The following is a 59,869-nucleotide window of genomic DNA, read 5'->3' as shown; positions in this document are numbered from 1 at the left end:
ATCAGATATACCATGGTAGATTATGTAGTAGGAAGCTTGTGAACTGGTTATTGGACTTAGCAATAATTGATGCTGTTGACCTTGAGAAGAGCAAAGGTTTTTGTGCATTTGTTTGTTTGTTTTGGACTGGTAGAAGTAAAGCCAGATAAGAGGCTGAAAACGGGACCATTAAAATAAAGACAAAAACTGATAGGCATGCTGCTAAAGGAAGCAGAGAAATAGTTTAATAATTAAGGGCAATAGGAATATGAGTGTTTTAAGGATAGGAGAAGTAATAGCAATTCTGTATGCTGATTGAAATAATCCAGTAGAGGAGGGGGGAATGATTCCAGACAAGGAAGAATTACTGGAACAGTGTAATCTTTTATGGGCAAGATTTTCTGGACGAAGAATTAGCTTTAAATGATATGGAAAGTTTATTCCTGGTAATAGGATGACACGGAGTGCAGATGCTGGGAAGTGGTACATGAGGTGGAAAATATCTTAAGTGTTCCTCTGATTTCTTCAGTGCTTTCATGAGGTGGTAAGTGTTAGGGTAAAATGTGTCCTCAGGGCTCAAAACTGCCCCCTCCCAACCTTTCCTCAGTCAGTACATGATGAACTGTACTTATCCTTTAAGTTGACCAAACAGGAGCCCGTTTCCAATGGAGGCAGGAGGTGAAACTGCAGAAGGAACCTGTTATCAATGGAGGCAAGAACTGAAACAGAAGAATACCACAGACCCAGGTCAGAGGTCTGGTAACCAGCATCAACAGAAACTGCCAGAAGGAGGCAGTAGAGTATAAAACTAACCCTCTCAACCCTGCCCAGCACTGATTCCGTTATCAGACTCAGCCCACCTGTGCCCAGATGTTTGCAATAAATCCTCTTTTCCACACTTTGGCCTCTGTGGTTGATGCAACTTCTGCCAAGTCCTGGACCTTTCAGTAAGCAAAGAGAGATGAAAATTATGGAGTTGAGAGGTTTGGGGATTAAAAGAAAAGATGAAATGGTCATTAAAGTGAACGAGGTAATCATCTAGGGATGCACAGTATGACTGCCTGGAAACAGGGCTACAGAAATAAAAGCAATGGTGCTAGGTAAGCAAAAGGAATGAATCATTAGGCTTAAGACTATATTTATAAAATGTCTTTGGCATTGTAATTTAACAGCAAATAGTTTGACAGCCTATTGATTTTTTCAGGGAAATGTACTACTAATGAAACCCTGCAGCAGCCTATATGACTCAAGTTCCCCAAACAGTTCTCATGCTGTGATACAAATTCATCAGGAAATGGCCCTATTTATGTTATTTCCCCAAAAATATATATGGAACAATATATGTTATAAAGGTATAACTAGGCCCTGGCTGGTTGGCTCATTGGTAGAGCATTGGCTAGGCATGTGGATGTCCCAGATTCAATTCCCAGTCAGGGCACACAGGAGACGTGCCCATTTGCTTTTCCTCCCCTACCCCTCTTGTTTCTTTTTCTCTCCCTCTCTCTTTCTCTTCTCCTCCCTTCCTGCAGCCATGGCTCAATTGGAGTGAGTTGGCCCTGGGCATTGAAGCCTGGGCTCCATGGCCTTCACCTTAGGTGCTAAGAAGAGCTTGTTTGCTGAACAATGGAACAATGCCCCAGATGGTCAGATTATTGCCCCCTAGTGGGCTTGCTGGGTGGATCCCGGTAGGGATGCATGCAGGAGTCTCTCTGTCTCCTATCACTAAAAGAAAAAAAAGTATAACTATATACATATTTAGAATGTCTTTCCATTTAAAAAATACATATATAAATTGTATATTCTGTTGTTTTTTTAAAAGTATGCCTTGCTTTTTCATTAACATATTTTGGAAGTATGTCCAGTTTCTATTACTGCATAACAAACTTGACTAAAGATTCAGTGACATATTTAGCTCATGTATCTACAAAAATATGGACAGGGCTTGGCAGCAGTATCTCATCCCTGATTCATACAGCATCAGATGGAGTGATTTGAAAGCTAATGGTTACTTGATAGCTAAAGACTGGAATAATCTGAAGACTCACTTCAGATTGTCTGGCAATTGAATCTGGCTGTCAACTGAATCTCAAACAGGACCATTAAACAAAATATCTACATGTGATATTTTCATGTGGCTCTAGTGTGTCTCAAAGAACAAGGTGAGAGTGCAGGTCCTTTTTATCGATATGATTTAATCTCAGAAATCACGTATCACTTGTGTTGCACTTCATTGGTTAAGGCAGTCACAGCTCGATGAAAGAAGTGTCCACTTTTTAAGAAGAGCTTGTAGGGTGGGATATATTATGGCTATCTTTGTAGAATACAGTGTGCCGTAAAGATGCTTTCATATTTAGCCTTGAAGTCACATAATCTCAGTCCTGCCTTACTGGTTTAGGCAGGTAGCATCTTGGGAGAGTTTTACATTATAAGTAGAGTATGTGATATGGGATGTATTTGGGGTATTTTTTTGAAAATACATTCTGTCCCAGAGAAACTCATACATAAAGTTTCCTCAGTCTTATGGTGATATATTATTCCTATAGATATATAATATTTTTCTTTATATACTATAATTTTGTCTTCCAGAATTCTCATTTTTCTCTGAACACCTGACTACCCAGCTGGGTAGCAAATTTTTTATTCTTTGCCAGGTGTGGGTCTGTGACTCCTTGCTGGACATTTGATACATGCAAAAAGGTCCTGATATTTGGTCATATTTTAGCAATACAGCCACAATTAAATTATTAGACCAATAAAAATATTTTTATGTATTCTGTAAACCAAAAGTATTAATAAATGTTAATGGGATGTTTCCTAAGCATGGACAGGACCATATGTTCACTGATCCTGTGACTAAGTAAAACATCAGAAGTGATACACAATTTCTCTCATTTGCTAAAAAACTAATTTCTGTAAGAGTATAGAATTAATGTAAATATTTAAGTTGCTATTAAAAGAGTAACTATAAGATATAAGAGAACACTGAGGAGTACCCAAAAGCTAAGGGAGAGTATCCAAGGAAGGATACATTTTTAAGGTGGGTCCCATCTCTAACTCAGTCAGGCTTCATAGATGTAATTTCAACCCCACAAATGATGAAGAATTTTGGTGTGTTGCCTGGGTCAGAGCCAGTCTACAGTCATTTAGCAAGCAGAAAACAAACCTTTGGGAGACAATTTAGTTGCATCTGGTACAGTTGAAGTGCAGGTGCAAGGCTTGAAGAACACAGTATCTGCATTGACAAGATCATGGGAAACCACCAGGGCACAGGTAAGCCACAGCTGGTGGGTAGGTTCCTAGAAGGAGTCAGAGGCCACTATAGCCCAAGTACTGCAGTTCACATTGTCTATGTTAAAAGATAGTTGGGCTGGGCTGCATAGTTGCCGAGATACATGGTTGGCACAGAGTACCACTGAATATTGTTAAATACCCACACCACTAGACAAGGAGGAAGAAGAAAATGCAAAACACCACACCAGGGCCAGTAAGAAAAACCTATTGAAAAAATTAACATCATATTCACTGTAAAGAAGAAAATGCTTAGATAGATGGCAAGATGGCAATGGAGTAGGCAGACGTACCATCTTCCACCTCCCAGAACCAAAGTGGATTACAACTTAATTTTAAGAAATATCATCTGGAAAAACCAACTCTGGACTAAACTGAGAGGACTCTTCAACCAAGGAACACTGAAGAAGCCACACTGAGACTGGGAGGAAAAGCAGAAACATGGAGAGGGCTGCCCAGCTCCCCAAAGCAAACAGTAGTCTGGAGAGACTTGCATGGTGGGAAGTGAGTTTAGTGGAGAGGGGAGGGTCCTGAGCCCCAAGAACAAAGCCCCAGCTTGCAGCACCAGAGCCTAGAAGCGTATAGACAGTCTTTGCTGCAAAACAAGTCAGAATACTGTTTGTGAGAAAGAGACAAATTTCTCAGACCCCAAAGTCTCAGTCAAAAAACTACTGGACCTGATAAATGAATTCAGTATGGTGGCAGGATATAAAATTAATACTCAGAAATCAGAGGCATTTTTATACACCAACAATGAATGGTCAGAAAGAGAAATTAAGAAAACGATCCTCTTCACTATTGCAACAACAACAACAAAAAGTATCTAGGGATAAATTTAACCAAGCAGGTAAAAGACTTGTGCTCAGAAAATTATAAGACATTGAAAAAAAGAAACTAAGGAAGATACAGAGAAGTGGAAGCATATACTGTGTTCATAGATAGGAAGAATAAACATTTTTAAAATGTCTATACTACTCAAAGCAATCTATAAATTTAATGCAATTCCTATTAAAATACCAATGGCATACTTCAAAGATATAGAACAAATATTCCAAAAATTTATATGGAATCAAAAAAAGAACATAAGGCCCTGGCCGGTTGGCTCAGCGGTAGAGCGTCGGCCTGGCATGTGGGGACCCGGGTTCGATTCCCGGCCAGGGCACACAGGAGAAGCGCCCATTTGCTTCTCCACTCCCACCCCCTCCTTCCTCTCTCTCTCTTCCCCTCCCGCAGCCAAGGCTCCATTGGAGCAAAGATGGCCCGGGCGCTGGGGATGGCTCCTTGGCCTCTGCCCCAGGCGCTAGAGTGGCTCTGGTCGCAGCAGAGCGGCCCGCCGGAGGGGAAGAGCATCGCCCCCTGGTGGGCAGAGCGTCGCCCCTGGTGGGCGTGCTGGGTGGATCCCAGTCGGGCGCATGCGGGAGTCTGTCTGACTGTCTCTCCCCGTTTCCAGCTTCAGAAAAATACAAAAACAAAAGCAAACAAACAAACAAAAGAACATAAATAACTGAGCCAACCGGCCAGGGCCTAGGCATACAGTTTTAAACCTAGAGTTATAGTGTATCTTTGCTCCTATATGCTACATACCTATCTTAAGTAAATTTCAGTCTATACCTCATTTATATTGTAATGGCCTTATATTACTTGCCTTCTCATTTCCTTTCCCTTATTCCATACATTTTATAAAATAACAATAGCAACCATTAAGACTGCTAGGCATTTCACATGTGTTATGATATATTCATGTAAGTAGTTTGGGGTTTTTTTTGTATTTTTCTGAAGCTGGAAACGGGGAGAGACAGTCAGACAGACTCCCGCATGCGCCCGACCAGGATCCACCCGGCACGCCCACCAGGGGCGACGCTCTGCCCACCAGGGGGCGATGCTCTGCCCCTCCAGGGGCGTCGCTCTGTTGTGACCAGAGCCACTCTAGCGCCTGGGGATGAGGCCAAGGAGCCATCCCCAGCGCCCAGGCCATCTTTGCTCCAATGGAGCCTTGGCTGCGGGAGGGGAAGAGAGACAGAGAGGAAGGAGGGGGGGTGGAGAAGCAAATGGGCGCTTCTCCTGTGTGCCCTGGCCGGGAATCGAACCTGGGCCCCCCGCACGCCAGGCCAACGCTCTACCGCTGAGCCAACCGGCCAGGGCTCATGTAACAGTTTTATGACAAAGTAGAATTATCTCCCTTTAACATCTAAGAAAACTTATTTCTTAAAGGCTAGTAATTGCTCCATAAGAACTCTAGACATTTAGGTTAGAAACAACAGGAAATTGATAAATCATAGTGCATAAAAAACGGTGTCTTGTAAATGTTAAGAGTAAATGATGATGGATCAATTTCCACATAATCAGTCAACTAATTTTTGACAAAAGTGTCAAGAATGGATGATGGTGAAAGGAAAGTCTTTTCAATAAATGGTGCTGGAAAAACTGGATATCCACATGCAAAAGAATAAAATTAGTCCCTTATCTTAAATGGAAAATAATGAGAAGTGTATTAAATACTTAAAGGGAAGTCCTGAAACCATGAAACCCCTAGGAGAAAACATGGAGAAGCTGTTACCTGCCATTGATATTAATAATAATTATTTGAATTTGACACCAAAAATGCATCAAAAGCAAAAATAAACAATTAGGACTACATTAAACTAAAAAGCTGCTGTACAGCAAAGAAATTAAAATAACAAAATAAAACAGCAACTGATAAAAGTGGGAGAAAATATTTGAAAGTCATACATCTAATGAGGGCCTTCTATTCAAAATATGTAAGAAACTAATACAACTCAATAACAAACAAACAAAAAAAACCCTAATTTAAAATGAGCAAAGGACCTGAATAGACATTTTACAAAAGATACGCAAATGGCTGACAGGCATGTGGAAAGATGCTCCACATCATTAATTATCAGGAAAATGCAAATCAAAACCACAGAGAGCTATAAAAGGTATTACCTCACACCTGTTAGGATGGTTGTTGCTTTTTTTTTTTTTTTCTGAAGCTGGAAACGGGGAGAGACAGTCAGACAGACTCCCACATGCGCCCAACCGGGATCCACCTGGCATGCACACCAGGGGGCGACGCTCTGCCCACCAGGGGGCGATGCTCTGCCCCTCGGGGGCATCACTCTGTTGTGACCAGAGCCACTCCAGCACCTGGGGCAGAGGCCAAGGAGCCATCCCCAGCGCCCGGGCCATCCCCGCTCCAATGGAGCCTTGCTGCAGGAGGGGAAGAGAGAGACAGAGAGGAAGGAGAGGGGGAGGGGTGGAGAAGCAGATGGGCGCTTCTCCTGTGTGCCCTGGCCGGGAATTGAACCCGGGACTTCTGCACACCAGGCCGACGCTCTACCACTGAGCCAACTGGCCAGGGCCTTGCTTTTTTTTTTTAAGTCAAAAGATAACAAGCAACGAAGAGGATGTGAATAAAAGGAAACCTTTGTACACTGTTTGTGGACATGTAAATTGGTAGGTCCACTATGAAAAATAGTATAGAGACAGGCTCCTTAAAAAATTAAAAACAGAACTGGCACATAACCCAGCAATCCCATTTCTGAGCATATATCCAAAGGAAATAAAACAACCCGTTTATAAACAGATGGATTAAGAAAATTGCACACACAACAGTGGAATATTATTCAGCCTTAAAAAAGAGGAAATGCTGCAATTTTCAACAAATGGATGAGTCCAGAGGACATTATGTTAAGTGAAATAAGCCAGACACAGAAATACAAATGTCACATAACCTCACATGTGTAATCTTCACATATAAAACAGTTGAACTCAGTAGCAGAAAGTAGAGAATGGTAGTTTCCAACAGGCTGGGGGTGGATAAAGGGGAGATATTGATCAAAGGGTACAAACTTTCAGATATGAGTAAGTTCTGAACACGTATGGTACAGCATGGTAACTATAGTTAGTAATAATGTATTATATACTTAAAATCTGTAGTGTTCTCACTACATACACACACTCCACAATGGTAACTATATGAGGTGATGAACAAATTAATTAGCTTAATTGTGGTAATCATTTCACAATGTGTAAATAAATCAGAACATCATGTTGTATACCTTAACTATTCTATCCAATCTTGTCAATGATACTTCAAGAAAGTTTTTTTTTGGGGGGGTAGAATAATGGGAAAAAACATGTAATAAGTAGGCTAGAAAATACTGTAAAAAGATAGCAGTCACTCTCAAAATTTTGAGACATGGAAGGGTAGTCACCAAATTAACAGTGATTGCATCTGGAAGTCAATCTGTATGTGAGCTTCTATTTAAAGAGAATGGTGAATATGAATGAGGACACTGGTGGCACACCTCAGGTACAGGAAGCAAATAACTTGAGGAAAGAGCAAGCCTCCCTTCTCCCTTGAGAGGAAAGAAACCAGAAGAATACAAGGGAAAGGAGCCAGCAGAGATAACTGAGTGAGCCAATTATAAATTAACTACATCCCATAGTTCTCTAAATGGTTGCTTAGAGCAACTTTCAACACAAAGCAAGAAAAGCAGGATCTGTATGTAGCTATGACCAGTCATCTGGAAAACCCTTCCCCCATACTACTCCACCACAACTCCCCCTCCTCTCTCCTTGAGTTCTGGGAGACCTTAAACAAAGGAGTCACATGGCCATTGCTTAGATCAGGGGTCCCCAAACTACGACCCACAGCCCGCATGCGGCCCTCTGAGGCCATTTATCTGGCCCCTGCCGCACTTCCGGAAGGGGCACCTCTTTCTAGAGTACTGTATATGGCGGCACAAAGCGCTCACGTACAGTACTACTTCTGGTGACGCGGGACGCACGCGTCAGGGCTCGGGAAGTGCCTCATATCACTTGTTACGGCTAGCAGTGACAAATATGGAACCGGACATTGACCATCTCACTAGCCAAAAGCAGGCCCATAGTTCCCATTGAAATACTGGTCAGTTTGTTGATTTAAATTTACTTGTTCTTTATTTTAAATATTGCATTTGTTCCTGTTTTGTTTTTTTACTTTAAAATAAGATATGTGCAGTGTGCATAGGGATTTGTTCATAGTTTTTTAAAATTAATTAATTTTATTTATTTATTTTTTTTACTTTTTTAAAAATTAATTTTAATGGGGTGACATTGATAAATCAGGGTACATATGTTCAGAAAAAACATCTCTAAGTTATTTTGACATTTGATTATGCTGCATTCTCATCACCCAAAGTCCAATTGTCTTCTGTCATTCATAGTTTTTCTTTTATAGTCCGGCCCTCCAATGGTCTGAGGGACAGTGAACTGGCCCTCTGTGTAAAAAGTTTGGGGACCCCTGGCTTAGATACTATAAAAGTATATAACCTGTAAAAAAAATCTAATTTGGGGAGCTTGTACTTTGGTGCTACTATTCTCACGTGCTCCACTGGCTACTAATAAATTCTCCTTCCTTCATTAATTAAGTTGTTTGAGTGACTCCTCCATTGAGTTCCTTTTCCTGCAACAGATTTCTGGTGCATTGGTCGGGAAGTAAGGAAGAATGACTCCTGCATTTGGCAGACTTTGGGTACCCCACTGGGGGGACCCCCAAACTGCTCTGTAGACATGCCCACCCACTGAGTGCACACTGGAGATTTCCCCATGTGGATGCATCACAATATGGAAGGAAAAACCCTATCTGCCAGTCCCAGCAAGGATCAGACAATGGAGGAATGAGAAAATGAGGGCACGTTAGAGCCACGGTAAGGCATACTGGGCACAGGGTAGCTAGCTAAGGTCCTGCCCCACTGGGCAGAAGGGAAGTCTGATCACCCTCTGGAGTAGTGACTGATCACCCTCTTTGGGAGACTGCAAGCTGACAGGGTCCTTGCATTTTAGATTTGTAGGGGACAGAGGTGTGGGGGGCTAGCACATCCCCCCACCTCACTTGCCTGATTAAGTTGCTAAAGGCTAAGCTCTTCCCCAAAACCTCTGATTGATTAAGTTGGTAAAGGCAATTTACATGCCCTTCCCCATACCTCTGTGTTAGCTATAATGCTGATGGTTTCTATTCCTCCTATCCTTCATGTCCCTCAAAAAGACTGGAGGCAGTTTTCTTTTTACCCTTTGTTTTGTGAAGTTAAGATGTTATGCTTGGTGAAGGGTTTTTTGGGCACTTGGGAGAATTCTTGGTTTGCCTCAGAAATATGACTTTGTATCTGAGCTCTCTTTGTTTTGCTAATGGCTTTGCTCTGCCCTATAAATAAAATGTTTTGGGAGTGGAGACTCACTTTTGCAAGCCATCAGCTTGGCAATCGGTCTTCCCAATCCCATCGTTTTTCTCTCTGTGTTTATTTTCTAATCCTCCACTGTTCCCACCCAAGACCTACAAAATTATGAGTCGCACTGGTTCATGACAGCCCTCCACAGGTTAGGAGTGGTGACTAATCACTCTCCACAGGACAGATTAGGAGTGGTGACTCGTCACTCTCCACGTTTCTGGGAGGTTGAATGAAAGAGAGTGAGTGAGGAGTGAACAAGATGCACATTGGGAGAGGGTTCTGACTCTCTCCCACAGGGCTGAAGTGAGTGTTGAGTCCTGAACCACTATTTTATAGGGTATCTTGTATGGCTAAGAGGCAGAATTGGGTGCTGAGGGTTTATATCAGCCTGCCATAAGCCAAGAGGGTCTGCTATCTCCATGAGGGGAGCAGCCAGTGACGGACAAGGTGAGTGGCATCCCCTCCAAGTTTCCCCTACCTTACCCCTAATCCCTTCTTGTGGCATGGCTGGTGTTTGCCGCATGGGAGGTTCACAGGGAAAACCTATTCCCCTGGTGACAATGATTAAAAATTTTAAGAAAGGGTTCTCAGGGGATTACAGAGTTACTGTGTCCTCAGGGAAATAGAGGATGTTGTGTGAAATAGAATGGCCCACTTTCGGGGTAGGGTGGCCAGCATAAGGAAACCTGGATAGGTCCCTTGTGCAGAAGGTGTGGCAGGTAGTTACTGAAATCCAGGCCACTCCAACCAGTTTCCCTACATAGACACCTGGCTCACACTGGTATTGCACCCTCTCCCTTAGCTTAGAGGTCAGGTTTACACTGTGTTGGTAACAAAGGCAGGGAAGCATTTCACCAAACCTGGAGAGCCACTGCCACTACCAGTGCCAGAAATCTTAACCCCTAGTGAATTAGAAGAAGCAAAAACTTTGGCTCCCCACCTTACGTACTGGCAAGGCTTTACCCCTCCACACCTGGCTCTCCATCTATCCCAGGACTGTTACTGACTCAGGCCCATCATCGCCAGATCTATCAAGTCCCAGCATAAGCACACCCGAGCCAGAGGTGCCTCCCACTGCCCCACCAGAACCAGGTCCAGACTCTCCTTCCCTAGATGGGAGGTTGCGCTCAAAGGCAGTGCCCAGAGTGCAGATGCCTCTGAGAGAAGTGAGGAACAGTGATAAATGAACAGGGGCACATGGTAGAATGGCAGGTGCTGGTGTACCAACCTTTCACCACCACTGACCCCTCAATTGGAAGCACATACTCCCTCGTATACAGAAAAGCCTCAGGCCTTAATAGATCTCATGCAATTCATATTCTAGACCCACAATCCCATGTGAGCAGATTGCCGTCAACTACTCCTCTCTCTGTTCAACATGGAGGAAAGATGCCGAATAATGTGGTAACTAAATGGGTAGAGAAGAATACTCTTGAGGAATGCCAGAATCCCCAAGAATATGTAAGGGTCCAGATACCAGGAGAGTATCCTAAGTGGGCCCTGAATGTAGAGGAGGGCCTGAGATGGTTCAGGAGATACAGAGAGGCTCTCCTCTAAGGCCTCTGAAAGGGAATCCAGAAGGCCACTAATATCAACAAAGCACCAGAGACTTTGCAAAGGAAGGATGAAAGTCCAGGTGACTTTTATGAGAGGATATGTGAGGCCCATAGGATCTATACTTCCTTTGATCCAGAAAGTCCAGGAAACCAGAGAATGGTCAATATGGCCTTTGTCAGCCAGAGTGCAGGAGATATAAAAAGGAAGCTCCAGAAATTAGAACTCTTTGCCAGGATGAACATTTCCCAACTCCTGGAAGTAGCCAATAACGTCTGTGTCAACATAGAGGTTGCAAGCAGGCGGGAGGATGAGCGCCAAATAAAGAAGAAGGCTGAGCTCATAGCTGCTGCCCTTCAGCACAAGAGCAAAGGAAAGCCTCCCCTGTTTGAAAATGGAAATAAGGCAGGCAAGGGAAAGAAAAGACAGGCAGGCAGGACCCTCTTGTGGTGTGATCAGTGTGCCATCTGCCAGAGAACCGGTCACTGGAAAAATGAATGTCCCAACTGGGACAAAGGGGAGGTGTGCTTGCCATCTGCCTCCCAAGGGGAAAACACACTGTTCAACATAGCTAGGGAATCCCTCTTGGACTGAGGGTGACCTCTGATGAGTCTATGATCTGTATAATAGTAGGGGGCCAACAGATGGACTTCCTGATTGAGACAGGGGCTGACCACTCAGTGGTGACCCAGCCAGTAGTGCCTCTCTCCACCTGCAGGGTGGACGTTGTAGGAGCCACAGGAAAACAGGCAGAACAGCCATTCTGCCTGCCCCGTAAATATACTACAGGACAGGGGTCGGGAACCCTTTTGGCTGAGAGAGCCATGAACGCCACATATTTTAAAATGTAATTTCATGAGAGCCATATAACGACCTGTGTACGTTACGCATTATCCAATAAAAATTTGGTGATGTCCCGGAGGACAGCTGTGATTGGCTCCAGCCACCCGCAACCATGAACATGAGCGGTAGGAAATGAATGGATTGTAATACATGAGAATGTTTTATATTTTTAACGTTATTATTTTTTTTAATTAAAGATTTGTCTGTGAGCCAGATGCAGCCATCAAAAGGCCACATCTGGCTCGTGAGCCATAGGTTCCCGACCCCTGCTCTAGGAGGTCATGAAGTTATGAATCAGTTTTTGTACATGCCTGGCTGTCCAGTGCCCTTGTTAAGATGCAATCTGCTAAGCAAATTAAGAGCTACTATATCTTTTGCTGACAATGGCTGGCTAGACTTGCAGGTGCCTAAGCCTAGGCTTATTCTAACTTTAACTGTCCCCAGAAAGGAGTAGAGGATTTTTACTTTTTTGCTACCAAGTCTGGGAAGCCGCCCAGCCAGAGACTGACTCAGAAATGGCCCGGAGTCAGGGCTGAAGAAACCCCCACTGGGCAGACAATAAACCAACTGCCAGTGCAGATAGAGTTAAAACCTGGGGTACTGCCTGTTAGCCAGAAACAATACCAGATGCCTAGGGAAGTCTTGGAAGGAATCCAGGTGATTTACAGAGGCTCATGAAGCATGGCATTATTATTCCATGCCAGTCACCCTGGAATATGCCTTTGCTCCCTGTCAGAAAACCAGGAACCAATGATTATCGGCCAGTACAGGACTTGAGAGTCATTAATGAGGCAGCAGTTACTGTACCCGACAGTACCAAACCCCTACACTCTCCTAAGCCTCCTCCCTGCCTGAGTCTGCTGGTTCACTTGCTTGGACTTGAAAGATGCCTTCTTTAGTATTAGACTAGCTCCTGAGGGTTGGGAGCTGTTTGCCTTCCAATGGGAGGACTTGGCTACAGGGGCAAAGGAACAGTACACCTAGACTAGGCTCCCACAAGTGTTCAAGAACTCTCCCACCATCTTGGGGGAGGCCCTCGCTCAGGACATCTAGCGATTTTCTGCACAGGACATTGGATGTGTCCTCCTTCAGTATCTGTTGCTGAGTCATGAGACTCTCCAAGGATGTGCTCAAGGAACAGATGAGCTTCTATGACATCTAGAGAAGAATGGATGCAAGATCTCAAAAAAGAAGGCCCAGATCTGCTAAAGGCAAGTAAAATACTTGAGATTCATCCTCCAGCAGGGGGAGAGGAGGCTAGAGGTGGAACAGAAACAGGTTATTCAGAACATCCCAACCCCCACCATGAGGTGACAAGTTAGAGAGTTCCTGGGTGCAGCAGGATTCTGCCATTTATGGATCCCCAGCTTTTCAGTACTGGCCAAACCCCTCTGTGAAGTCACAAAGTGGGGAGAAAAGGAGCCCTGGAGTGGGGGCTGGAAAAGGACTGTGCCTTTCAGACTCTTAGAAGGGAATGACAAGTTGTCCCAGCCCTAGGTCTTCCTATCTAGCGAAACCTTTGTGCTGTGGCTCAGAGAGGAGCAAGACAGCAGTAGGTGTATTAACCCAGGATTTGGGGGCATAGCCTAGACCAGTAGCCTACCTCTCCAAACAACTAGACAGGGCTGCAAAGGGCTGGGCACCATGCTCGGGAGCCCTAGAAGCCTATGCCGTGCTGGTCCAAGAGGCAGAAAAATTAACTTTGGGACAAGACCTAAAGGTGTGGGTGCCACATGTTATAGTGACCTGATAAATGCCGAAGGACATCACTGGCTCACTAATTCCCACCTAACTAAGTACCAGAGTTTATTATGTGAAAACCCAAGACTGGAAATAGAGGTGTGTTCCACTCTAAATCCAGCACACTGCTCCCAGGGAAGGAGGGAAAGCCACAGCATAATTGCTTAGAAGTGCTTGATTCAGTATACTCCAGCCGGCTGCTAGATCAACCCCTAAGAGAGCCTAACTGGGAGCTGTATGTGAACAGAAGCAGCTCCCACAACTGAAGGGGAGAAAGGCAGGCAGGGTACGCAGAAGTGACTCTGACAGAGACTGTAGAGGTGCAGCCTCTACCCCAAGGCACCTCTCTCTGCTCAGCGGGCAGTTGATTGCCTTGACTCGAACCTTGGAGCTCAGTAAAAGAAAAAGAGTAAATATCTTTACAATTCCCGCTTTGCTTTTCTCACTCTCCAAGTACATGGGGGCAATTTGAAAAGAGAGAGGACTCTTAATTGCTGGGAGCAAAGATCTTAAATAGCCAGGAGAAATTCTGCAGCTGCTGGAAGCAGTCTAGAAGCCAAAACAAGTAGCAGTGATCCACTGCCGAGGACACCAGAAGGGAGGAACAGTAGAAGGCCAGGGAAATGCCAGAGCAGATGCAGAGGCAAAGAGGACTGCTACTCTGCCCTACCATCTTGCTTTTATAATTCCTCTCATCCACGGGCCCTGGATCTTGCACCCAAATATTCTGAGGGAGAAAACAGATGGATGGAAAAGGAAGGGACAAAAGAAGTGAAGGACAGCTGGATGCAGCTGCCAGATGGTAGAGTTGTCATCCCCACCTATTGAAATGGGCAGTAGTCCAGGCTTTACATACTGCCACCTATCTGGGACAAGAAAGACAGAAAAATTTCTAGGGAGGTATTTCTACATTCCTCTCCTAGCAACCTTAGCCAAAGTCAGCCTGCACTGCCCAACCTGCCACCAGAACAACATAAAACAATGACCTTCAGTGCCCCCCCCCATAATCCAGTCGTACAGGGCAGCCCCCTTTGAGGATGTACAGGTAGACTTCACCGAGATGCCCAAAACCCAAGGCTACCAGTACCTGCTGGTGTTAGTATGCACCTACTCAGTATGCATAGAAACCTATCCCACTTGGACCAGAAAGGCTAGGGAAGTAACCAGCACATTGCTCACAGAAGTTATTCCAAGATTTGGATTGCGACTTCGGATAGGCTCTGACAACAGTTCTGCATTTGTGGCTAAAGTAGTGCAAGAGACTGCTCAAGCCCTTAACATCACATGGAAACCTTACACAGCATACAGACCTCAAAGTTTGGGAAAGATGGAATGCATAAATAGAACTTTAAAGTTAGGGCTTAGCAAGTTATGTCAGGAAACAGGTCTTAAATAGGTGCAAGCTTTACCTTTAATTCTGTTCAAAATTTGGTATACTCCATCCAACAACTCTGGGTACTCACTTTATGAGATATTATACAATAGGCCTCCCCCAATATTATCTAGTCTTCCAGAGACCCCCGAGAACTAGGAGAAACAGAACTATGCAGGCAATTAGAAGCTTTAGGCAAAATAACCTGTATTATATCCAAGTGGGTGCTAGATAGGGCTCTGATCAGTTTGCCCCTGTCCCTTCTTTTTCCCCAGGAGACCAGGTATGGGTCAAGGGTTGGGATCCAGCTCCCTTCTGACCCAGGTGAAAAGGACCCTACACTGTGATCCTGACCACTCCTACTGCTGCCAAGGTAGAAGGCATACCTACCTGTATTCACCACAGCTGGCTGAAGCCCACAGCCCCTGCAGAGATGCCCTCATGGACAGCAGAGACAGACCCCACCAACCCCTGTAAGTTGACTCTGAGAAAGACAACATGCCCTGCTCCAGCCACAAACCAGAAGCTGGCTGGTCCACACACTCATGAAGCCTGAGAAACGTTGCCATGGGGCTCCTTATCATTGGACTCTGGGGAGGGAGGTGAACTAGGGCAGAGGACTGTGAACTATGTATCTATATCACCAAGGAAGATCAAAAGGTCTCCATCACCTTCCTTTTCTATAGCATCTATAAGTGTAAGGGAACTCAGAAAGGGACCTGTACCTATAATCAGACTTAATATTCAGTATGTGACCCCAGAAATAACCAACCTTATATTTGTTGACCCCACAGACCTTATTTCTGAAGTAGTGTTTGAGGTAAAAAATAGAAAAGGGAGAAGTAGTCTAGGGTTAGAAAGACAAACCAACCATAGCTAGCTCAAACTAGGATCAAAGGAAGCCCAGAACAAATCAACCTAAGGTTTAATACATGTGCTGCTATGAGTCATACAGAAAGGAAGTGCAGGTCCCTTGACTAAGAGAGAAGCTACAGGATAGATAAAAAGTATATATGTACTAAGAATGTGAGATTCTAGCATAAAAGGAATTTCTAGAGTCTCAAAGGGGGGGGGGAATGATGAGGGAGCAAGCCTCCCTTCTCCTTTGAGAGGGGAAAAACCAGAACACAAGAGAAAGGAGCCAGCATGGATAATTGAGTCAGCCAATTATACATTAACTACATCCCATAGTTCTCTAAGTGGTAGCTTAGAGCCACTTGCAACACAAAGCAAGAAAAGCAAGATCTGTATGTAGCTACGACCAGTGATCTGGAAACCTCTTCCCCCACACTAACTCCACTGAAACCTCCCCTCCCCTCTTCTTGAGTCCTGGGGAACCTAAATCAAATGAATCATATGCCCATTGCTTAGATACTGTGAAGGTATATAACCTGTAAGATAATATAATTTGGGGGGCTTGTGCTTTGGTGCTACTAACTCTACCTGGTCCACTGGCTACTAATAGATTCTCTAGTTGTCTGTTGGGATCATTTTCCTGCAACAAACTAACAAAAGCAAACATCACTTAAATATTTTTTATTATGAAATAGTTTAAATATACAAACAATACAGAGAGTAAGAACTTATCTATAAACCCATTATCAGTTTTATCAAATCATAAGACTTGGCCATACTTACTTATATTTTGAAGAAATAAATGATTATTTATTTTGTCCTTTCCTCAGTTTCATTATTCTCCCTCCCCAGAGGTTACCACTGTTTTGAATTTGATTATTCCCATCGATGTCATTACACTATTTCTATGTTACTTAGCAATGGAAAAAAATAACGATTTGCATTTTCAAATGTTATGTAAATAAGAGGCACCATGTCATACAAAATCTCTCTAGTTCAATTTTGTTTTTGAGACTTGTCCATATTGATAGATGTATATCTAGTTAATTCATTTTAACTTGAGTTCTATCTTACAATTCACCCTAATGGTTATTTTGATTGTTTTTAACTTTCATTCTCATAAACAATGCTGAAGTGGATCTTGAAGTACATCTTCCTGAACATGAGGAGAGACTCTGTAGAGGTTTAAGTGTGGATTTGTTGGGTCAAAGAGTATCCACATCCTCAACTATTTGCCTAATTATCCTAAACACAACTACTTCCAAATAGCACTGTATGAACATTTCTATTCCTGCACATCTTTTTAATCATTGGCAACGTAATGCTTTTGCCAATGTAATGATCCTGAAATAGTCCATTGTAGTTTTATTTGCATTTCCCTTACTAGTAGTGATGCATATAGTCAATTATTCTAATATTCCCAAATCCATCCTTTCTTTACTGGCATGAACTATTTTATCATATGCAAAATTTCTACAAATTGATCAGACTCAAGAATTTTCTTGCAATTCTTATGACTTTCTACTTCATAGATGAATTTCAGAAGAAAGTTGTGAAAATAAAGGGCAAAAGGGCCCATTCAAAATTTGGGTTCAAAGTACAGCAAATTTGTGACTTAGAAATAAGGAATAACTTTGTTATCTTGAGTCCCTTCAGTGTAGACTATATTACTCAATTTACTTCATTATTCTTCAGTTTTCTGAGTGTGAATTTAATCATTAATATGCTTAACCTCTGGAATGTAACTCCGTGAGAACATGGTCTTTGTATTGATCATCATTGTCTCCTTATGCTTAAAACAGTGACAGTTCCTGGCAAATAGTAGCTACTCAACACTCACTGAATGAAATATATATATATACATATCAGTAGTTTTCTTCCCTAAGTCCCCTTTCAATTTCAATTTTACAATCACTGGATTAAAATGTTTATGAACATTACACTTTTTCTACAGATGAAACAATTTAAATGCTTTAAAATTACCTACATTCAATCATAAAACTACCTGGGCCTGGTGCCTTTTTATGAAACAGTATGAATTTCTAGGTTTTGTTTATGGGTTTTGTTTTGTTGTTCTTTGGAACTAATTGTAATACTCTATTTTTTATCTAAATGTAAGCGCTGTATCCTCAGTAAATCTCCATTTTAAGTTGTTTATACAATTCATTATCTGGAAACTTCCTAAAACTGATTATAAGTGTTACTTTCTACTACTTGTATCTTTATTGATTAAATTAATCATCTGCAGTACAAAGATTTCATTTATCTTCTAAAATTTTTAGGTTTCCCAATTCTGACATGTTGCTTCCCAGAAATGTTCTACTACTATGTCCACTAAGGATTCTTGTTTTAGCCATGAGGGATAAGTAATTTAATATATGTTGAGTATTCAGAAGAATGCCTGGTGCATAGTTGACAATAAATGCTAGTTATCATTACTTATTAAATATGTGTTATATTTAATGCACTATATGAAGTACTTTATATGTAAAATTCTTACTTAATATGCATTGGTTTACAACATACATTATTCAATTTAATACTGTATTTTAGAAATATTCTTTATTATCCCTATTTTAAGAATTACAGAAAATCCTGAGGTTTAGATAACTCAAGCAAGTTACTCAAAGTCACACAATCCCACAGTAGTGGTAAAGCTGCAAATTTCTAGAACCAAGCTTTTCATCCTGGAAAGTGCTTAGTGCCCAGAGAGGGAGACTAAAATAAAATAAGGTGATCAGAATCAGATAATAAAGCACCTCATAGACAATTTTAAAGGTTGTAGACATTAACTTAAGAACAATAGCAAGCTTCCTGACCAGGTGGTGATGCAGTGGATAGGGCATCGGACTGGGGCGCAGAGGATCCAGGTTTGAAACTCCAAGGTTGCTGACTTGAGCACGTGATCATAGACATGACCCATGGTCATTGGCTTGAGCCCAAAGGTCACTGGCTTGAAGCCCAAGGTTGCTGGCTTGAGCCCAAGGTTGCTGGCTTGAGCAAGGGGTCACTTGCTCTGCTTTAGCACACCAGTCAAGGCACATATGGGAAAGCAATTAATGAGCAACTAGGTGCCACAATGAAGAGTTGATGCTTCTCATCTCTCTCCTTCCTGTCTGTCTGGACCTATCTGTCTCCCTCTCTGTCTCACTTGCTAAAAACAACAACAAAGAAACCCCCAAAACAAAACAACAACAGCAAAACAATAGCAAGCCAAAAATGTTTAAACCGGAGGCAGCAATATATATATTCTTACACTTCAAAAAACTTTTGGGTGCATGGAGAAAAATAAATTCAAGGAAACTAGAGCTGATACAGGAAGGCTTGTTAGATGAGCTATAGCAGTGATCTAGGTGAGATACATCTTAGACTAGGGTAACATTAATAATTGAGAAGAGTATAAATTCCAGAAATATTTATAATAGGGTCTTGGGTCATTCATTGAACTAGGAAGTGAGTGACCCCCCAAGATGGGTTCTCTTATGGTGAGAAAGGTGTGCGTGCTGCCTGAAGGTTTTCTTGCATTCCTTACATTCATAGGGTTTCTCTCCAGTATGAATTCTCTGATGTTGGGCAAGGGACCCACAGTACCTAAAAGCTTTTCCACACACATTACATTCATAAGGTTTCTCTCCAGTATGAACTCTCTGATGCTGGGTAAGGGATGAGTCATTGCTGAAAGCCTTCCCACATTTAATACATTCATAGGGTTTCTCTCCTGTATGAATTCTTTGATGTTGAGCAAGATAGGCACTCTGGCTGAATGCTTTCTTACATTCCTGACATTTATAAGGTTTTTCTCCAGTATGAGTTCTCTGATGTTGAACAAGGTGTGAATTCTGGCTGAAGGCCTTTCCACATTCTACACATTTATAGGGTTTCTCTCCAGTATGTATTCTCTGATGTACAGTAAGGTATGCACGAAGGCTAAATGCTTTCCCACACACATTACATTCATAAGGTTTCTCACCAGTATGAATTCTCTGGTGTTGAGCAATGGATGATCTATTGCTAAATGCTTTCCCACATTCAGTACATTCGTAGGGTTTCTCTCCTGTATGAACTCTCTGATGTTGAGTAAGGTAGGCAAACTGGCTAAAAGCTTTCCTACACACCTTACATTCATAAGGTTTTTCTCCAGTATGAACTCTCAGATGTTGAGTTAGGTGTGCATTCTGAATGAATGCTTTCCTACATTCCTTACATTCATAGGGTTTCTCTCCAGTATGAATCCTCTCATGTTGAATAAGATTTGATCTCTGGCTGAAGGCTCTCCCACATTGTACACATTTATAGGGTTTCTCTCCAGTATGAGTTCTTTGATGAAGAATAAGGGATGAACTCTGGCTGAAAACTTTTTCACAGTCATTACATTTCAAAAGTTTCTTCTCTGTATACACATTCTTGGGCTTAATAGCCATTAAATCTTTTTTAAGGCTCTTCTTATGTGTGTAATGTTTATGTACTTTCTCCTCTTTTGGAATTATCTGTTGTATACAAAGCAATGTGTTCAGATGGAAACTTTGCCAAGGTTTGTTATATTCTTGTCCTCTTTCATAAACAAGGGCTTCTTCAGGAGTGATTGTCTCTTCTTTGAAATATGCCTTATGATTCATTGGTTGCCTCTCAAATAGGTCCTCACATTTCCAATCCTCTCTCAAATTGGAATACCCAAGGCAACAGCTTGTAAGTGTAAGTTTTTCTGTCATTTTCTGAGATGATTGTGCTTCATAAGTATCCTGATTTGGGGTTAATTCTTCACTCTCACACACATATTCCCAGCCTAAAAAATTATAAGAAAAAAATGACATCTCTATTATGAATCAGGAGGTACATTTATGAAGTACATAAAGTAAAGTATGTGAATTTAATAGCAAATAAAACCAATAAGCACATTAGCTTTCATAGTTCTGAAGTGTATAAGAAAAGAATTAAATGTAAGAAGCTTGGGGAGGAATGATTAGAAGTATAGAAAAATCAGTAAGGTAAATCTCAGGTAAAGAAGAAATTATAGAATAAAAACTCTCAGTAAAGTGGGAATAAAGGGAACATATCTCAACATAAAGACCACATGTGAAAAACCCTTACCTAACATCATACTCAATGGTGAAAAACTGAAAGCTTTTTCTTTAAGATCAGGAACACGAACAAGATCTTCACTTTCACCACTTCTATTAAAAAAGCATTGGGAGTTCAAGCCACAGCAATCAGACAAGAAAAGACATCCAAATTGAAAAGGAAGAAGTAAAACTGTCATTATCTGCAGATGGCATACCATAGAGAACCCTAACGCTTCCACAAAAAACTTTTAGAACTAATAAATCAGTAAAGTAGAAGGATAAAAAATTAATGTTCAGAAATTGGTTGCATTGTATACACCACTAATGCCAGAAATAGAAATTAAGAAAATAATTCCATTTACAATTATATCAAAAAGAATAAAATACTCAGGAAAAAAATTTAAACAAGTTAGTAAAAGACCTGTACTTGAAAACTATAAGAAGTTGAGGCTACAATAAATGAAAAGAATGTGTTCATGGATAAAAAAAAAAACATTAACACTGTTGCTACCCAAAATAATCCACAGATTCAATGCAATTCTTATCAAAATACCAATGGTTCACAGAACTAGAAAAAAAATCCTAAAATTTATACAAAACCACAGAAGACCCTGAACGGCCACAGCAATCTTGAGAAGGAACAAAATTGGAGAATCATGCTACTTGACTTCAAACTATACTACAAAGTGATAGTAATGAGAAAAGCATAGTATTGGTATAAAAATTAACACAAAGATCAGTGGAACAGAAGAGAGCCCAGAAATACACCCATGCCTACATGGTCAATTATTCTATAACAAAGGAGGCAAAAATATACAATGAGGTTAAGACAACTTCTTCAATAGATGGTGTTGGGAAAACTGGCCAGATATATACAAAAAATAAATCTAGACCACCTTCATACACAATATCTAAAAATAAACTCAAAATGGATTACAGTCTTAAATGTTAATATTTGAAACTATAAAACTCTTAGAAAAAAAAACACAGGCAGTCAACTTTTTGACATCGCTCTTAGTGAATCTAAGTTAACATCTAATTTAAGGAAAATTTGAAAGAAGTGAAGAAATTGGTTACGTAGATATTTGGAGAAAGTTACTTACACATCTGGCCAAAGAAACACCCTAAAAGTAGAAGCTTATTTCTTATGTTTGAGGAATAAGAAGAAAGCCAGTATGGCTGGGGAAGAGGGAATAGTAGGAGATACAAAGTAAAGAATAACCAGATTAATTAAGCATTACAGGCATCCTAAGGAATTTGGCTTTTAATCTGAGTGGATGGAGAGCCACAAGAGTTGTTGAGTAGAGGAGTGATATCTAATTACTGACTAATGACAACAGTGGAAGTTAGGAGGTAAGGCAAGAAACAAGGGGACCTATTATTATAATAATCATGGTGAGACATGATGATGCTTAGACCAGAAAGATATCAATGGAAGTGTAGCAAGGTGATCAGATACTAGGTGTATTTTGTAGGCAAAGCCAAGAACATATCCTAATAGAGATTGGCAATGAAATGTAATAGAGATGAGACTACCATGTCTTCAAAGTTATGGTCTGAGCAATGGAAGGATGAAAAAGCCAACAGTAATGGGGAATGCCATCTTCAGCAGGTTTAGATAGTGAGGTCATCTTTAACATAATACATTTTAAAGTGTTTTTTGACTTTTGAAATGCAAATGTTGGAAAAGACAGATGGACACATAAGACTGAATTTAAGATAGAGGTGTTGTGGATTAGAGATTTAAAATTGGGAGTTACCAGCATATAGATAGTATTTGAGGAGATTATATTACCAAGAGAATGAGTATAGAGAAAGGGAAGAAAAAAGAGCTGAACTCCAATATTAAGATATTTGAGAAAAAAGCAAGAGATTGAAGGAGCAAATGTAAACAAAAAATCAGGGCTAAGAACATTAATACCATATGATATTAAATTAAAAATTATAATAAAAATCAACTTGTTCAATAATTTCCACTGAAAAAGAATAAAATATGCTATCACAATAATGCATATAGTATTAGAATACACAGGGTAGGCAAAAGTAGGTTTACAGTTGTTTGTATGGTAAAAGGTTATGATTACTACAATAGTTTTATCAACTGTTTTGCATACTCCTAATTTTGTCATTCACGTATCAGTCAAAAACTGACACAAATATAAACCCCAAAATGGCAGTGAAGTAGGTGGCAGTTATACTTGCCTCCTTCCAGTTCCAAACTGTGATAACAACTAAATTATATATCAACCTGAAAAACTAAGGATTTACAAAAGAAGCCACATCAAGATTAGGAAAAGTGGAGATGTGAAAAGGGCTGGCCCCATACCCATATGTGGGCAGTCGAGAATCTGGAGGCATACCCCAGATGCAAAGTATTCCCCTGAGAAGTATGGGGTTTCAACCCCAGGCTGAGCCCGCAAGCCCAAAGTGCAAGAGCTGCAATGAAGAGCCCATATACCTGGTTATGAAAATCAGTGGAGATTCTGTCCTCCAAGGAGAGACAGCAGTCTGCTAGAAACCTAAGCGCCCTCTTAAAGAACCAGCAAACAAAGTCTTGGTCTAGCCACTTACCCTGGGCTCTGGCAGAGGGAGGGCAAATTGGAGCCGACTGGAGTAGTGCAAGGACAGACTAGGTTGTGTGGCTCCAAGCAGAGAGCTGAAGGAACAGCTGTCAGGACCCCTGTGCTGAGTCCCTCTCCCACACTGCACATCTTTGCTACGTCGAGCACTTCCTTCCATACTGCATCCGCCTGGAGGAATGCACTAGCCCCACCCTCTCAAGTCCCTGTTGATGTGCCCTGCAGAGCTCATGCCTTGCAGAGGAGACAGCTGCCTGGGTACATGGTATAGAGGTCTGGGTGGATTCAAGGGGTGTCAGAAACTGAGTGTGTGGCTCTCAGGCTCCCCCACTGTGTGCCAAAGAAAGATTTCCCACATGGGAAACCCATTAGCCCCACCCTTCCAATTCCCAGTGGCCCTGATATTATAAGCTCACAATCTGTGCCAGCCTGGCCCCACAATGCAGACTCTCCTGGAAGATTCTTGAAGAGTTTCAAGAAGAATAAAGGAGAAACTAGGTGGCATGGCTCTAGCACAGGGACCATTTCTCCTTTGCATGCCTGACTGGCACCACTGTTCCCTCCCTTCACAAGTCAAAATCTTCTGCTGTTTAAATCTGATGAACTCTAGTGACCTCAATCTAATGACTTACTGAGACCTCAACTTGCCACAAAGGTACACAAACACCCAGCAGTGGCAGCTGGCCTTAGTGTACCCTGAGACTTTTGCAGAATGGCCTCAGACCCAGCATGGTCCTGAGTTTAAATATGTATAAATCTAGTGAACACCACTTGCTCCTACCAGCTGACTCACTAAGAACTTACTTCATGCAACTTGCACACTGCCAGAGGCTCTTCCAGTGACTGAGTCTAACAGTCAGCAAGCAGTCAGAGGTGAACCTCAGGGTGTCTTCTGTTGATCTGCCCTGGGGCTTGGTGCTGGCAGAAACCAGCCCTGGGGCACAGCTTGGCCCCTCGCATGCACTCCTCAGGACCAGCTAAAGCAGGCACAAATTGTGAATCACTTTGTAGCTCCAAACAGGTAGCCCAATGCTGGTCACAGGCAGTGCCTGACATGGACCTGCACCAGAGTCCCTGCCAAGAATGACTCACAACATATCAGGGAAGAATTCAATTAGCTCCAAAAGCAGCAGACCCAAAGGGAGATCTTGGCAAGCACAGACCCTACTACAGAGAATCTCACTTCGTGGGGTCAGTGCTGCATAGCAGGTCATAAACAATAGCCAACTGGAAGGTCAACCCTACCTGTGACAGGTCAGCAGTAATAAAAACCCACATACAGTGGGAGGGTTCGCATAATCCACATAAGAGACATTCCTGGATCACTTAGCTCAGGTGATCAAGGAGATTGTGCCACTGAGCCCCATAAGGTACCTACTATATAAAAACACTATACCAAGACTGGGAGGCAGGGCAGATATGCACAGTACACTGATGAAACATGTACACAGAGGTAACCAAATGGGGAGATAAAAAAAATGCCCCAAATTAAAGAACAGGAGAAACTACCAAGAAAAAAAAAAACTAAATGAAATGGACACAAGCAATCTACTAGATACAGAGTTCAAAACAAAGGGTATAAAAAAGTCTCAAGGAATGTAGGTTAAGAATGAATTCATTCGTCTACGGCCATACCACCCTGAACGCGCACGATCTAGTCTGATCACGGAAGAATGAATTCATTCAGTGGGAACTTGAAAAGGTAGAAGGCATAAAAGAAGCATAATTGACTGTATAAATAATGTGGAGATGTTTTCTCTAAATCTATGTACTCTGGTTGACCAATGTCACCCTGTTAAATTTAATGGTCTAAAAAAAGACAAACAAAAAATGTCAGAAATGAAGAATACAATATGTGAATTGAAGAATACACTAGAAAGAGTCAACAGTAGGCTACATGAAGTAGAGGATTGAATCAGTGATTTGGAAGACAAGATAGCCGAAAATATCCATTTAGAGCAGCAAAAAGAAAAAAAAAAGGATAATTTAAGGGACCTCTGGGACAACATGAAAGCATAACAAGATATGCATTATGGGGTCATCAGAAGGAGGAGAGAAAAGAGATCAGAATGTATTTAAAGAAATAATGCCTGAAAACTTCCCTAACCTGGTCAAGAAAAAGACACACCTGTCCAGGAAGTGCAGAGAGTCCCAAACAAGATGAAACTAAAGCTACCTCACCAAGAAAAAGCATAATTAAAATAGCAATGCTTAAAGACAAAGAGAGCATCCTTTTTTCTTAGAGAGGCAGGGGAGAGAAAGAGACAGGAACCTCCAGCTGCTCCTGTATGTGCCTTGACTGGGGAATCAAACCAGCAACCCTGGCGCTTTGGGATGATGCTCCAAATAACTGAGCTATCCACCCAGGGCTTAATTTTTATTTATTTTATTAAAACATTATTTTTATTTTATTTACTTATTTATTTTTTATTTAATTTTTAAATTTATTGTGTTAACATGGATTCTAGTGTCTCACTCAATATAACACCCTTACCCCTCAACGATGTGCCCCCCATTATACTGTCTTTGCCACCCTTTCCCCTTACTCCCTGTCCACCTTCCCTTTTGGATTTGCTGTCCTATTATCAGTATCATGTGTTATGTATATCTAACTGGGCAAATCCCTTCACCTCTGATCCCATCCCCTCACCCCCCTTCCCTCTGACTGCTGTCCCTCTGCTCCCCATGACCCCGCTTCTGCCTCTATTTTGTTCCTCAGTTCACCATGTTCATTAGATTCCACATATGTCAGGGACTGAAAAATCAACAGGGTTTTTAGAGTCTGGATTTCTGGGGGACAGAGGTGTGGGGAACTGGCTTAAACTGACAGTCTGCTCAACCCCCCACCCCTTGCTTGCAGAAAGCTAAGCTCTTCCCCACACCTCCATGTTAGCTGTGATGCTCATCCTGCCCTCCATGTTCCCCAGAAGGAAAGACTGGCTTATTTATGTAAAGTTAGGATGTTTATGTATTGGTGGGGGTTTTCTGCACTTGGTGGTATTCTTGGATTGCCTTGGAAACTGTAATCAGAAAAGATCTTATTGATTTGCTAATGTCCCACTTTGCCCTTTTTTTTTTCTTTTAATAATTTTATTTTTTTAATGGGGTGACATCAATAAATCAGGATATATATATTCAAAGATAACATGTCCAGGTTATCTTGTCACTCAATTATGTTGCATATCCATCACCCAAAGTCAGATTGTCCTCTGTCACCTTCTATCTAGTTTTCTTTGTGCCCCTCCTCCTCCCCCTTCCCCTCTCCCTCTCCCCCCTCCCCCCTAACCACCACACTCTTATCAATGTCTCTTAGTCTCATATGCGGCTTTTTTCTGCCAACAGTAATTGTAGAGCCCTCTTGACCCCATCTTTTATTCTTTAATTCTTTAAGTGTATTTTTCTTTCTTTTTTCTTTTTTCACAGAGACAGAAAGAGAGTCAGAGAGAGGGACAGACAGACAGGAACGGAGAGAGATGAGAAGCATCAATCATCAGTTTTTCGTTGCAACACCTTAGTTGTTCATTGATTGCTTTCTCATATGTGCCTTGACCACGGGCCTTCAGCAGACTGAGTGACCCCTTGCTCGAGCCAGCGACCTTGGGTCCAAGCTGGTGAGCTTTGCTCAAACCAGATGAGCCTATGCTCAAGCTGGCGACCTTGAGGTCTCGAACCTGGGTCCTCCACATCCCTGTCCGATACTTTATCCACTGCGCCACCGCCTGGTTAGGCTTTAAGTGTATTTTTCTTAATTCTGCACCATTCTCGCTTGGGACCTAAAGATACTAATTGTGCAGGTTCGTGACAAGTGGCGCTTGAACCAGGGACTCGAGAAAGGGAGTACTAAACTAAAGGAAGGTGATGGAACTACCCAAGTGTGTGCAAGTAAGTAAAGCTTTTGAGAAGTAAAGCCTTGGGGCAGAGTTTTGGGGGAAAGTACAGTGTGCCCATAAAGTCATGGTGCACTTTTGACAGGTCACAGGAAAGCAACAAAAGATGATAGAAATGTGAAATCTGCACCAAATAAAAGGAAAATCCTCCCAGTTTCTGTAGGATGATGTGGCAGCATGTGCGCATGCGCAGATGATGATGTAACACTGTATACAGCGGAGCAGCCCATGGCCATGCCAGTCGAGATGTGGACGGTACAGAGGAAAGTTCAGTGGCTCGCTAAATTCGAATCCATGACCAAAGTGCAACAGAAATATCGGCGCGTTTATAAGGAAGCGCCACCACATAGGAATAACATTACTCGGCGGGATAAGCAGTTGAAGGAAACCGGCAGTTTGGTGGAGAAACCCCGTTCTGGTAGGCCATCAGTCAGTGATGAGTCTGTAGAGGCTATACAGGATAGCTACCTAAGGAGCCCTAAAAAAATCTGTGCGTGAGCCCACATTGAACTGCATTGAATAGGTATGAAACTGGGAGAGTTTTCCTTTTATTTGGTGCAGATTTCACATTTCTATTGTCTTTTGTTGCTTTCCTGTGACCGGTCAAAAGTGCACCATGACTTTACAGACACACTGTATAATCGGGAGTAATAAATTATGGGACAATTAGGGTCTTTTTGTACAAATGTTTTTATTTGAGGAGAAAATGTTGTTTAATCAGAGTGAGGCAGAAATAGAAGAATGTAAATATGAGAAGAACTTGGAGTCTGAGGATGACTTGGGAGATAATAATGCTCAACCCTCTGCTTCTCTGTGCCCTTATGGTGTTGCTTCCAGAGTCTATAGCTCAAACTCTGGGAAATCCCCGCTCCAACAATCTTTAGATCAGGCTCGAGAGACAGGGGCCAAAACAGAGGAATTAAGCAAAATTAGGCAAGGTGCTGATGAGCCATTTCAAGAATTTGTTTCACGGCTGATTCAGGCAGTTGAAAGAATAGTGGTAGACAAAGAAGTAGGAAGGAGTTTAGTAAAACAGTTAGCAATGAAAATGCTAATTCTGTTGGCCAGGCTGCACTTCGGCCTCACCGCAAGAAGAAAGATACACAGGGGACTATATCAGAATATGCGCCGATGTTGGGACGTCACATATGCAAAGTCTTGCTTTTGCCACAGCGCTTAAAGAGAGGCTTCCAGGATTGTTTGATAAATGAACAAACGAAAGAAGGAAGGTCAGGGAAGTACTTCTGCCCATGGATCTTGTTTCCAATGTTGTAGCAAAGGCAGCTGGGTCAGGCCCTGACGGGCAGTGGCTACTGCAGAAGGGCAGATGATTCAGGGAAACAGATAACAGAGCCTTCCCCGCCCTGTTAACTAAGTTTGTAGCTCAGCTAAAATTGAGGTAGAGAAATCTCAGCATAATCAATCCGGGCTGCCAGTTGCAGCAGCTGTTAGAATTTGAGAATGAATAGAAGACTTAGGTATTAGGAAAGTTACAGCTTTTTCTTGTTATTATTTGATTTTCTTTAATGTTTTAGCTGCAATATCACTTTGTTTCTTTCCTATTCTTTGCCTGGAAATTAAGGCGGGGGATGCCTGTTTGGATATGGCTATACAAAATTTTCATGTGGCCACCTCGAGATTTTTTGAGAAAGAATTTTGTTTAGTCTCATCCTTCTTTTGTCCCTCTCAAAAACTGCCCTGACTAAAATCTGAGCATGGCTGTTAAGGTCTATAATGACCAAGAGGAACAGGAAAAAGTAAACAGAGCCCAAAGTGATCAGGCAAAATACCAGCTCTTGGTATAAGCCCTTCCTCATACCTCCATGTTAGCTGTGATGCTTGTCCTGCCCCCCATGTTCCCCAGAAGGAAAGACTGGCTTCTTTGTGTAAAGTTAGGATGTTTATGTATTGGTGGGGGTTTTCTGCACTTGGTGGTATTCTTGGATTGCCTTGGAAACTGTAATCAGAAAAGATCTTATTGATTTGCTAATGTCCCACTTTGCCCTGTAATTAAAGGAAGATGCAGTGTTTGACGGCAGCCATGTTTTTCTGCTAGGGCGGTTTTTTTCTGCCAGCAGTAATTCCAGAGCCCTCCCAACCCCATCATTTATTCTTTAATTCTTTAAGTGTATTTTTCTTAATTTCACACCATTCTTGCTGGGAACCTGAAGATACTAGTCACGCAGGTTTGCAACACACATGTAAGTGAGATCATATGATATTTGTATTTCTTGGGCTGGCTTATTTCACTTAGCATAATAAGCTCCAGGTCTATCTATGCCATCACAAAAGGTAAGATTTCCTTCTTTTTCACAGCCACATAGTATTCCATTGTGCATACCATCTGTACTATAGCTTTTTTATCCACTCGACCACTGATTGACACTTGGGACGTTTTCAGATCTTAGCTATTGTAAACAATGCTGCAATAAACACGGTGGTGCATATCTCCATTTGAATTAGTGTTTCAGGATTTTTAGGATATATTCCTAGAACTGGAATAGCTGGTCAAAAGGCAGTTCCATTTTTAATTTATAGAGGAAATGACATACTGTTTTCCACAGTGGCTGCACCAGTCTGCATTCCCTCCAGCAGTGCAGGAGGTTCTCTTTCCTGCACTGGAAATATATTGGCAAAAATTGGAGATATATTGGTAAAAATATTGCTATGAGAGATACTGGAGAGTTTACTGCCTGTTTTTTTCCAAGATTTTTATGGTTTCTAGACTTACATTTAAGTCTTTTATTCATTTTGAGTTTGCTTTTGTGAATGCTGTGAACTGGTGGTCTAGTTTCGTTTTTTTTTGCATGTTCCAGTTCAATTTTTCCAACACCATTTATTAAAGAGACTGTTTTTACTCCATTGTATGCTCTTACCTCCTTTGTCAAATATCAATTGGCTTTAAAGGTGTAGGTTTATTTCTGGGTTCTCTGTTCTGTTCCATTAATCTGCATGCCCGTTCTTATGCTGTACCAAGCTGTTGTAACTATACTCTGTTACAATGATGTTGTAGTATAACTTGATATCAGGAAGTGTGATCTTTTTTACTTTGTTTTTCATTTTCAAGATTGTGGAGGCTATTTGAGTTCTTTTATGGTTCCATATAAATTTTTGGAATATTTGTTCTAGATCTGTGAAGTATGCCATTGGTGTTTTAAAAGAAATTGCACTGAATCTAAAAATTGCTTCAGGTAGTAGACATTTTAATGATGTTAATTCTTCCTACTCATGAATATGGTATACGTTTCAACTTGTTTGTATCTTCCTTGATTTCTTTTTCCAATGTCTTATAATTTTTGAACTACAAGTCTTTTAAATAACTGGTTAAATTTATTCCTACATATTTTATTATTATTGTTGTTGTTGTTGCAATAGTGAAGGGGACTGCTTTCTTAATTTCTCTTTCTGACAATTCATTATTGGTGCATAAAAATCCCACTGATTTCTGAATATTAACTTTATACCCAGCCACATTGCCACATTCATTTATCAGGTCTAGTACTTTTTTTACTGAGACTTTAGGTTTTTCTATGTATAGTATCACATCACTAACAAATAATGAAAGTTTTACTTCTTTTCCAATTTGGATAGCTTTTATTTCTTTTCCTTTTCTGAATCCTGTGGCTAGGACTTCCAGAACTATGTTGAATAAGAGTGGTGAAAGGGGACACCCCTGTCTTGTTTCTGATCTTAATGGGATTGCTTTTAATTTTTGCCCATTGAGTATGATATTGGCTGTTGGTTTGTCATAGATGGCCTTCATTATGTTGAGGTATGTTCCCTATATTCCCACTTTGCTGAGAGTTTTGATTATAAATGGTGCTGGGTTTTATCAAATGATTTTTCTGCATTTATTGATATAATCATGTGATTTTAATCCTTCATTTTGTTTATGTGATAAATCACATTTTTTGATTTGCTACTATTGTCCCAGCCTTGTCTCCCTAGAATAAATATACAAATTTAATACAATCCACATCAAAATCCTAACGTCATTTTTTTTTTTTTTGTAATTTTTTGAAGCCGGAAACGGGGAGAGACAGTCAGACAGACTCTCGCACGCACCCGACCAGGATCCACCCGGCACGCCCACCAGGGGCGATGCTCTGCCCCTCTGGGGCGTCGCTCTGCCGCGACCAGAGCCACTCTAGCGCCTGGGGCAGAGGCCAAGGAGCCATCCCCAGCGCCTGGGCCATCTTTGCTCCAATTGAGCCTTGGCTGCGGGAGGGGAAGAGAGAGACAGAAAGGAAGGAGGGGGGGTGGAGAAGCAAATGGGCGCTTCTCCTATGTGCCCTGGCCGGGAATTGAACCCGGGTCCCCCGCACGCCAGGCCGACGCTCTACCGCTGAGCCAACCGGCCAGGGCCCCTAACATCATTTTTTAAAGAAAAAGAACAATTGATCACCAGAGCTGTGTGGAACCATAAAAACCCCAAATAGCCAAAACAATCCTGAGAGGAAAAAAAAATAAAGTATTACACTATCTGTCTGAAATTATACTAAAGAGCCACTATAATCAAAACAGAATGGTACTGGAAGAAAAATAGACATACAGACCAATGGAACAGAATCGAAAGCCCAGAGATAAAAACACATATATATGACAAATAATCCTTGAGAAGGGAGATAAAAATACAGAAAGGAGAAAAGAAAGCCTCTTCAATAAATGGTTCTGGGAAAATTGGAAAGCCACAAGCAAAGGAATGAAACTTGACTACAGTTTGTCCCCATGCACAAAAATTAATTTAAAATGGATCAAAGCCCTAAATATAAGATCTGAAACAATAAATTACATAGAAGAAAACATAGGTACTAAACTCATGGACCTTGGCTGTAGATTATAATTTTTGAATTTGACCCCAAAAGCAAGGGAAGTAAAGGCAAAAATAAATGGATGGGACTATATCAAACTAAAAAGGTTCTGCACAGCAAAAGAAACTGACAGCAAGCCAAACAAGCAGTCAACTAAATGGGAAATGATATTTGCAAACAACAGCTCCGATAAGGGGTTAATATCCAAAATATACAAAGAACTCACAAATCTGGCCTTGGCCGGTTGACTCAGTGGTAGAGTGTCAGCCTGGTGTGTAGGAGTCCTGGGTTTGATTCCTGGCCAGAGCACACAGGAGAAGCGCCCATCTGCTTCTACACCCCCCCCTCTCCTTCCTCTCTTTCCCCTCCCGCAGCTGAGGCTCCATTGGAGCAAAGTTGGCCCAGGCGCTGAGGATGGCTCCATGGCCTCTGCCTCAGGCGCTAGAATGGCTCTGGTCGCAACAGAGCAATGCCCCAGATGGGCAGAGCATCGCCCCCTGGTGGGCATGCTGGGTGGATCCCGGTCGGGCGCATGCGGGAGTCTGTCTGACTGCCTCCTCGTTTCCAACTTCAGAAAAATACAAAAAAACAAAAACAAAAACAAAAAACAAACAAACCAAAGAACTCACAAATCTCAGCAACAATCAAGCAAACAATCCGATCAAAAAATGGGGAAAGGGCTTGAACAGACATTTCTTTCAATAAGACATACAAATGGACAACAGATGTATGAAAAAATGCTCATCCTTACTAGCTATTCCAAAAATACAAATAAAAACTACAATGAGATTCTACCTCACACTTGTAAGATTGGCTGTTATCAACACAACACATAAGAACAAGTGTTGGAGAGGTTGTGGAAGAAAAGAAACTGTCATTCACTGCTGGTGAGAATGTAAACTGATACAGCCATTATGGAAGAAAGTATGGTAGTTTCTCAAAACATTAAGAATAAAACTACCATATGACCCAGCAATCTCTCTACTGGGTATCTACCCCCAAATTTGAAAACATTGGTACATAAAGACACATGTGCCCCCATGTTCATTGCAGCATTGTTCACAGTGGCCAAGACATGGAAACAACCAAAGTGTCCCTTGACAGAGGACTGGATAAATTTGATGTCGTACATATATAGAATGTAACACTACTCAGCCATAAGAAATAATGACATATTGCTGTTTTTAAATCATATTGCTATTTACAATAACATGGAGAACCTAAAAAACATTATACTGAGTGAAATAAGTAAATCAGAAAAAGCTAAGAACTATATGATTTCAAACATAGGTGGGATATAAAACTGAGACTCATGGACATAGATATAAGTGAAGTGGTACCGGAGGAGGGGATTGTGAGGGAGGAAATGGAGGAAGAGATTAAAGAGGGTCAAGTATGCAGTACTGGAGAGTGATTTGACTTTGGGTGATGGGTACACAACACAATCAACAGTTCCAATGCTATAGAGATGTCTACATGAAACCTATGTACTATTACTGATCAATGTCACCCCTTTAAATTTAATTTTCTAAATAAATAAAAATAAATAAATAAATGAAGAGCAACAAAAAAAAATAAGAGAAGGAATATCACTACCAATTTTACAGAAATTAAAAGGATTATAAGAAAGTATAGGTGACCCTTGAAGAGCATAAGTTTAAACCATGCAGGTCTACTTACACGTGATTTATTTTCAATAAATAGTGTATATTTATTTTCTCTTCCTTATGATTTTCTTAACATTTCTTTCTCTAGGTTAATTTATTGTAAGAATATAGTATATAATACACATCAATACAAAATATGAGTTAATCAAATATTTATGTTATTTGTAAGGCTTCTGGTCAACTATAGGCTATTTGTTAAGTGTTGGAGGAGTAAAAAATTATATATAGATTTCTGTGTGTGGGGTCGGCACCCCTAATGCCCATGTTGTTCAAGGCTCAACTATTCACTTAACAACTTGTATACTAATAAATTGAATAAATTAGATAATATGGAAAAAATTCTAAGCAACATAATCTAGCAAGGCTGAATCATACAGAAATAAAAATCTCAACAGATCCATAATTAATAAGGTAATTGAATAAGTAATCAAACATCTTCCAACAAAGAAGCTTCTAGCATCAGATAATTTCAGTAGTGACTTCTATCATACTTTTAAATAATTAATATCCATTCTCCTCAAACTCTTCTAAAAAATTGAAGAAGAAGGAAGATTTCCAAACTCATTCTATGAGGCCAACATTATCTTGATACCAAAACTAGACTGAAAATTACAGACCAATATCTCTTATAAATACTGATGAAAATATTCCTAAAATTATACTAGCAAACTGAGTTCAACAGCATATTCTAAGAATTATACACCACAAAAAAACTGGTATTTATTTCTGGAATGCAAGACTAGTTCAACAAAAATCAATGTAGTATACCAAATTAACAGACTGAAAGAAAAACACTACATGCTATTTTTTTCTGATGCAGAAAAAAGCACTTAACAACATTCATCACTTTTTCTTGATAAAACACACACACACACCTCTACAAACTAGGAATAGAAGGAAACTACAACATAATAAATGCCACATATGAAAAATCTATATTAACATCATATTTAATGATAAAAGACTGAAAGCTTTCCTATAAAACCAGGAACAAGATAAGGACACCTGCTTTTACTACTTCTAGTCAACATAGTATTAGATGTTCTCACCATGGGAAAAATATTAAAACATCCAAATGAGAAAGAAGTAAAATTAGCTGTTTGTAGATGACATGATTTTATATATAGAAATCTTAAAGATTCTACCTAAAAGACTTTTTAGAACTAATAAACAAATTTAAAAAAGTAGCAGGATGTAAAGTCAACATACACAAATTGGTTGTACTTCTATATACTAACAATGAACAACCTAAATTGGTTGTACTTCTATATATCATACTAACAATGAACAATCTAAATTGGTTGTACTTCTATATATCATACTAACAATGAACAATCTAAATTGGTTGTACTTCTATATACTAACAACGAACAATCTAAAAAGAAAATTAAGAAAACTATTCCATTTTACAGTAGCATCAAAAAGAATAAAATAGGAATTAACTGAGAGGGTAAAAGTCTTATAGAATAAAAATTATACAATATTGCTGAAAAAAATTAAAGAAGACATAAATAAATGGAGACATCTTGTGATCATAATTAGAAGAGTTAATATTGTTGAGATGTCCATACTACCTAAAACTATTTATACTTTCATTTCAATCCCTATCAAAATCCCAATGACATTTTTTCCAGAAATAGTAAAATGAATCCTAAAATTCATATAGACTCTCAATGAACCCTGAATAGCCAAAACAATCTTATAAAGAATACTTCCTGGTGATGACGTCAGAGTAATGGCGGACTAGGAAGCGATACCGATAAATCCCCCCCAAAACTCAACAAGATCTTCAACCAGAAACAGAAAAACCTATACTTGGAGCTTCCAGATGCTTCGCAATACACCCAAAGGTATGATTGAGTGAAAAATTGGCTAAATATATAACCAAACCCCGAAGGAAATAGGGAGTAAGAAATGCTCTGCCTTCCTCACTAACCTAAACAGGGCGGCTTTCTCTGGTAACTGTGAATATAGAAACTGAGGCGGGCAAAGGGGGTGAATAGATCCAGGCCGCCGCGGCACAAACGGCCGAACCAGGCTGTGGCACGTAGATTCAAGCCGAGGAAAATCTGATCCTGTGGCAACCCGGGCAATACAAGCTAACACTCGCGCCAAACCCAAACAAAGAAAGACAAGCGGAGCGGCCATTTTACCCGGTCTCCTGGTCGGTGCGCAGTTAGTGGGCAAGAATTTCTTCCTAGGCCCCGAGAGTGGGTGCCCGTGTTGCCCCACGGAGAGGCAGGGTCAGAGGCCTTTCTGTGGGCCGAGGGCAGAGTCTCTGGGCAGCCCCAGCGCCTTGGGAAAGCCACGCACGGGAGGGAGTGAGAACTAATTCCAACGGTGGAGATTTTCCGTGCTGGTGAGAGTTTCACTCAGAGGGAAACGCGGCCGGCCTCATATCCTGGTGTGCGCGCGCAGATAAGGAGTGAGCAATTCCTCCGAGTGCCTCGGCAGTGCGCGCCCGTGTTATCGCACAGAGGGGCAGAGTCACGGGCCTTTGTGTGGGCCAAAGCGGAATCTCGAGCCGCCCCAGTGCCTTGCAAAAGCCGCGCACGGGGACGGAGCGAGACTCAATTCCAATGCTGCAACTTTTCCCTGCGGTTGGGGGTTTCACTCAGAGCATGAGACTGCTGGCCGGATATCCTGGTTGCAGACAGTGAGTGAGAGTTTCCTCCAAGCGCCCCGGAAGTGGGCGCCCGCTTGTGTTACCGGACAGAGTGGCAGAGCCAGAGGTCTTTGAGTGGGCGGAAAGCCCGCCTGATTATGCTAGCAGCTCTGACTGACTGAGCCTTACCCAGAGCCCTGTGCTGAGTGGAAATAGAGTGGGGAGTTGCTAGCTCTTTGAGCCTCTTACTATCCAGGCAGAGGCAGCAGCAACCCCATAGCTGGATTATCAGGCTACTAATTGAGGAAGGAAAGACTAGGAGAAAGGCTCCAGGAACACAGACTCTCTCACTGTCGGAGCCTATAAATGCTAATGAGCTTCGACTGCCAACGAGACTAAAGCACAATACATGACATTGCCACAGAGACTTATCAACTGCAAACCTCTACCTGAGCGTGCCAAAGGGGCAGAACCTGGGGTACAGAGTCACCGACCAGGAAGAGGGAGAGAAAAGAAAAAGCAAGAAGATAACCTCTCAAAATCAAGAATAATCTGCAGACTTTATAACCTATCCCATTTTATTATATTTGTTCGTTTGTTTCTCTTATCTTCATTCTTGATACTTTTTTTTCCTCCTCCAATTTGGCCGATTAACTCTATACCGGTCTTACTCTCTCTTCTCCTTGAACTACACTACCCATAAGTGTTACATCTCCCATTATCTTTTCTCTTCTCTTCCTTTCTCTCTATGAGGGTTGCACTCCAAAACCCTTAACTCTCTCTCTCTCTCCTTTCTTTTTTCTTCTTTTAGTGGTTCCCTCTTTTTTTTTCTCTCTCTCTTTCTTTTCTCCCTCTATATTAGTTTCTTCCTTTTTCCTTTACATCTCCTCTCATTCAAACCTCAATAACAAACAAATTATCTGGGACTCAAACCTATGTTTGTGGCATTTTGGGGGGTTTTTACTTCACCTTTTTAACTCACTAGCAGTGCTCCCATCCCTGGCTCTCCATATTATCTAGTTCTTGTTCCACTAAATACAATAGTAATTTTTTAATTTGTCCCCCCATTTTTCCGTTTTCCTCTTATTCCTCTCATCATAACTCTTAGACAACCAACACCTAAAAGCAAATCATTTTATTCTTGACCCAAATTTTTTCCTTATTTGCTTTTTGTGGGTCCATACGCTTTTTTTTCTTTTTTCTTTTTCCTGTTTTTTTTTTTTTCTTTCTTTTTTTTTTTCCCCCCTTTATTACTTTTCCCCAATTCAGGCCCTCCATCACAGGCATTGTTTGTTATAATTCAGAGTCCACCACAAGATTTTCTCAAGAAAGAGGGGAGAGGAGAGGAGAGGAAAAAAGGAGAGGGGGAATAATTTCTTTTAAAAAATTTTTATTTTATTTTATTTTTCTTTATTTCATTATTGATTTTTTTTTAAAAAAACAACTCTTTTCGATTTTTTATTTTTTTTAAACTTTTTATTCTTTATTAAATCTCAATAATACTATCAACAAAACCACCCTCAGATGCCATTAAGGAAGAGAAAATCGAATATCATGGATACAAAAGAAAGAGAGGTAACACAGCTAGATGAGGAAAAATCTATGGAGAAAAAATTTAATATATTGGAAAACTTGGAGCTAAATGAGAGAGAATTCAAGATAGAAATCCTAAAAATCCTCCGAGATATACAAGAAAACACAGAAAGGCAATTAAGGGAGCTCAGAAAACAACTCAATGAACACAAAGAATATATGTCCAAGGAAATTGAAACTATAAAAACAAATCAAACAGAGATGAAAAACTCAATTCACGAGCTGAAAAATGAAGTAACAAGCTTAGCTAATAGAACAGGTCAGATAGAAGAGAGGATTAGTGAAATAGAAGACAAGCAACTTGAGGCACAACAGAGAGAAGAAAGAGACTCAAAAATTAAAAAAAATGAGATAGCCCTACATGAATTATCTGACACCATCAAAAAGAATAACATAAGAATAATAGGTATATCAGAGGGAGAAGAGAGAGAAAATGGAATGGAGAACATACTCAAACAAATAATAGATGAGAACTTCCCAAGCCTGTCGAAAGAACTAAAGCCTCAAGTTCAAGAAGAAAACAGAACTCCAAGTTTTCTTAAACCCAACAAACCTACTCCAAGGCATATCATAATGAAATTGACACAAACCAACAGCAAAGAAAAAATTCTCAAGGCAGCCAGGGAAAAGAAGAATACAACATATAAAGGAAGGCCCATTAGATTATCATCAGATTTCTCAGCAGAAACTCTACAAGCTAGAAGAGAGTGGACCCCAATATTTAAAGTCCTGAAAGAGAGAAACTTTCAGCCACGAATACTATACCCATCAAAGCTATCCTTCAAATACGAAGGAGAAATAAAAACATTCACAGATACAGAAAAGATGAGGGAATTTATCATCAGAAAACCCCCACTCCAGGAATTACTAAAGGGGGTTCTCCAATCAGATACAAAGAACAAAAAAAAAACAGAGCCACAAGTAAAAGCTCCAAGAAGAACACAATAAAACCAAATTTAAACTGTGACAACAACAAAAAGAAAGAGGGGGAGAAGATGGAGATTAACAGTAGCAAAAGACGATGGAGTGCAAAAGTACTCACAAAATAGTTCGCTACAATGAACAGGGTAGGGACCCTTTTCATTACTGAAAGGTAACCACCATTGAAAAAACCACCACAGAAGCACATGAGATAAAAAAGATAGCAACAGAGGAAAGATGTATGGAATACAACCAAATAAAAACAAAAGATAGAAAAACGAAAGAGAAGGATCAAACAAGACACAAAACTAACAGAAAGCAAGATATAAAATGGCAATAGGGAACTCACAAGTATCAATAATTACACTAAATGTAAACGGATTAAACTCACCAATAAAAAGGCACAGAGTAGCAGAATGGATTAAAAAAGAAAATCCAACTGTATGCTGCCTACAGGAAACTCATCTAAGTAACAAGGATAAAAACAAATTCAAAGTGAAAGGCTGGAAAACAATACTCCAAGCAAATAACATCTAAAAAAAAGCAGGTGTAGCAATACTCATATCGGATAATGCTGACTACAAGACAGGAAAAGTACTCAGAGACAAAAATGGCCATTTCATAATGGCTAAGGGGACACTGAATCAAGAAGACATAACAATTCTTAATATATATGCACCAAACCAAGGAGCACCAAAATATATAAGACAGCTACTTATTGATCTTAAAACAAAAACTGACAAAAATACAATCATACTTGAAGACCTCAATACACCGCTGACGGCTCTAGATCGGTCATCCAAACAGAGAATCAACAAAGACATAGTGGCCTTAAACAAAACACTAGAGCACCTGGATATGATAGACATCTACAGGACATTTCATCCCAAAGTGACTGAGTATACATTTTTCTCCAGTGTACATGGATCATTCTCAAGAACTGACCATATGTTGGGCCACAAAAACAACATCAGCAAATTCAGAAAAATTGAAGTTGTACCAAGCATATTTTCTGATCATAAAGCCTTGAAACTAGAATTCAACTGCAAAAAAGAGGAAAAAAATCCCACAAAAATGTGGAAACTAAACAACATACTTTTAAAAAATGAATGGGTCAAAGAAGAAATAAGTGCAGAGATCAAAAGATATATACAGACTAATGAAAATGACAATACGACATATCAGAATCTATGGGATGCAGCAAAAGCAGTGATAAGAGGGAAGTTCATATCGCTTCAGGCATATATGAACAAACAAGAGAGAGCCCAAGTGAACCACTTAACTTCCCACCTTAAGGAACTAGAAAAAGAAGAACAAAGACAACCCAAAACCAGCCGAAGAAAGGAGATAATAAAAATCAGAGCAGAAATAAATGAATTAGAGAACAGAAAAACTATAGAAAAAATTAATAGAACAAGGAGCTGGTTCTTTGAAAAGATCAACAAAATTGACAAACCCTTGGCAAGACTTACCAAGGAAAAAAGAGAAAAAACTCATATAAACAAAATCCAAAATGAAAGAGGAGAAATCACCACGGACACCGTAGATATACAAAGAATTATTCTAGAATACTATGAAAAACTTTATGCCACTAAATTCAACAACCTAGAAGAAATGGATAAATTCCTAGAAAAATACAACCTTCCTAGACTGAGTCAAGAAGAAGCAGAACGCCTAAACACACCTATCAGTAGAGAAGAAATAGAAAAAACCATTAAAAACCTCCCGAAAAATAAAAGTCCAGGCCCTGACGGCTATTCCAGCGAATTTTATCAAACATTCAAAGAAGACTTGGTTCCTATTCTACTCAAAGTCTTCCAAAAAATTGAAGAAGCAATACTTCCAAACACATTTTATGAGGCCAACATAACCCTCATACCAAAACCAGGCAAGGATGGCACAAAAAAAGAAAACTACAGACCAATATCTCTAATGAATACAGATGCTAAAATACTAAACAAAATACTAGCAAATCGAATACAACAACATATTAAAAAAATAATACATCATGATCAAATGGGATTCATCCCAGAATCTCAAGGATGGTTCAACATACGTAAAACGGTTAACGTAATACACCATATCAACAAAACAAAGAACAAAAACCACATGATCTTATCAATAGACGCAGAAAAGGCTTTCGATAAAATACAACACAATTTTATGTTTAAGACTCTCAACAAAATGGGTATAGAAGGAAAATATCTCAACATGATAAAGGCCATATATGATAAACCATCAGCTAACATCATATTAAATGGCACTAAACTGAAGGCTTTCCCCCTTAAATCAGGAACAAGACAGGGTTGTCCACTCTCTCCACTCTTATTTAATGTGGTACTAGAGGTTCTACCCAGAGCAATCAGACAAGACAAAGAAATAAAAGGCATCCATATCAGAAAAGAAGAAGTAAAGGTATCACTTTTTGCAGATGATATGATCCTATACATCGAAAACCCCAAAGAATCCACAAAAAGACTACTAGAAACAATAAGCCAATACAGTGAGGTCGCAGGATACAAAATTAACATACAGAAGTCAATAGCCTTTCTATATGCCAACAATGAAACAACTGAGAAGGAACTCAAAAGAATAATCCCCTTCACCAAATTGCAACAAAAAAAATAAAATACTTAGGAATAAACATAACAAAGAATGTAAAGGACTTATATAATGAAAACTATAAACCATTGTTAAGGGAAATCGAAAAAGATATAATGAGATGGAAGAATATACCTTGTTCTTGGCTAGGAAGAATAAATATAATCAAGATGGCTATATTACCCAAAGCAATATACAAATTTAATGCAATTCCCATCAAACTTCCAATGACATTTTTTAAAGAAATAGAGCAAAAAATCATCAGATTTATATGGAACTATAAAAAACCCTGAATAGCCAAAGCAATCCTAAAGAAAAAGAATGAAGCTGGGGGCATAACAATACCTGACTTCAAACTCTATTATAGGGCCACGACAATCAAAACAGCATGGTATTGGCAGAAAAATAGACACTCAGACCAATGGAACAGAATAGAAAGTCCAGAAATAAAACCACATATATATAGTCAAATAATTTTTGATAAAGGGGCCAACAACACACAATGGAGAAAAGAAAGCCTCTTCAATAAATGGTGCTGGGAAAACTGGAAAGCCACATGCAAAAGAATGAAACTGGACTACAGTCTCTCCCCCTGTACAAAAATTAACTCAAAATGGATCAAAGATCTAAACATAAGACCTGAAACAATTAAGTACATAGAAGAAGACATAGGTACTCAACTCATGGACCTGGGTTTTAAAGAGCATTTTATGAATTTGACTCCAATGGCAAGAGAAGTGAAGGCAAAAATTAATGAATGGGACTACATCAGACTAAAAAGTTTTTGCTCAGCAAGAGAAACTGATAACAAAATAAACAGAAAGCCAACTAAATGGGAAATGATATTTTCAAACAACAGCTCAGATAAGGGCCTAATATCCAAAATATACAAAGAACTCATAAAACTCAACAACAAACAAACAAACAATCCAATAAAAAAATGGGAAGAGGATATGAATAGACACTTCTCCCAGGAAGAAATACAAATGGCCAACAGATATATGAAAAGATGCTCATATTCTTTAGCTATTAGAGAAATGCAAATCAAAACGGCAATGAGATACCACCTCACACCTGTTCGATTAGCTGTTATTAGCAAGTCAGGTAATAGCAAATGTTGGAGAGGCTGTGGAGAAAAAGGAACCCTCATACACTGTTGGTGGGAATGTAAAGTAGTACAACCATTATGGAAGAAAGTATGGTGGTTCCTCAAAAAACTGAAAATAGAACTACCTTATGACCCACTAATCCCTCTATTGGGTATATATCCCCAAAACTCAGAAACATTGATACGTAAAGACACATGCAGCCCCATGTTTATTGCAGCATTGTTCACAGTGGCCAGGACATGGAAACAACCAAAAAGCCCATCAATAGATGACTGGATAAAGAAGATGTGGCACATATACACTATGGAATACTACTCAGCCATAAGAAATGATGACATCGGAACATTTACAGCAAAATGGTGGGATCTTGATAACATGATACGAAGCGAAATAAGTAAATCAGAAAAAAACAGGAACTGTATTATTCCATACGTAGGTGGGACATAATAGTGAAACTAAGAGACATTGATAAGAGTGTGGTGGTTACGGGGGGGAGAGGGGGGAATGGGAGAGGGATAGGGGGTGGGGAGGGGCACAAAGAAAACAAGATAGAAGGTGACAGAGGACAATCTGACTTTGGGTGGTGGGTATGCAACATAATTGAACGACAAGATAACCTGGACTTGTTATCTTTGAATATATGTATCCTGATTTATTGATGTCACCCCATTAAAAAAATAAAATTATATAAAAAAAAAGAAAAAAAGAATACTTACTGATTTCAAAATTTTAATACAAAGCAACAGTTATCAACATAGTATGGAACTGGCATAAAGATAGCACTGGATTTGGCAATGATTTCTTGGTTATAATACCAAAAGCAAGCAACAACAAAAATATAGACAAATTAACCTATATGAAAAATATTTTGTTAACATTTTTTGTATCTAAGGATACAATCAACAGAATGAAAAGGCAAGCCATGGAATGGGAGAAAGTAATTGCAAACCATGTACCTGAAGTTAATATCCAGGATATAAAGAACTTCTATAACTTAACAAGAACACAATTTAAAAAAGTCAATAGACTTGAGCAGACATTTCTCCAAAGAAGATATACAAATGGCCAATAACCATAAGAAAAGATGTCCAACATCACTAATTACTAAGGAAATGCAAATCAAAACTATGAGATACAACTTCATACTCATTAGGATGACTAAAATTAAAAAAAAAGAAAATAAGTGCTAGTAAACATGTAAAGAAATTGGGACTCTTGTGCACTGTTGATGGGATGTAAAATGGTATAGCTGCTATCATTGTAAACAGCATGGCAATTCCATAAAAAATTTAAAATAGAATTGCGATAAGATCCATAAATTCCACTTCTGATTATATACCCAAAAGAACTGAAAGCTTGCTCTCAATGACATATTTGATTATACATTTTCATAGCAGCATTATTCCCAATAACCAAAAATACAGAAGTAACCAAAATGTCCACTATTGGATAGAAAAATAAAATGTGGTATATACATGCAATGGAATATTATTCATCTTTCAAAAAGGAGGAAATTCTGACACATGCTATCACATGGATGAACCTTGAGGATTTTATCTTTAAAGTGAATAAGCCAGTCACAAAAAGACAAACGCTGTATGATTTCATTTATATGAGGTACCTAGGGTATTGAAATTCATAGAGACAAAGTACAGTGGTGGTTGCCAGGGGCTGGGGACAGGGAGAACAAGGAGTGACTGTTTCATGGGTATAGAGTTTCAGTCTTACAAAATAAAAAGAGTTCACCCTAGCTGGATGGCTCAGTAGATAGTGTCATCCCAGTGCACCATAGGTGAAGGGTTCGACCCCTGTCAGCGCACATACAAAAAGCAAACAATGAGTACACAACTAAATGGAAAAGCTTAGTAAAACAAGTTGATGTTTCTCTCTCTCTCCTTCCCCCTCAAGTCAATAAAAAATAATATAAAATTTAGAAATAAAATAAAAAGAGCTCTGTGGAATGATGCTGGTGATGGCAGCATAACAATATGAATGATACTGAACTATACACTTAAAAATGGTTCAGAAAGTACATTTTGCTATGTGTATTTTATCATACGTTTTAAAAAATTAAGTCTGTTTTTAACCTAAGACAAAAAAATAAAATCCCCAATAAGAAAGAGACCTTACAAAAAAAGAAAAAAAAAAGAAAGAGACCTTACAAATAAAAAGTACAAATAGTCCATTAAAAACAGGTAAATAATACGAAAAGACCACTTTAAAAATAACTGGGTGATAAATGCATGTAACAATGTTAACATCAATATTCAGAGAAATGTATATTGGGAAAATACATTGTGATGTTATACTTAATATATCACATTATCAAAAGGATGCACTCTTTCTCACTCAGACATAGTGCATGGGAGCCCTGGTCAGCAGAACAACAGACTAGTAATAATGACAAACCTGCATGTTTTAAAAAAACTTAAAATGTGCTATAAAATAAAGAAACTGTCTTTTTACATGCATGGCAAATCTGGCAAGATGTTAAGGTGAACTCCCAGCAGTCAAAAAGACTCTAGAAGGCACCTTCAGGCAAGTAAGGGAGTAGTAAAATTAGGAGTATCCACTTAGCCCTGGTGAGTTAAAAGGCCTTAGGCACATCTTAATAGAATTTTAGGAAGAGAAAATACAGTGAGTAGGGGAGGAGTACATGTGAGGAAATAATCACCTCGAACCCATTAAACATCAGAATGGTCAGATACAAGAATCATAATAAATCCCAAGTACAACAACTGAAATGAAATTTACATTTAGAAGTTCCATAATAAAAAAAAAGGAGATGTACATTTTTAAAACTGAAAGGAAAAAAAATACTAATGAGAACTGACTTCTCAACAGTAACAACAGAAGCTAGAAAGGTATGAAATATTATACATTACGGTGCTGAAAAAAATAACTGTCAATTTATGTTCTGTGTGTGTGTGTGTGTGTGTGTGTGTGTAAACATGTAGAAAGGTCTTTTATGCATATAGCAAAATAAGCATATAAAACAAATGAGTAAAGTAATGTCAACAAAATATTGTTCATAGAAATATAAAATTGCTAAAGATTGATAAAGGATTTAAGAAAGGTTTTAGGATATAGGAAAAAATGGCAAAACAAAAAAAATTATAAACATGGGTAAATCTAAATAGTACAGACTAAACAAAATAATAGTTCATGGGATACGTTTATGGGGTTAAAAGAAATAAGATAAAACTAAAATGAGGGTAAGTGAGGGTAAAACATTCTGAGGTTCTTGTATTTGTAAAAGAGGAAAATAAAGGATTAACTTTAGACTTTATTAAGGTGATTATAAACATTAAGCTTTCTATGGTAACCAATCTAAGAATAGAAATACACTGTATAACTTTCAAATAAGCAGATGGAGAAAAAATTAAAAAAGCAGAATTTATGAATGAAAATAAGATGGTAGAAATAAATTTAATTTTATTGGTATTACCAAAAAAAATTAAATAACTACCCTCATTGAGTTAAAAGATGAAGATTATCAAACTGGACTAAAATATATTTAGCTACATACCATTTACAATAGAAACAGTATGTAGAATAGAAAGTAGAGTCAAGAGCTAGAAAAAACTATAAGTAAATATTAACAAAGAAAGGGTACAGTATATATAAATATCAAGCAAAATAGTTAAGAGAAGAATCATCACTAGATTTAAGGACAGTGAAAGTAATATAAGGAAGAATTCACCAGAAAGTGTAAACAATTCCAAAACCATAAAACCTAACAAAATACTTTCAAAATACAAAGAACCAGTTGTCAGAATTACAAAAAATAATTTATGTATTCACCATCAGAGTAGAAGTTTGTAACATATATCTCCCCATAACTGTTTGCTCAAAGAGGTTTTTAAAAAAATCAATAAGGATACAGATTTGACCAGCAAAATTAATGGGCTTGGTCCAATGCACATATATCAAATGCTGTACTCAACAACCAGGAAATAGGCATTATTTTTCAAGGAAACATAGACTATTCACAAAATCACTAGGAACAAAAGCAAGTTTCAAAAAATTTCAATGAATGCATATTAAACACATTTTCTAACTACAATGCAATTAAACCAAACAAAAATCTTACATTTGTAATTTAAAACTTCCAAATAATTTATCAGTCATAAAAAGTTAAGAATAGGTATATATGCAGCCCCATGTTCATTGCAGCATTGTTCACAGTGGCCAAGACATGGAAACAACCAAAAAGCCCTTCAATAGATGATTGGATAAAGAATATGTGGTACATATATACTATAGAATATTACTCAGCCATAAGAAATGATGACATCGGATCATTTACAACAACATGGATGGATCTTGATAACATTATACTGAGCGAAATAAGTAAATCAGAAAAAACTAAGAACTGTATGATTCCATACATAGGTGGGACACAAAAATGAGACTTGTGGACATAGACAAGAGTGTGGTGGTTACCAGAGGGGAAGGGAAGGGAAGAGAAGGGGGGGGAGGGGAGGGGAACAAAGAAAACCAGATAGAAGGTGACGGAAGACAATTTGAGTTAGGGTGATGGGTATACAACCATAAGCAAATGTCAAAATGACCTGGAGATGTTTTCTCTGAATCTATGTACCCTAATTAATCAGTGTCACCCTGTTAAAATTAATTGTCTAAATAAAAAAAGAATGTTAATTTTAAAAAAAGGTATATATGTTATAACCATAAAGAAAAGCCAAGAAATGATACACAAAACTGTAAGATAATGGTTACCATGGTGAGGGGTGGGGATAAACCATGGGTAGTAAGGGGTATATCATTAAGCAGGGATCTTTACACTAGTCTATTTCTTCACTAAGAAGTAGGCCCATGGCCTTTTTGTTCTATTACTATTTAAACTATGCATGTATGCAAATATATATTTATGTGTGTGTGTGTAAGTTATTTAATAATAAAAATTTAGTCACATATACTTGACAATATGATTCTATATCCAATTTTTTTTTCTCAGAAAAACTGAACAAGAACATCAAGATTGGGAAGAGAGAGTGGTAGCTGAGTTGGGGAATAGTATTGACAGAGATATTATAAAGACCCTGCTTTTCTTCTGAGCTTCAGTCCTCCATTTACCCAAATGCTTCCTATGCCCCATAGACAAACTCTTCACATCTTCTCGCATGTTTTCTAGTTTCTGACCTGTGTTTTTGGTCAAGACCATCATCTTCTCAGTTACCCATACTCCTCTGCTTCTCACCTTTTTCTGAGTTTCCCATTTATGTCAGTTTTCTCTTCCATTTAGAGCTATATCATAACTCTGCTACTGGCTTACTAATTGTTTATTTATATAAGTGTAGAACACCCTAGCATCTTGCAAGTAATTTGTTTAAACTACAATTTCAATAAACGTTGATTAAAGGAAAAATAAACTGACCATTAAGAGAAAAATGAGACATTTAAAGGGATACTACTATAGTACTAGCAGCTAACTACTCTTGAGTCCATAATATGAGACAGAAACTGTTCAAAGCACTTTGAAAGTATTAACCTGTTTTACAGGTGACAAAACAAAAGCACAAAGAGGTTAGTAATTTGCCCCAAATTTCACTGCATCAGTATTTGAACTTGGTACATCAGTTACAGCTGTCTGTCAAGTTTAAAAGTTTATCAGATTAGGAAAAGAATTTTTCTAAAAGAGTGAAAGAGGCATATGAAACTGGGAAGAAATAGGACTCAGAGAATAGGTAGTGAGTTATTAGAAAGAAAGGAGCAAATTGTGAGAGTCCGTTAAGAAAAACAAATTTGGGAGAACACCCTAAGAGGCCCCAAGTTTCTAGTAAGACCGAGAGCATTTGAGAACGTGCCAACAAAGAAAGGTGAAGAGGCAACACTTCTGAGTCAAACTGAGCTGGCCCCTGCAAAGGGATTTGCCTATTTCTTTTTTACCCACCTGAGCACAACCCTTTTGTCAGCTCTCTCTTCACCATCCAGGGCTCTTTCCCTTGCTCCAACAATAATATCACACTTGGCTTAGAAAAACAAAGTCCTGCATGTACAAAAAGAAACAGAATTTGGTCATTGCTGCAGATATCCCAGAACTCACATCCATCCAGTCCTTTGATCATCAGGGAAGAAGGAACTGAACAGTAAGAAAAATGAGTTAAGGACAGGTCTTCAAAGGGTAGGAAAGCTGAAGCTTCCAGCACAGGTTAATAATAGACCTGTCCACTGGCAACTCCACAAATATTAAACCATATTTGGCACAGGCATCACACATTGAGCCACGCCCTTCAGATGTTATCCAGAAAAATCATAATGGTGGTAGCAGAGCCCCTTATCAATACAGAAACACAATTCTGCAAGACATTCTTACCCAGGGATACCAAGAGCCTGTAGTTCTCCAACATCACACTTCTGTACAGATGCCTTTGAGAAGAATTTAGACAGTCCCACTCCTCTTGGGAGAAGTCTATGGCCACATCTCTGAAGGTCACCAACTCCTGAAATGAAATAATAAGTAAAATACGCTCATTTTTTACCACGTTTACCTCATTCATTTTGCCCCACCCACAGTGGGCTCTCCTTGATATTTCATCCTCAAATATGACAAACATGTTCCTCTCCCCCAGGGCTTTTGTGCTTCTCCAATCATTCTGTATAAAAATAGCGATGCTCCTGCCCCAGGTCTCTATTCCCTTAACCCTGGTTGTTTTTCTCTATGGCACTTACTTGTTTTATTTACTGTCTGCCCCCACCTTCACGAAAATATAAGCTCCTGAAGACAAAGCATGTTTTTGTTTTGGTCCCTGCTATATTCCCAGTTACAAAACACTAACTGGCACACATGAGGTATTCAAAGATTCATTCACTGAATACACTGAATAAAGAAAGAATGGTTTGAAAGTTCAAGAAGCTGTAAGAGGATTAAAAGCGAGACCAGAAAGTGCTTGCTGTATCTCTGAAATATGTGCTAGAGACCAAGCAGATCGTCAATTCCTTTTTAAAACTCAAATACTTCAATCCAGAGGACCCTAAAATTTCTGTAAAAAAATGGCTGCTCCATTCTTTTTTTATTTTAATTTTATTTTCTATAATTTTATTTAGAAAATTAACTTTAACAGGATGACATTGATCAATAAGAGTACCTAGGATTCAGGGAAACATTTCTATAGCATTTGAACTGTTGATTATGTTGTACACCCATCACCCAAAGTCAAATCACTTTCTGTCACCTTGTATTTATCTCTCTGCACTTATACCTTCACCTTCTCCCACATCTCCCTTCCCCACATCCCCTTCCCCTGGTAACCACTTCACTTTTATCTATGTTCATGAGTCTCAGTTTCATATTCCATCTATGCATGAGATCATATATTTCTTAGCTTTTTCTGATTTACTTATTTCACTCAGTATAATGTTCTCAAGGTCCATCCATGTTGTAAATGTCACTATGTCATGATTTCTTATGGCTGAGTAGTAGTATTCCATTGTAAATATGTACCACATCTTCTTTATTCAATCCTCTATCAGGATCAGGAGACACTGTGGTTATTTCCATGTCTTGGCTGCTGTGAATAATGCTGCAATGAACATGGGGGTGCATGTGTCCTTATGTACCAATGTTTTCGAGTTTGGGGGGTAGATACCCAGTAGAGGGATTGCTGGGTCATATATATGGTGGTTGGATTCTCAATTTTTTGAAGAACCACCATATTTTCTTCCATAATGGCTGTATCAGTTTACATTCCCACCAGCAGTGGATGAGGGTTCCTTTCTCTCCACAGCCTCTCTAACACTTGTTATTACCAGTTTTGTTGATAATTGCCAATCTAACAGGTGTGAGGTGGTATCTCATTGTAGTTTTGATTTCACTTCTCAAATAGCTAGTGAAGATGAGCATCTTTTCATATATCTGTTGGCCATTTGTATGTCCTCTTGGGAAAAGTGTCTGTTCAGGTCCTCTCCCCATTTTTTAATTGGCTTGTTTGCTTGTTTGTTGCTGAGCATTGTGAGTTGTTTATTTTGGACAGTAACCCCTTATCTGAGCTGTTGTTTGCAATATAATCTTTCATTTAATTGGCTGCCTATTTGTTTTGTTGTCAGTTTCTTTTGCTGTGCAGAAGCTTTTTAGTTTGATATAGTTGCATTATTTATTTTTGTCTTTACTTCCCTTGCCTTTGGGGTCAAATTCAAAAGTTGTTTTCTATGGCTAAGGTCCATGAGTTTAGTACCCACATTTTCTTCTATTTCACTTACTGTTTTAGCTCTTACATTTAGGTTTTTGATCTATTTTGAATCAATTTTTGTGCAGGGGGACTGTAGTCAAGTTTCATTCTTCTGTATGTGGCTTTCCAATTATCCCAGTACCATTTATTAAAGAGGTTTTCTTTTCTCCATTGTGTGTTGTTGGCTCCTCTGTTGAATATTATTTGTCCATATATAAGTGGTTTTATTTCTGGGCTCTTGATTCTATTCCATTTGTTTGTATGTCAGTTTTTCTACCAATACCAGGCTGTTTGATTACCATGGCTCTATAGTATAATTTAAAGTCAGGTAGTGTAAAACTTCTAGCTTCATTACTTTTCTTTAGGATTGCTTTGGTTATTTGGGCTTTTTTATGGTCCCATACAAACCTGGTAATTTTTTGTTTTATTTCTTTAAAAAATTACATTGGGATTTTGATGGGGATTGCATTAAATTTGTATATTGCTTTGGGTAATATGGCCATTTTAACTATGTTGACTCTTCCAATCCATGAACATGGAATATTTTTCCTTTTTTTTGTGTCTTTTTAAATTTCTTTCAATAATGTTTTGTACTTTTCAGTATACAGGTCCTTCACATCCTTTGTTAAGTTTATTTCTAGGTATTTTTTCCCTGCAGTTGTAAAAGGAATTGTTTTTTTAGTTCATTTTCTGATGTTTCATCACTGGTATAAAAAAGCAATAGACTTCTGTATATTGATTTTGTATCCTGTGACTTTACTGTATTAGTTTATTGTTTCTAAGAATTTTTTGGTGGAGTCCTTGGGGTTTTCTATATACAGGATCATGTCATCTGACAAAAGTGATACCTTTACTTCTTCTTTCTCAATATGAATGCCTTTCATTTCTTTCTCTTGCCTGATTGCTCTGGTTAAAACTTCTAGAACTATGTGGAATAAGAGTAGAGAGAGTGGGCAACCTTGTCTGGTTCCTGATTTTAGAAAAAAAAAGCTTTCATATTTTCACCATTTAGTATGATATTAGCTGATAGATTGTCATATATGACCTTTATTATATTGAAGTAATTTCCTTCTATTCCAATTTTATTGAGTATTTTAAACATAAATGGATGTTGGGATGTTATATCTTATCAAATGCCTTTTCTGTATCTATTGATAGAATCACCTGATTTTTATCCTTGTTATGTTGATGTGGTGTATTACATTGATCAATTTATGTATGTTGAACTCTCCTTGTGCTCCTGGAATGAATCTCACTTGATCATGATGTGTTACTTTTTTAATGCGTTGTTGTATTCTATTTGCTGGTATTTAGTTTAGTATTTTTGCATCTGTAATCAATAGAGATATTGGTCTGTAGTTTTCTTTTTTTGTGTTGTCCTTGCCAGGTTTTGTTAGGAGGGTTATGTTGGTCTCACAAAATGTGTTGGAGAGTATTGCTTCTTCTTCTAGTTTTTGAAAGACTTTGAGAAGGATAGGTACCAAAGCTTTGAATGTTTGGTAGAATTCACTAATGTAGCCATCTGGTCCTGGGCTTTTGTCTTTGGGGAGGTTTTGATAGTTCTATTTTCTCCCTGCTTATAGGTCTATTTAGGTTTTCCAGTTCTTTGTGATGTAGTCTAGGAAGACTGTATAGTTCTAGGAATTTATCCATTCCCTCTAAGTTGTTGGATTTGGTGGCATATAATCCTTCATAGTATTCTACTATCATCATTTATATATCTATGATGTCCGTGGTAATTTCTCCTTTTTCATTTTGGTTTTTGTTTATACGATTCCTTCCTCTGTTTCCTTAGTGAGTCTGGCCAGTGGTTTGTTGATTTTATTGATCTTTTCAAAGAATGGTTGTTCCATTCATAATACTACTTCTGCCTAAATGTGCTGGGCAAAGTTCTTAAAAACTTGCAAGCCATGCTGAGATTCAGTTGAATTCCAGATTTTAATGTGACCACTTGCTGATGAAACTAATATACATTATGTGTGTGTGTGTGTGTAAAATTTGTTTTTTAATAAATTGAAAGAGGTAAATCGGTCATGGCAAGAAAAGACTTCATTATTGGTCATTTGATACAATTTGGTCATAAAAAACTGTCTTTATGAAATAAAAATTCCTTAAGTGTTTTTTAACAGTAACCTTTTTTCTTATTTAATTATATGAAGTAGTTTGTAATTTTTTCCCTCTCTGTTCTAGCAATAACATACCTCATATGTTGCAGTAATGTTCTTGTTAAGAATTTTGTTTATATGATATATATGCTTTCAAAATGTTTATAGCTTACGTAAATATACATAATAAATGTATAAATATTTTAATATATGATATACACGTTTTTACTTATTCTTTGACTTAATTTATATAGTCAGTGAAAACAATTACAATGTCAATATAGTTTAAATTTTAACCTTAACATATTTGACATTTAACAAATAATGTAATACTCAGTTTTGAAATCCAGTCATAATTATAATCAAAACAGACTGAAGCATAACAACCATTCCCTTTACCATGATGTCCTACAGAAACATGGCTCCCAGCTGAAATGACTACCTCCCCTAAACTCCTATCATGTGGTGACTGCCTTATTTTATTTACATATCTCTTGTACCTGGAAATAAGGCAGGTGACCTCTTTGCAACTTATACTTGCTTCCAGACCATTCCTTTCCTACTTCTCCCTAAAGGGCACCTAGTTTTATATCTTATAAAATCAGACTATAAATCACACTATCCTTCATTTCAGTTATCTACCAATTCCTGATAGATACCAATTCTTTGTCATTCCTTGAACACATGACTCACTCTCTCTTTCTCCAATGCTATTCCTGTTATAATCTTTGGTCATATCAATATCTATACAAATAATCCTCCTGTAATGCTCGTGGCAAAAGTGAGGCAGGTCCACATTGATTCAGGCAGATAGTAGAGGAACTGGAAAGCCAGAAAGCATTGGGCCACTCCCAGTTATTGGATTCCCACAGAGGCACGCAAGCAAACAGGCAGCGGAAAAACCTCTTCTTGTGGCAATGGGCAAGCAAACCGACAAACTTCCCCTCACAGTGGCAGGCAAGAGATTCGTGCATCAGGGAAAGCACCCATAGCCTTATGTAGGCTATATACACATCGCTTTCTGCCACATGCTCATACATTATTCATGCAAAATGCAAGGGAGCAAGCCTAACCACACCTGTTTTTCCTACACTCTACCCCTTTAAGGTTGCTCGTCTCACAATCTATGTAACAGGTATCTTCCATGATCATCCCTGTGCATGGGGTGAGGTATATTACATAAACAGTAGAGACTACAGCAACAGCACAAGCTTTACAATAATTAAAAAGGTGCCCTTCACAATGATGTCTCCGTGAGCACTCAAGGGAGGTGGCCAGGTGCAGTTTGTCTAGGGAGTTAGCTGGAGGCCCACCTATAGCTCCCTACCCCCTGGTGCCAACAAGGCCACCTATCATAGGTGGAGGGCCTGTACAGCCCAGGGCCATGCCCATAGAAGCCACTGGCCTTTAAGGAGGGCTGTTGGGGCAAGTAGAAGCATGTTGCCCTGCCGCCCAAAGCCTGGCTTGAATGAAGTGTCCTTGGTGCATATCTGCAACTAGATGGGAGCAGCTGCTCAGTGCAAGAGGGTTTCCTCAGGTGCCAGCCCCCCCCCCCCATCAGGGGCTCTCATCCAAAGTACTGTCCACAAGTGCAAAGTGCATGTCCATCCAGCAAGGGAGCCAGTGCCCCTCTCTTATTGCAATCCCTGCTTCAATGATAAGTCCATTATAAACACCCTACCTATCTGTGCAAATCACCAACGGTGAAGGTTCCTTATAGGCAACTAGCCATACAGCTCTTTGATAATGGACCTCAGTGCCTTGCCATAAGTGCTCTGTCCACTGCCACAAGCCCCAACCAAATCCTTCAGCAAGCTCACAGAGCCTGGTGGGGTTAAACGTATCGCAAGCCTGTGCCACCTTGACAGTTCTCTTAGCCACTGCACATTAGAAGAAGACCAGTGGATTGCCAATACCACATGGGGCCTCCAGCCCCCATCCATCCCCGTTAGGTCCCTCTGCCTTCCTCCTTTTCAAACTGGAACAGCGGGTCTTGGGGCTCCTCCTCTCCCTCAGCTGTCTCCAACACGTAATTTTGAAGCCGTGCAACCTGAGCACCAATCATTTTATTGGTTGCTGCTGGGGCCATTTGTTTCAGCAGCTGGAACCTCTGTTCTGGTTTAAGCTGCTTCCAAAACTCCAAAAGAACTTTATTAGATGTGCCATCTAATTTCTTCCTATCTTCCCTGGCTGCAATAAAATCTATCCACATCTGTGTTCAGGTAATGTCTATAGGCCCATTTCTTTTGTTAGTCAGGGAGTAGGGGTGCAGCATGGGCACAGCCCCACACACTCTTATGGTGCCATGTTTCTTCTACCCTCCCCCAAATCTGCCACTACCTGTGTAACAGTGTTGATGGGCTGCCCCACGTTGGGGCTCAAGATAGCCACTAGTGACCCACAAAGGGCTGGCAGGGTGCTACAGAGAGTAAGGTCTCTCATCCCTGCCATAAATACTTCCTCATCTGATCCACAGGACCTCACGTTAAAAGCAGTATTCCTCATACTTAGTTCCTGGAGGACCTGCAGCAGCTCAGTATATGACTGCCATCAACTCCTTTCCCTGGTACATCTCCAGCATTCTGCTAGAACATAGTACGGAAGCCATCACCCATTCTAATAGGGTATGATTTCCTGGTCTGTCATGGCAGTTCTGAAGATGCTGCTTCAAGGAGGAATGGTAATGGCAGCTAATATTGCCAGCTCTGTTCTGGAGTGCATAATACCATCCATCCCTATATCCCACAACTGCAGCAACCAAGCTGCCAGAGACTTGGTGGGTTTCTGCAGAATTTTGCCCCTAACTCCATCAACTCTATATAGGCGTAGGGCCAGAACACAGGGTGTTCCACTACTTGTGGAGGGGGTTGTGCTTTCCTCTGAGGTACTTTTTGCTGCTGGGATTTCTGGGTGACCACTGGCTGGGCTCTGAGTCTGCCAATGATTCAGTCACTCCACTGGCACTTTGGGTCTTGCAGCTGCTGGCTCTTGTCCTGAAGCTGAAACTGGAGCTCTTGAACCTGTAGCTGTTTCTTTAACAACTGCTGCCACCAGTATTCAGCCTCTAGCTTCCACTGGAGCACTTGAATTTGCAGCTGCTTCTCCATCAACTATTTCAGCTTCTGTAGGGCTCCCGGTGCTCGGTCTCCAGCTCATCCTGGAGCTTTTGATGTCATGCAGGCTCTCGCAGAGAGCTTTTGGTTTCTCCTCAAAAGGTTATAAAAAAACCCCACTCAGCCATGGCTCCCAACAGGGTAGCCACAGGGAACCACATACTCAAGAATAACGGCCGCTCCTCTATACCAATCTTCAAGGGTTTTGGTGGCTCCACACAGATCTGATCCGAATCCTGCCCACTATGCCAGATGTAATGCCAGTGGCCAAGGCCTGGCAGGTTCATATTGGATTCGAGCAGATAGTAGAGGAACTGCAGAACCGGAAAGCATGGGTCATTCCTGTTTATTAGATGCTTGCAGAGGCAGTCAAGCAAACAGGCAGGGGAAAAACCTCTTCTCACAGCAGTGGGTGAGCAAATAGGCAAACCACCCCTCACAGTGGTGGGCAAGTGATCCGTGCCTCAGGCAAAGTGTCCATATCCTTACGTAGGCTATATACACATGGCTCTCTGCCATGTGCTCATATACTAATCATGCAAAGTGCAAGGGAGCAAGCCTAACCACAGCTATTTTTCTGACACCTCCTAACAACCTGGCTTCTCAGTTCTCCAACCCTTTTTCCTCCAATAATATTTTCCTCCACACTTCTACAGTCATTCACTTCCGTTGTAATGTCCCAGACCTTGTCATTACCAATAAGTACCAAACCCTACATAATCTCAACTCTCCAACTCTACCACATCCCATATATCAACTTTGCCCTATGACATCCCAATTAGAACAATTCTTTCACCGTACTAAAACCACCACTCCCAAATGACCATTTGAATCTTTCCCCTCCCTCCTCAAATCTTCAATATCTCCTCTCCCATCCTTACTTTTAGTTGGTAATTCTAATGTTTCACTGAAAAAAAAAATTCCAATAGAATTTCCACAAACTCCTACAGCATCTACACATCCTCCTACACCTGTGGCCATATACTCTTTTGGTCCTATTACTATAAATGAACAGCCTGTCTTCCTAGCAAAGGCCAACCTTTCTGCTTGTATTCTAAACCTCAGCTCCTCTGACCTACTCAAGTACACTGTTCTAGCAATTCTCTTATTTCTCCTCTTCACCTTCAAATTTCTACTTCTACTTTTTTTATTTCAGTAGTTTAAAATATTTTAATCGAGCACATGCACCACACTAGTTACATTTCTTTTTTATTTTTACTTTTAAAAAAAATTTATTTAGAAAATTAAATTTAATGGGGTGGCATTTCTTCTGACTCAATGCCAGCTTAAGATATATCAATATATACTGTTCACAAAAATTAGGGGATATTTCAAAATGAATATGAAGTGATAAAATATTCCCCAATTTTTGTGAGCAGTATATTTAGCTTTTAAAACTTGTCCACCAAAGTTTCTCCTTCAGTCACCACCCATTTCCCTTTTTCTCTTGAAGGTAAATTATTTTTAAAAATTGTCTGTACTTTTTATGATTTCTATCGCCACCATGAAAGGGAATGACATAATATGACCTGTGTAACAGGATCACTTTGGCTGCTGTGTTAAGAATGGACTAGAAGAGAGTAAGGGTCAAAGTAGGGAGACAAGATAGGAGAGTATAGCAATGATCTAGTTGAGAGATGATAATTCAAACAGAAATAAAGCAGTGTTAGTATTAAAAATTGGTCAAATTCTGGATAGCTTTTGAAGGTAAAACAAACATAACTTCTTCATGGAATACTTCTTGCTTGAGTACCTGAGATAGGGAATATATGATATAAGAGTTTTCTAATTGGTATCCCTTTTTCTATCTTTGTCCTGTTAGGTTTATTATCAGTAGCAGCCAGAGTGATACCACTAAAATAAGAATCAGACCATGTGGTTCCTATGCCCTAAAACTTCCAAAGTTTTCACTTTGTTTGAGATATCTGAGTTTGAGTTATCTAGAATACAATCAAATGAAGATGTTGAGTAGGCAGTTGGATATACAAGTCTGGATTACAGGAGAGAGGTCTGGGCTGTATACAGTTTGGTAGCTGTTGCCATATAGGTGGTATTTACAGCTATGAAACAGGATAAGATCACCAAAAGAGGGATTGTAGACAGAGCACAGAAGAGGACCAAGGGCTAAACCCTATTAGTTAATAAATGCTTGATAAAAATTTGTTGAATGAATGAATGAATGAATGTTTGGGCAAAAAAATAGAATGAAAAAGTTGGTCTGTATCTGGGGGAATAGCATTCCAGGCAAAGGGAACATCAAGTGTAAGGCCATAATTTAAGAATATATCCAATTCACTGCAAGGAAGCTAGTGTGGCTGGAACTGAATAACTTATAGACAAGAGAGAAAGGTTAGATGAGGTCAGAAGGACAGTCAGGGACTAGATTCTGTAGGACCCTCCAGGCCAAGGCAAAGACTTCAGTATTTATCTTGAATGGGTGGGAATCCATGGGTGAAGAATTTTAAGAAATAATTGGCTACACAAAAAAAGTTTCAGCCGAAGGAAAATTAATGTCTGCCTGTTTTAAAAAGCAGAAAAAATACTTCAGGAAAGAGAAAACACCAACTCACCTGGTACATGGCTTTAGGAAAACCAACAGCAATTTACTTCTCTGGCTCTTGTCTTGGGAAGTGGAAGTGTCCTTAGATGACTGAAATGGGAAAGAGGTCATGAGAAACCAGGTTTTCCTTGCAGCACCCAAAATCACCAGCTTAGAGATTTGTGGCTTCTCTCTTCCTGTTAAAAGAGGAGCATCCCTTCTCCAACAAAAAGAAAGCATAATAGAAACCTGGGAATTTGTTTATAATTTAATCCATACCTAAATCACTTCTTATTATTTTAAAAATATATTTTCTAGATTTTACAAATAAGAACTCCGAGTAATGTGATCACATTTATATAAAGGCAACACAACTAATTGCGCCAAGATCAAATAAAGGTCTTCCTGACTCCACAGTCCTCTCCAATCAATCAGTACTGGCAACACAGTCTCAATCTCTGTACAATCTTAAAAACTACCGCATTAACCACAGCTTTACACACATCAAAGTCAGTGGCCACAGGTATGGACACAGTCTCCAGGGTCACCATCTCCCATTCCCCCAAGTCTCAAATCTTAGGGAATTACAACTCACTGTTTCACTCACACACTCCAGTCACAAAGAGGCAAAGGATAAGGGAACAGGGGGACAGAGAATACTCTTCCACTCCTACTCACAATCTCACACTCCGTTGCACCAGCCACTGACTTACACACAAATCACACAGATACGATGTGCACAGGTATATCAGGTAACAGTCTCACATGGTACCGTATCAACCACCCCGTTACACAGAGGGTCCAGGGACGGCGGCCCGGTGACTCACAGGCCACTCCTAGCTCACTCCCTACCTGCAGAACTGAACTGCGGGGAAGAGCGGTTCTCGCTCCCAAGCTCGGGTAACTTTTACTAGAGCCCACATCCAACCCTTAGAATCTGATGGAACCCAGCCCTGTGCCCGGAAAGAAAGGACACGTCCTCGGAGGACACAAAAAGGCCGCGGGCCAAATACACGCGGTGTCCACTGGGAAATGTAGTCCAGACCCGGGGGGCGTGGGGAACGGCACTCGCACTAGGGGTTCTAAACGCCTCCACCTTCTTCACACGCCAGTCTCTCCCATATCTTCCAGAGGGAGCCGAGAAGTCCCTATTCCTGTTAGCTCCGGGCCTGGGTTCGCAGCAGCTCCTGAGCTGAGTTTTATACTAGACAACCAAGACTAAAATGTGCGGGCACAAGTGCTGGGTC

The 59,869-nt window shown here is 39.7% G+C and overlaps 1 protein-coding gene across 1 annotated transcript; it reads right to left on the bottom strand.

The window, feature by feature from the left end:
• Positions 1–16,598: 16,598 nt before the first annotated feature.
• ZNF570 (zinc finger protein 570) lies at positions 16,599–59,583 on the bottom strand. Its single transcript, XM_066242204.1, has 5 exons — positions 59,475–59,583; positions 58,654–58,733; positions 49,014–49,140; positions 48,591–48,686; positions 16,599–20,626 (listed from the first exon to the last, which is right to left on the bottom strand). Exons 2-5 carry the CDS (start codon positions 58,660–58,662, stop codon positions 19,290–19,292), a joined length of 1,569 nt encoding a protein of 522 aa, XP_066098301.1. The 5' UTR covers positions 58,663–58,733; positions 59,475–59,583; the 3' UTR covers positions 16,599–19,289.
• Positions 59,584–59,869: the final 286 nt, after the last annotated feature.

Source organism: Saccopteryx bilineata, chromosome 9, assembly GCF_036850765.1.
Source record: "Saccopteryx bilineata isolate mSacBil1 chromosome 9, mSacBil1_pri_phased_curated, whole genome shotgun sequence".
Taxonomy (NCBI): Eukaryota; Metazoa; Chordata; class Mammalia; order Chiroptera; family Emballonuridae; genus Saccopteryx; species Saccopteryx bilineata.
Note: the sequence above shows the minus strand (reverse complement) of the source record. Positions and strands in the feature narration are given on the sequence as shown.

Bases quoted from the DNA above. Each gene is read 5' to 3' on its own strand.
- ZNF570 (XM_066242204.1), bottom strand. The intron at 48,687-49,013 runs GTAAGAATGTCT...TTGTACATGCAG, and splicing joins CAGGCTCTTGGTATCCCTGG to GACTTTGTTTTTCTAAGCCA. The intron at 20,627-48,590 runs GTGGGTAAAAAA...ATAATTTTTTAG, and splicing joins GACAAAAGGGTTGTGCTCAG to GCTGGGAATATGTGTGTGAG.